Source organism: Juglans regia, chromosome 2 (assembly GCF_001411555.2).
Source record: "Juglans regia cultivar Chandler chromosome 2, Walnut 2.0, whole genome shotgun sequence".
Classification (NCBI taxonomy): domain Eukaryota; kingdom Viridiplantae; phylum Streptophyta; class Magnoliopsida; order Fagales; family Juglandaceae; genus Juglans; species Juglans regia.
In genome coordinates this window covers 3240197-3312285 of record NC_049902.1, presented here as the reverse complement: position 1 = coordinate 3312285, position 72089 = coordinate 3240197, and the positions used below count along the sequence as shown (strand labels likewise).

Sequence of the window (72089 nt, the reverse complement as noted above, 5' to 3'; positions counted from 1 at the left end):
GAAGGATCGCCCTAACAACTTTGCCTTTTAAGTGTCTCTCGATGGTTAGAGGTACAATAATGTTGTAGGTGAGAACCCTTAACCCGTTAGCCCTATTTATAGACTTCTGACCATCAAGAAATCTAGACTTTGTGTTTGACTATGATTAGAGGTATAAAATTAATCTTATCTCTTAGGAGTTTTCTTATCTCATTATAACTCATCTATTAACTGATAAGTTTTGAGTTATTCCAAACTCTATCAAGATGGGTGTGTGGGACATAGAGTTTAAATGAAACACTTACATTCTCTCACTTGGCCCAATAAATAAAACTCTTACATTCTCTCACTTGGCCCATACAACCATAAAATAATATTTTTCGTTCATGGGTTTATCACAGAAAATTAACCATACTGCGTAAATTCATATCCTGAAACCTCTCATAGCTCAAATTATATTTCATAAATTTCGTAATATCAATGTCAAACTAGTAACCAATGCGAGTCATGGCGGTCCTCTATTTTATAATAAACAAATTCTCTTCCATGTACCATAACACCAGTAACTTAATTTAACATGATCTTTAATTGGGATAATTAAAGCAAACATTACCCTTAAAGTCAGGATTTTGTCTCCAAGACTCATTTCCATTCGACTTTTCATACATTTCATATGAAATTACTGGCTTTACATTGATCCATGCATTTCAATCACTCTTTTATGGATCGATCTGTTATAGAATTATTTATTTCTATAATTTGTGAAAACATATGTAAACTTTTATTTGTTTTTATATCACATTAAAACTTTGAAAATGCACCACGTAGCCTAACCAAATAGCAAATTAAGAAGATTACAAGATTTGTTTTTATATCACATTCAAACTTTTATCTGTTCTGATTTCTCTAAGACCGATTCTTTAATGGTGTTTTTCTGATGAGGTGAATGATCATTTGCTTGTTGTTCCGTATTATCATTAAGATAATCATTAAAAAAAACCTACAAAAATTTTCAAAAGTACAAGAATACACTTCACGACAATCACATCTCTAGTTTCCTTGCTCTCACTGATTTTGCCAACCATAAGAAATTTGACATTTCAATTTTTACAAAATTCAAACCATAAATAGAAACAAAACAACCTAGATCATTTAAACCTCTCTAAGTAATCAATAATGATAATGTGCTCAATAATTATTATAGGATTCAACTTTCTTTCATTTCAGTTATAAAGTATTACTTTAATTTGATTATCCATACTTAAATTTAACTGTAATTCCTTCTCGTGAGAAGTACTTTAAAAATTACCAATGATTTGAGACTTCTCATGTACCAGATAGATACATTCACATCAAGAAAATTATCTATAAAAGTAATGAAATACTTATATGAAACATTATAGAGAAAAAGATTTACATGCGTCTATATGCATTATCTCAAGAAACTCTCTATTCCTTGTACCATCTTTTATTGATATGTTTGATTTGCTTTCCTTTTATATAAATCAACACATATCATGAGATTAGAAAATCTAAATACAGAAAATATTTTATTTACGAATCTCTATAACTTTTCTTGGAGATATTCTCCAACATTTTATGTCATAAATTATGTTTCAAATTCTATGCCACAAATTGTAAAATTTTAAATAAACCATTTTTCATTTGGTTCTAATACACGCCTCATGAGTGAATAAGAAAAACTTTTAACATAAACACTATTATAAAGACAGATAACAATTTTATTGGAAGGAAAAATGGAACAAACATAATTTTCATTTTAAAACAATTTCAATATTTGAACGTTTTTGCCCAAGTTCAACCACTAAAATAAGTATCAACATTTATAGAGTTTGATTTGAAACTTATACAGACAAAATAAATATGAACATTTGCACTTAAGTTTAACTACTAAAATAGGTATCAACATTTATAGAGTTTGATTTGAAACTTATACAGACATAATACATATGAACATTTGCATTTGAGTTCAATCTAAAAAGAATGTATAAACATGTATAAGATCTTATTCAAAACTTATACAGATAAAAAAGGTTTACCCTTTCTTTCGAATCATGTTTTATGCTTAGGGCACCTAAACCTTCATGTATAATTGTTTCTTTCAAAATTCATTTGATACAATTCTTATATTTTCATTAACATCATTTTATTCCTTTCCCAAAAGATACAATTGCTTTTCAATACAAATTAACAAAATAAATCTAACTATGCTACCAACTCGATCATATCTTGTTACTTTAATGAAGTAATAACGCATTTGGAGTAAACCATTATGTACAAAACAAGAAGATTTTATCATTTTCATTCCTAAAGTTCAAAGTTTGATATGCAATAATTAATTTCATCTTCTTAAACATTATGTATTTCTGACCCTTACTACTATTATCAATAATAATTGATTTTAGGCTTAAAATAAGTGAAAGAGGGTTTAGAAATATAATCATTCCCAAACGAGACCTTAGTGAAAATTTAACATGCTCATATTTATCTAAACTAGAGTCCATTCTGTATAGAAAACCTTGTAAATATATTTGTATTCTTACTGCAAGAAAAACATTTTAATCATATTGATGCTTTGAGTTCGACACTCATAAACAATAACATAATTTAAACTATTATGGATAAACTAATAGTGTCATCGAGATTGCTCATTTGGGGGTAAATCCCAACACACAAAATGTTCCCTCCAATTTTAAATTATGTGGATGAACTAGTTATATCATTATAATTTTCCTTTGGGAGTAAACTCTCACATGCAAAGTGTTCCGTCCAACTTTAAATTATATGGATGGATGAGCTGTATCATTAGAATTCTCCTTTGGGAGTAAACTCGACATACAAAATGTTCACTCCAACTTTATTTTAATAGATGAACTAGTAGTGTCATCAAAATCTTCCTTTAGGAGTAGATCTTGATATATAAATTGTTCACTCCAACTTTGTTTTGATGGATGAACTAAGTAGTGTCATCAAAATCCTCATTTGGGATTAGATCTTAACACACAAAGTGTTCACTCTGCCATATCCACCTTACTATGGGATTTAATGATTTATCACAAAAAATTAAGAAAATCTTGTACCTTTGGACAACTAATTTTTTCTTTAATTTTGATATAAATTATTTGCCCCATATTGGATAAGCAAATATATACATGGCGTGATAATAAGAGCCGAAATAAACAATTCATACATGTATTTAATAATGTGTCATATGATTTAATTCATGTATTTAACAATAATAATATGAATATGACATTTAATAAAAGTTAATACATGTATTTAATAATAATAACTTGCATATAAATAAAACTTAATACATGTATATACCAATAATAACATGTATAGAAAATTTAATAAAATTTTATACATGTATTTAACAATAACAACATGCATAAAAATTATTTTTTTTAATATTCTTTTATTGACAATATTAAAAAAAAAATATAATTTGATTGGATCAGGGTCAGAACCGGATCCCGTCAATCCATACAAACACATTACGCGATGTAGTTCAATACTCGGGTCGGTCTCCTTGGACTTGGACTAGATCTTGTAATTATAATCACTTGTAATTATATCGAATTGAAGGTACTAGCTAGGGCATAATTTGTACACAAAAAAAAAAAAAAAAAAAAGGTACTAGCAATAACACCAAGAAGAGCAAGAGGAATTTCGTCCTATTGATTTGTCTGTCCATTGGGAGAGACATGCACAGAGAGAGTACTTGGTCGGCTGAGAGCATAAATAGAGATGGCAGCCTGTCTTTTTCCTAATCTTTGTTTTCTTTTGCTTGTGGGAATTGTTAATTAGCCTAAGAAAGTAAGCAGGAGTTGTTAATTCTTTTTCCCCAAATGCCAGTATATATTACTATTGTTTGTAAGCTTTGGACCGTAAGAGTTAACATAAAAGCAAGAAAGAAAAAGCCAAGATATGGTGCAATATTATATAGAACAAGTACCAAGGATTCTCTGTGTACTAGTAAAGATATTAATACAATAATCATGGCCAAAATGATAAGATAGTAATCTTTGAGCATTGAAGTAGGAAAACCGGGAAACTAATAGCATAGATTAGGTAGTGGCCAGTGGGAAGACAGCAGTTGTTTTGCAGTGAACCAGAGCATCATCTCAGAAGTCAAGAATTTTTGTACATGGTTATGGTGGATATTGATGATTTTAAGAAGTGATGATATATTTTAGGATTATGAGGGTTTTAAGTTTTGAAGAATTAAAATAGGCTATTTTAGAAACTTAAGCTTAAATATCAAACTACGTGATTATTTTTATAGGTAACGATTAATATTTGTTCGGCATTGTTGAGGAAATTCTGAAAAACTAGGAAGTCTAGGTAAGTGGAATTCATATGCTAGATTTTGCATAAAAAATAAATAAAATAAGCTGAGGTTGATTTTTGAAAAAATATGCATGTTTTGTTATGAAAAGAAATTTGAAACGACCTTAGTTATTTGTTCTGCATGACTCATGAAATTTGTATAAGAATAAAGTATTTTCTATCATGACTGGTGTAGACATGAGCAAAGTTTTGGCATTCTGTTTCTGAACTATGAAAAGAGCGAATATGAAAAATTGTGCATAAATTATATTTTTGTGATATGATTATGTTCTGTTCTGAAAATGTTCTGTACTCTGATGTGATACGATGTGCTTTCTGAAACCTCTGACATGACATTCTATTTCTGTTCTGTTCTGACCTTACCACGGGTGTAAAACTGTGGCTTCTGTTTGGGTTGGTACCAACTTTTCTTTTTCTGGTGCACCCACTTTGGAAATAAAGTAGTTTTCTGCGTGGTCTTTCTTATGTGCACACTCGGGGCTCCGAGAATGATAAGGGGAAGATTCACATTCTGTTTCTGCTCGGTTGGCAGCCGGAGTTTGCACAACCCTACCACGAAGGTTAAACATAGAATTATGTTATGATATGATGTTTCAGTTATATTGTGTCATGGAAAGTTTGAATAAGAATATTTTTGAACTTTCACTTTGATATTTTTGATAACATGTTCTGACTCTGCATTCTGAAAATAAAATGTTTTGTTCTGCATTCTGAAATCTGTAAATATTCATGTTTGCATATTAGTATATATTCTCTGCTTACTGAGTTGTTGATAATTCACCCCCTTTATCTTCATAATATTTTCAGATGATTTTGAAGCATTGTGTGAGATGACTTAAGAATAGTGGATTAAGAATAGAAAATTTTCGATGAGTATTGGTGATTTTATTAATTATATTGTTGAAATGGAAGTTTAAGTGACATGTAGAGAAGTTGATACTTTTGGGGTTACTGTATTGAGGATTTGATATATGAGTAAATGTGGTTAATTAAATTTGAAGTGTTTACGTTTGATTTAGAACTTTCGGAAGTACATTAACAGTATTGGAGTTAATTATCAGATAACATAAGTTAACTCTTTGGACCCTCAGGGATGGGGTGTTACAGTAACCCTATCATTATTCAAATTTAAATATTTTACCATGAATATTAATAATCAGATGTTTGATTTTCTATGATCCACAATAATAAAATAATGATAATTAAACACGTACATTTCTCCATCTGTTTAATGAAGAAATTATTCTAACTATGAGAAAACGATCGCCCTAGCAACTTTGCCTCCTAAGTGTCTCCCGATGGCTAGACGCACAATGATGTTGTAGGTGAAAACCCTTAACCCCTTAGTCATATTTATAGACTTCTGACCATCATGAAATCTAGACTTTATGTTTGACTGTGATTAGAGGTATAGAGTTAATATTATCTCTTAGGATTTTTCTTATCCCATTTTAATTCATCTATTAAATGATATATAAGTTTTGAGCTATTACAAACTCTATCAAGATGGGCGTGTGGGACATAGAGTTTAAATAAAACTCTTACATTCTCCCATTTGGCCCATACGCCCATAAAATAATATTTTTCGTTCATGGGTTTATCACAGGAATTAACCATATTGCGCAAATTCATATCCTGAAACCTTTCATAGCTCAAAATACATTTCATGAATTCCATAATATCAACGTCGAACTAGTTACCAATGCCAGTCATGGCAGTCCTCGGTTATATAATGAACAAATTTCCTTCCATGTACCATAATACCAGTAACTTAATTTAACACGATCTTTAATTGAGATAATTAAGGTTAATACTGTAATGCATTGGGTTCCAATTAATGTCTATTGTAGATGTTATCTTGTCATCATCCATCTACATCATTTAATGTACATATAAAGTGTCAAGACAAGAAAATAGAAACAACCATAACAAATATCTTTCAATGTCCAGTAACAAAATACTCAGCATACCAATGATCTCTTTAACATGTTCACATCATGGGTAGAAGCATATGACCCATCTTTTCAACATATCCTTTAAAGTATAATCATTAATACACTATTATTATTAACATGTTTGTTTATGTACTTTCTCCTTAACACTTAGATTTTTAAAATCTCATTAAATACTTATCCTTCGGAGAAAGAACTATTCTGATGAATTCTTGCAATACTTTCTTAGTGGTCTGGCTATAAGTCGACAATTCTAAGTCCTAAAATATATTTCCTCAGTCAAATATCAGTCTTTATTGCACATGAAGCAGTAACAGATTTCCCACAAACTTTTCTATAAAATAACTCTACTAGATAGCAAATATATAACCATAACTGTACTTTCCATTATTAGAGTAATCCCACAAAATAGGGTCTGAATATCCAATCACCTTAAGAGAATTAGTTCTTCTTAAGGTAACAATATAGTCTTTAAATTCTTACAAATAATCTTGCACTATTTTCACAACTTTTGGGTCAAACATCCTTGGGTTACTTTGGCAACAACGAAGAATGCCAACTGAAAAACTGATATTCAACGTTAGACAAGTTGGTACAATCCTCAGATTTATTATAACAATCATTTACAGAATTTCCTTAACAACCTATTCAATTCAAGGACACTATAAAATACTTAGCATGTCATATTTTGATTTTAAAGCATCTTTTTTCAGTTCAATACTCATGTCGGTCCATGGGTTTGGCATTAGTGATTCAATCATTTTTTTTGTTTTTATACTTGAGCCAGTTTGGGCTGGGCCAACTTCAACCCACTGTTTTAATTTTTGTGTCACTCAATACTTCGAACAAGGTTTCCTTGGACTTGGACTAGATCTTGGAATATGTCAAAGCTGTATTAATATTCCAAGTCATCATCTGTACGATTGTTCAGCATTAATGCTGTTAATTAAAGTTCTCTTTAATTTCAGTTTAATCTAATCTATATATGAGATACCGAGAAAGAGAAATATCAATTATTACAATAAAAATTAAGAAATTAAACTTTATGAGATCTGATCGATCAATATTAACAATTAATGGTTGTCTGCTTTGACAAGATGCAGTGCGAAAGACTTTTCTAATGACCGATCCATATTTTACGTCCCATAAACGTCATTATTGTTCCATGCATCAAAATTGGTACCCATCTATATATTTCTAATTTTTTTTCCTTATCAAAATAATATATATTAGAGAAAGAAAGCATCCGAGGTCACTACACAAAATCAACACACAATCATGAACATCAAAATCAAGATTTACAATATAATTTATGGAGATCATAGAATATCTATAAACTGAATCTCTAATAGTACATGTTAAATATTTTAACATGAATATTAATAATCGGATATTTGATTTTCTATAATCCACAATAATAAAATAATGATAATTAAACACATACCTATCTCCATCTGTTTGATAAAGAAATTAATCTGACTATGAGAGAAAGATTGGCCTAACAACTTTGTCTCTTAAGTGTCTCCAGATGGCTAGAGGCACAATGATATTGTAGGTAAGAATCTTTAATCCCTCAGTTCTATTTATAGACTTCTGAGCATTAAAAAATCTAGACTTTATGTTTGACTGTGATTAAAGATATATAGTTAATCTTATCTCATTATAACTCATCTATTAACTGATAAGTTTTAAGCTATTCTAAATTCTATCAAGATAGGTGTATGGGATATAAAGTTTAAATAAAACTCTTATAGTTAATCCCAACACCATGCACAATACATTTTCCTTGGAACCAGGTGCGCCCAATCTTGATTGGAGGTGATCGAAGCAACGACGGAAGTGAAAACGCCAATGAAGCCTACACGCATCGTGGAAGTCAAAAGGCATAAATTGGGGCAACCAAAACACTACAGTGGCAAGACTACGCTCTGTAGGACATTCTCTTCTATTCAAGTGCTAAGAGAAACGTAACATGAACTGTCTCTTTATCTATAAAGAATAGACACTCTATGGATAGCCATCATTAGCCATCAAGTTCTAGCACTACAAGAGTCAGCACTTTGATGCAGTCAAACCTTCCCCTTTTCTGTTTTGATTTCTGGTCTTCCTCTTACAGTCAAACCTTTCCCAGTTTTTGTTTTGATTTCTACCTTGTTTTGTAATTCCCTCGAGTGCAAGACAAATTGCACTTCCTCCAAGGTTAATGTTTCTCTACCGTTTCCTTCAAGTTTGCACATGAAATATCTAAAGAACTTAACAAAAGAATAGCTTGATCTTCATCTTCTATGTTGATGTCTATGTTTGCAAGATCTAAAATAATCTTATTAAACTCATCAAGATGTTCTTTCATAGACATACCTGGGGTCATTTTGAAAGTGTAGAGTCTGGTTTTCGTGTCCAGACGATTTGCCAAGGACTTGGTCATATAGTGATTTTCCAGTTTCAGCCATATGTCTGATGTTGTATCCTCCTTGGCAACCTGATGGGCACCAAGATGAGTAGTCTTACTGATCCTTTACAAGTTTTAGATGGACCAATTACAAGGTCAAGAGTTAAGAAGATCAAGGAGGTAATGCAAGGATTGGTGCAATCCACTTGAGATGAGTTTAGCAAGAGCCAAACATTCAAGATGGGTTTGAAGGATGAAGATCCAATTTTGATTCATTTAACATAAGCTATGGAACAAGACGACAACATTACTTAAAGGCTTTGGCACTTAAAGGCTTTCAACTTGTTTAATTTAAGGGCATGTTGAGAAAATTATTATTTTGTTGAACTAGAGTTTCAAGAAGTTACTGTAGCCGAGTACTGTAGACACAGTACTATTCACTCAGGGGCATTTCTGGAAGATGGAGATTTATTTTTGCTAGGGTTTAATTAGGTTTGGCTTTAAATACTATTTGTAGCCTCATTTTAATCAATTTTATCAAATTTGATGAATTTGTTCATTGTGAGTTGAGTTTACTCCTTTTATTCTTGATTAAACTTTTGAACTTATCAAAGGTAAATCACAACCTTTGTACCGCTCCTCCTTGTAATATGGGTTCTTGAGACAGGTTCTACAATGAGCCATGATTTTAATATAATCTAGGCTTTTGAAATGTGCTCTCAACGGGTCTAGATTCTCCATTCATTAACTTGATTTTGATTTTTTTGGGTGAGTTTTCAAATGCATTGTAGGTTCAAGGGATTCCATTCCCACGGGTTTATATCATTTGGTATTAGAGCCAGGTTTCCAATCAGGTCTGATTCTATCTTTTAATTTTTGCATCTTTATATTTAGTTCTAGGGTTTCATTGTTCTAGGGCTACAACAACAAAAAGAAACAAAAAGTAGGTTGTCGAAATTCTTAGGATTTTGGGTTTGGGTGAAATTTGCATTATCTAGAGTTTCAAAATTCTAGGGTTTATTATATCTCTAAGTTTGTCAATTGCTTGAAGTGTCGTTCTATTGATTCTCTTCTACTTCATTGTCAATTCTTGTATGTTTGAATTCAATTGCTTGATTTTCACAATTGAATATTGTTGTTTGTGATTGAATTAGAGAAAAGAAAAAAAAATCGTAAAAAAAAAAAATAGAAATTTTTTCTTAAGCCTTATCATCAAAGGGAGCTACATATATCATTATAGTTGGCATCTTGTCTTATAGTTACTCATTCATTCGTATAATTTTCTTGATCCTTGTGTCGTTTTTATTCCTTCCGTGTTTCTCTTGTTCTTGTTTCTTGGACCTAATTACTAGTTGGGATAAAATAAGGTTGCATTGTCATGATTGAGTTCAATTAGTTCTTAAAGAACTTGAGTGGGAAAACTCTTGAGGTAAAAGGTAAGAGAGTGTAAGACTATTATCGGGAAAAAAATCAATTAAGAGTGAAACACGAGTGAAGTGTCATTATTCGAATATAAACACGTAAGTGAGTATGTGAGGTTTTCCATTAACATTCTTTTTGTACAGCACATTATGATGTCTCATAAGAGTGACTTATCACAAAAGGGGAGGACAAATAACTCATCATTTGTGTTGCAAGCCATGCAACAACAGTTTGAGCAATTGAACTTGGTGTTGGGTAAAGTGAAGGATATGATGGATCATCAAGAAGCGGTAGTTAGAATCTACATGGTATGAGAGATAGAAGGCGACGTGAATCTAATGTTGAAAATGGGTATGAGAATGAAGGTATGGTGATTCTCTTGTTGTCAGGCGTGCATTCAATACACAAATTAAGATGGATGATACAAAGTAGCAAAGTGAGAACATTTTTCATACTAGATATGTAGTATGATCATTGATAGAAGGAGTTGTATAAATTTGGCTAGCACTACTTTAGTTGAGAAATTGAATTTACCTACCTTGAAACACCCTAGACCATACAAGTTGCAGTGGTTGAGTGATTGTGGGGAGGTTAGAGTAAATAAATAAGTGCTAGTTTCTTTTTCAATTGGAAAATACTAGGATATGATGCTTTGTGATGTAGTGCCTAATCATGCTGGCCATATTTTGTTGGAGAAGCCATGATAGTATGATAGGAAAGTGATCCATGATGGGTTAAGGAATACATACAGTTTTTTAAAAGGATGAAAAAATAATAAAACTTGCTCCTTTAATTCCAACACAGGTCCATGTGGACCAACTGAAGTTGAAAAGTGAGGTTGCTCAAAAAAGAAAGAGTGCTAAAAAAAAAGAAAGAGTGAAAATGAGAGTGATCAAAAAAGAAAAAGTGAAAAAAAGATTGAGCTAATCAAAAAAGAAAAAGTGAAATAGAGATTGAGCTAAAAAACAAAAGTGAAAGTGAGATTGAGCTAAAAAGCAAGTGGGAATGCGAGATTAAGAAAAAAAGAAACAGTGAGGCTGAAAAGGAGAGAGAAGGAGAAAAATGAGGGAAAAAAAAGATAAGGGTGAGGTTGAAACCTCAAGAACAGAGAGAATGAGTTGAAAAATATTTGTGAGGCTGGAAGTTCAAAAAGAGAGGAGTGTGAAATAAAAAAAGAGAGTGAAAAGGAAAAAGAGAGAGGAAAAAAGAGAAGGAGGCCAAAACATCAAGAGAAAGAGACAGTGAAAAAGAAAATAGAGAGGTGATTGAGAGTCAAGAAAAAATAGTGGAGCTATAAGAGGAAAAAGAAAGAGAGATTGTAGAGAGAAACAGAAAAACAAAAGTGAGTTTTTATGCAAAGGCAAGCTTTTATACTAACGAGTTTAACGACTCTTTGCCTAATGTTGTTGTTTATTTGTTGAAAGGATATGTGGTCACGATTCCTAGCGATATGTTTAGTGGATTTCCACCTATTAGAGAGATAGAGCATTATATTGATTTTGTGACAGGTATGACAATTCCTACCCGACCTTTCTTTGATGAACATGAGTCATTGACGCACTTGAAGGGACAATGTAAGTTGAATAAAATGCATGCCAAGTGGGTGCAATTCATTGATAACTTTCTCATGTAATCAAGTACACAAAAGGTAAGGAAAAATTTGTGGTTGATGCTTTAGCTAGAATGGATGTCCTTGTCATAATTTTAGATGCAAAGTTATTTAGATTTGAATGTGATAAGAAATTGTACGTTAATGATAATGGCTTAGCTAGTATGTATGGAGTACGTGAGAAAGTATCATTTGGTCAATTCTATAGACTAGATTGGTATTTGTTTAAAGGAAATAGATTTTGTAAGCCTACTAGTCTTATGCGTGAGTTGTTTGTGCATGGATTTGATTTGATGGATCATTTTTGTGTAAAGAAGATTTTATACATGTTGCATGAACGTTTGTGGGAGTATCATTTGTCATTCATTGACTTGCTGCATGAATGTTTGTAGGAGTATCATTTGCATTTCATTGAGTTTGCATATAATTGGAGTGATCATTTTGGTGTGAGGAAGACTTTAGATGTGTTCCATGAACATTTGTGAGAGTATTGTTTGTCATTCATTGAGTTTGCATATAATCGGAGTGTTCATACTACTACTAAATTTTTACCTTTCAAAATTGTTTATAGACTTAATCCATTTATTCCTTTAAATTTAATAACTTTACCTGTTGATGACAGGAGTAGCTTGGATGGACTTTTCCAAATTTTTGAACAAATTAATGATAATGCATATCAAGTGGATCTTCCAGATAAGTATCATGTTTATGTTATTTTCAATATTACTAACATTTTTTCCTTTGATGCAAGTGGAGATTTGAGGTGGAATCATTTTGAGGAAATGGTGAATGATGGGCATCAAGATAGACCTAGTCTTAAAAATCATTTGCAAGTTTCAAATGGGGCCAATTACAGGGTCAAGAGCCAAGAAGATCAATGAGGCAATGCAAGGATTGGTGCAATCTACTTGGGACGAGTCTAGCAAGAGCCTAACATTCAATATGGGCTTGAAGGATGAAGATCAAGTTTTGATTCATTTGATACAAGCTTTCAACTTGTTTAATTCATTTAAAAGACATATTTTATTAGTTTAGAATAATTGAGTTTATTATGAGAATGACTTAAGGGGGCGCCTACTCAAGAGCATATTAGAAAAATTATTATTTTGTTGAACTAGGGTTTCAAGAAGTTAATGTAGCCGAGTATTGTAGACACGACACTAATCACTCAATGGCATTTTTGGAAGATGGATATTTATTTTGGCTAGGGTTTTAATTAGGTTTTGCTTTAAATACTCTTTGTAGCCTTATTTTAATCAGTTTTATGAAATTTGTTCATTGTGAGTTGAGTTTATTCCTCTTGTTCTTGATTGAACTTTTGAACTTATCAAAGGTAAATCACAACCTTCGTGGTGTTCCCCCTTGTAATCTTGGTTCTTGAGACAAGTTCTTCAACGGGTCTAGATTTTAATATAATCTAGATTCTTGAAACAAGTTCTCAACGAGTCTAAATTCTCCATCCATTGACTTGATTTTGACTTTCTTGGATGAGTTTTCAAATTAATTGTGGGTTCAAGGGATTCTATTCCCACAAATTCATATCACAACCTCTCTCAAAACCTTATCACCAAGAGACAAATTTATGGTGCAGTGAGCCTTCTGCAAGATCTTAGTCTTCTCCTTGTTTGATAAAGATCCCATATTCTTTTCTCTAAGAAGTGCATCCTGCAGACCTTGTTGAACAAGAAGAGCTCGCATCTTGATTTTCCATAAACCAAAATTATTTTTTCTAGTGAACTTCTCCACATCAAACTTGGCTGTCCCAATCGATGTGGCTCTTATACCGCTTGTTATAATTCTGAGTCTTCTTTACCATCATTCCTTCTAGCCAATCTTTGTTCATGGGCTTGGAGAGATCCCATTAATTCAGTAACTGAAAGTGTTTGCAGGTCTTTAGACTCTTCAATGGCTGCTACTATATGATCATACTTCTCGGGTAAGCTAATTAAAATTTTTTGAACCATCCTTTGATCAGTCACCTCTTCACCATGAGCACACATTTGAATAAAGCTTGAAGTTTCAAAATTTCAAACTCTCTCCTTAAACCTTGAAGTTTAATGAGTTTTCCCTTAGCATTTCCTTGAAATTTTGACTGCATAATCTCCCATGATCCCTTTGAAGTGTTGGCCCTCATCAATCTTGAAAATATTGATTCAGAGACGGCCTGCTACAGGAAGAATAAAGCTCTTGCATCCTTGGTGCTTTCTTGCTTGCTTTGAGTTGAATCCGAGACTCCTTCTACTGGTATTGTCACTCCCTTTTCCACTACATCCCATAGATCTTGAGATAGGAAAAATGTCTTCATTTTAATGCTCCAATAATTGTAGTTTTCACCACTGAAAATAGGAACTGATGTTGTTACTCCAAAGGCAGCCATTTTCGACCCTCAGGTGAACCTGGTTAGCTCTTATGCCAATTGTTGGTTTTAAACAAAGAAGCAAGCAGAGAAAAATAGAGGAAATTCTTAAGAAACCTCAACCCAGTTGTTCACGGATTGATTTTATGGTTCTGCCTTTTCATTTCACTTTAATCACATACTTATACTATTACATTGAGACTCACAAATTCATTGATTGAAATACAACTTCCCAAAAATAGCTAACAAGAACAAACACTAATAATAGTAAACTAGAAAACAAAAGAGTTTCTAGAAAACATAAATTAACTTCAATAGGAACCCGAGTTCGTATCGTTGTTGTAGCTTGAGAAAGAAAGTTTGTGATTGTTAGCGTCAGACTCTTAGTTTGTGAATCGGAGATTCGAAACGTTGACGAGTTTGTCGTAGTTCTTAAACTCCCCGGAGCTGCCGGTGGCTCCTGAGCCGTAGCTGGTGAAGTTGGAGTAAGCAACATTTGCGTTGTTTGCGTAATTGGTGAATGCTTCGTTGTGGGCAGTGGAGGCTCCGCTGTACTTCTTGAACTAGTCGCCAGGGTCGTTCAGCCCATCGGAGTAATTCTTGAAAGAGTAGATGCCACCTCGATGGGAAGAGCCGTAGTTGGCAAAGCCTTTGTTGGAGTAGACGTCGAAGTTCGCGTCTTTGTCACAGCACTGTGCTCGAGGAGTCGAAGGTACAGTACAAGTTGGCTAAGGAGCATAAGGAATCGAGGTGTGCAGAGAGGGAGTTTTGGTGGCGGGTTTGGTAAGAATGGCATAGTCGATTGCATTGAGAGGGGAAGCTTTGGACAGAAGGAAGAGTGGTTTCGGGAGGTTGTTGGAGATGCGCTTGCTCCAGTAGTGGATCATGGAGGCTCTGGGCATGAATGAGTTAGCTTGGTGTACTTCTGGAAAGCTTGGTGTCATTTCAGTACTAGTTTATGTGATCTTGGCTTGAAAAACCTACAAAGATAGCAAAAAAGCCCAAGAAGGTAGAAGAAAGAGTGTTATAAAAGCGATTTGTGTGATGTTAAGCCAAAACAAGAAGAGATCAGAAAGAGTACTTGGTCTACTCAGAGCATAAATAGAGATGGCAGCCTGTCTTTTTCCGAATCTTTGTTTTCTTTTGAACTGGAAACCACAGTATTATGAAGAACAAAAGAATTGCAAACACTGAGCAAGATACAAATGGTGGGTACCCCCTAGCAAGATCTAGTGCAAGCTGGATGACGACCTTAAAAGCTAGCTTCCTTCTCCTGTTTTTTATGAGGTAAGATTTCAGAGCACCCCCAGGCAGATATTCCACAACAACACAACAGATATTACTTGGCATGCCAATTTGACCATTTTTAGTTTGTATCTGTAGTTCTGATGAGCCCATTGTTGCCCCTATAAACTGGATAGTAAAAAGACCATAATGTCAAATAGGACAGAAACTACAATGAAGGATGACATAAATATTAATAATTTCATCTATTTTCCACAAAAACAGAAAAAAAAAATCCAATTGAGAAAGGGGGAAAAAAAGAATCAACCTGAACTGTATGTACTGCACAGTCATAATAGCTAAAACATCCAAATGCACGAACTCTTTTTAATCGTCAGACAGCAATAGTACTAGAATTGCTACTATGACATCGGGAGATGAGAAATGCATCCCAGAATATAAAATTAATGAAAATGAAATTCAAAAGGGAAAAAACATGGTTTGAGGCTTCCTTAGTCGATAACATTAGCAGCCCTATACCCTGCCTTTTCTTTGTCCCACAAGAAGCAAGGCTTGCCGCCATGGTCAAAACTTCAAGGTTTGTGCTATTAGATCAAATGGCCAAATATTATATAAAGGAAACACAAAGGGAACTCTGGATCACGAGGATTATATAAATGGAAAACGCTACCCATCCCGCCCTTAAGTCCCGTTCGGACATCCCGCTCGACGTGTCAATACACGTTGCAAATGAAATAGAGTAAAATAAAGACACGTTGTGATTTTAAAACACAACAGACCCGAACCCACGCGAACCCATCTCCACTTCGCAAGCTTCCACTTCGCAAGCAGCCTTCGCGAGCAGAACCCGTTTGGACCAGCCATCACTGCCGAGCTCTCAAGCTCCATCTCCGACCTCATCTCCCCTCCCTCCATCTCCGACCTCATTTTCCTTCTTTTTTTTTTTTTTACCTCCCCGCTCTCTCTGCTTCTCCCTCACCTGTCTACCCCGTTCGGCGCAGCCGTCTCCCCAGCCCCACCAGTCTCTTAGCCATCTCTCCGACTGATCGGACCCAAGGTATGGTGTTTTTGTTTCCCTTTCTCAGTTTCCCCTGCTCTGCAATTGATGTCCGAAGGTTTTGTTTGTTTTTTTTTTTTTTTGTGGTTTGCCTGGGATTTGTTTTTTCTTCTGAGCTATGTTGCTCTAGTCTTGTTATGATCTCTATGTATTGTACTAAGGAAGGGAAATAAAATGGAAAGATGGAGAAATTTGTGAAACAAGAACTTGCACTTTACATGTTTGTTAAAATGTCTCTGTGAAAACCGATTGCCTCCATCTGCTGGGAACCTCAGTGGGCTTTGCATTTTGAATTTAGGAGGCTATAAACATCTTATGCATTTACCAAGCAGTATGTTTCAATTTTAAGCACGTAAGGGAACTTTATGCCTATAATTGTTCAAATCTTACTCCATTTTCATCAATAGTTTTTCCAGCACTGGAAGTTTTCAATCTTTAAGAGCTCTGCCATATCAAAATTGGATTTCTTTATAACACTTAATTGTAATTCCACATTGCAAGAATTAGATCTTGCAAGGACTGATATTGTTAGCCTTCCAACAAGCGTAAGAACGTTTGATGCTTTGAATATCCTGATCTTAGAGGATTGCAAGAAACTTAAAGGAATCCTAGAACTCCCACCAAATATAAAAAAAAAAAGTACATGCTAGTGGATGCTAGTTTTCTTTTAATTTTATTATTTACTTAATTTATAAGTTAGATTTGTTGTTTATTAGCTGATGTTAATTCGTGTTGCCAAATAGATTCGTGTTTTTTATTAGTTGATGTTAATTTATAAGCTAGATGTGTTGTCTACTATTTATTCAATTAATAAGCTAGATGTGTTGTCTTCATATTCCTGCACGAGACTAGATATTCTACAATGTCGGAAGCACATAGTAGCACTAGCAATATCTCACGCTCAAAGAACTCTTGTCAAAATGAATACCCAATATGTTTTTGTGGTATTAAAGCATGCAGACGAACTGCACATACAGAGGATAATGACGGGCGTCGATTTTTCAGTTGTCAAAACTTTCAGGTACCTCAAATCTAAATCTTGTTTGCTGAGAAGTGAATGGTAATTCTTGTTTCCTAATGTGTTGGCTGATTTTGTAGGTTGGGCATTCTTGCGGATATTTTTGTTGGTATGACCCAGAAATACCACCATATGGCGAGAAGAAAATCAACCATTTAAAAACCGAAATTGAAAATATACAACTAGCAATGGATGTCCAAACAACTCGACATCGACTAGAAACGGAGATTGAGAGGCGCAAGAGAAATGTTGAGAGAGTCATTGTAGTTTTAGTAATTTCAATATCATGGGTACTTTGTTTAAGCTTATTTTTTGGGAGGAAATGCTAAGACAATATGTAATCTTTGAAGTTAATTTTATTGTCATGGGTACTTTATTTAGGCTTATTTTGAGGGAAATGGTAAGACAATATGTAATCTTTGAAGTTAATTTCAATATCATGGGTACTTTGTTTAGGCTTGTTTTGAAGTAATTTCAATGTCATGAGTATGATTATGATATTGCATCAAGAAACTATTATAAAAATGACGATTACAAAAACAGGTTCAATTCAATCCCAATATTACAAGTAATGATCTAAATACGTCAATACAAAAACAGGTTTAATACAATCCCAAAATTACAATTAATGATCTAAACACGTCAATACAAAAACAGGTCCAATAATATCCCAAGTACAAATTTGTCTCATGGTATCTATCAATCAAAAAGCACTGAAGTCCTAATGGAAAGCCTCTGTAATGTTGTCCTATAAAGGCATAAAAAATCTTGTCAGTGTCAACACAATTCACTAAAAGGATTATCAAAATATTTCAGTTTTACATTACCTATGAGTGATGAGCAGTCGAAGGAGTTGAAAAAAAGTCCGGCGCATGTGTCCAAACTTGACTTTGTTGATCCTAGTGTTAAAAGTATAAATTAAAAATAAATTAAATAAAAAACAAGTGAATCGTAAATTTAGTATTCAAAATTAATAAAAATGAACCTCAACTTGGTTATTGTGCAATCGCCTTTTCGTACTGGATTTCTTAATACGCTTCTCAGAGGGGTGCACTTTTCTCTTAGACGGTAGTCTTCCTTTACTCCGAACTACCAAATGACTAAGAACTCTAGGGGTTGAAGCCTCCGTCGAAGGAGCTGTATCAACTGTGTTGCTAGTATCATGATCAGCGATACCAGAGTACTGTGTCTTCAACTGTTCTATCTGACTAATCAATTTAACACAACTGCTCTCAGCCTTTGAAGCATTACAGTTCATAGAAACAATCTTGGATCCTATCGTACCTTCGTGCATCGTCGATGCTAGTAGTGTCATAACTACTTTTCACGAAGGTGTGTTTTCGCTTAATATCTTTCCTCCACCGATCTAAGATGTATTTTGATGGTACTGTATGTTGGCCCATTTGAGTTAAGACATGGAGAGCGTGTCTACACAAAATACCCCTAAACTCAAATAATTTACAACTGTATTTCACATCAAGGGGATCTTGATCAACTTCCACATTAAAGGTTACACGTTTTAATAAGTCATTACCAATTTGAACCTCATCCACAACAACGAACATATATCTACCATCCTCACACCCCATCTCCTTAGTAGTCAAATATAGAAATCCTCGCAATTCCTCTTGTATTTCCTTGAATTTAGCAAGAGTATATGCACTTTGAAATTGCTTCTCAAGAGGATAACGACTTATGCACGGAATGTCCGTGTTAAAGGAATTGAAGTTAGCAATTGCTTCATTCTCTACCTTCCTCCTAAGGGCCGAATCATACTGGTCAACAAATTGCTTCAGAGTAGTTCTAGAGTGAACGTAGTCGTCAAAAAATGCATTCATTCCTTCACTTCGCTATGTGGTTGACATTCCTGCCCAGAAGATGTCTCTAACATAGGCCGGCACCCAATAATGTCGATCACTATACAGTAATACTAACCATGCATTCTCATGCAAATCATATGTATCGAGCATACGGCACCAATGTTCATCAAACTCATGCTGACTGAAAGAGTCATATACGCATCTATGTATGGTACTCTTGATTTCCCTGTATCGACAATGTGAGCCAAATTTCTCAGGAAGTTTTTTCATTATATGCCACAAGCAGAATCGATGTCTAGAAGTTGGAAACACTCTCAATATTGCAATTTTCATGGCCTTGTCTTGGTCTGTGATGATTGCATTTGGTGGTTGGTTATTCATACACTACAACCATGACTGAAACAACCAGTCAAATGTATCTACGTCCTCATTGGATATCAATCTGCAACCGAGTTGGATTGACTGTCCATGGTGGTTCACACCCACAAACGGTGCAAAAGGCATTTTATACGCATTAGTTAGATATGTTGTATCAAATGTAATCACATCCCCGAATGATTCATACACAGCTCTACTCCTGGCGTCTGTCCAAAACACATTCTTTAACCGCATCTCATTGTCAATGTCAATCTTATAATAAAACTCCGGATTTCTTTTTTGCATATCTTCGAAATAGTTACATAGAGCTACACCACCTCCAACCCCGAGGCGAAGTCGTCGTGCTTTGTCAATGTAGTTTCGATCCTCCTTCTCCCCGAATGTTACATTCTCATAACCCCCCGCCTCAACAACCAAAGACTCAAAATTTTTGGACAACCTTATACCTGCCTCGTCATTTATTTCAAGCCTCTTAGCAATACGAGCATCAACCTTCTTAAAACATCTGAAATGTCTTGCCTTCCCCGGACTACAGGCGTGGGTGTGATCCAATATCACCTTAGATATAGTATATCCACATTCAACATTTAATACCGCATTAATTCTAGCCTTACATCCCATCTTTACAGTTTGTCTTGGTTTCATAACATTGGCAACCGTATTCTTCGATGTGCCTCCTCGCGCGCATACCAAGCAAAACCATCTTACTGTCCCATCGTCATCCTGTCTAATATTCCTTTTGGATACCCCAAACCCTTTCTTCTTACCATACTTCATATAATAAGCATGCACTTCTTCTACAGATAAAAATTGCATTCCAATTGTTTCATCACCTCCAATCTCCTTATCAATTTCTACCTCATCACACTCATTATTTGAAAATTCTATATCGGCATCCATTGCAACATTCAAATTCTCTGCAAATATACAACATGTGAAACAAGGATATTAAAATAAAGCATTGGCATAAACTAAATTTGGCATAAAAAAGATCAAGCAAAGGATTCATATGTCTATCATCAACTAAATTTTTTAAAATGACTAGCTACCATCTATTCCTGCAATTCCATAAGTCTTGAAATTCATCAGCTAGCTTGAAGGGTTAACTTCTAGTTTACCCAATCCATTTCGATTTTCATAGAGACATTTTAACAAACATGTAAAGTGCAAGTTCTTGTTTCACAAATTTCTCCATCTTTCAATTTTATTTTCATTCCTTAGTACAATACATAGAGATCACAACAAGACTAGAGCAACATAACTTAGAAGAAAAAACAAATCCCAGACAAACCACAAAAAAAAAAAAACAAAAAAACAAAAAAAACAAACAAAACCTTCGGACATCAATTGCAGAGCAGAGGAAACTCAGAAAGGGAAACAAAAACACTATATCTTGGGTCCGATCCGTTGGAGAGATGGCTGAGAGACTGGTGGGGCTGGAACTCGTGGGGCTGGGGGAGATGGCTGTGCCGAACGGGGTAGACAGGTGAGGGAGAAGCAGAGAGAGCGCGGGGAGGAAAAAAAAAAGAAAAGGAAAATGAGGTCGGAGATGGAGGGAGGGGAGATGAGGTCGGAGATGGAGCTCGGGAGCTCGGCAGCAATGGCTGGTCCGAATGGGTTCTGCTCGCGAAGGCTGCTTGCGAAGTGGATGCTTGTGAAGTGGAGATGGGTTCGCGCGGGTTCGGGTCCGTTGTGTTTTAAAATCACAACGTGTCTTTATTTTACTCTATTTCATTTGCAACGTGTATTGACACGTCGAGCGGGATGTCCGAACGGGACTTAAGGGCGGGATGGGTAGCGTTTTCCTCTATAAATACACATAAGGCATTGCCTCTCCTATAACTAGACATGGACAACCAAGTTACATGTGATAGAATGGCATCAGACATTTTCAACAATAATTGAAATTCGTTTTCTTCCCTTAATTGTTCTTTTAGCACTGGTAGTGGTTACGTTCTTGGGAACCATTTCTCAATTTGTGTTAGCTTCAGATGCTGACTCCAACATGCCTTTCCATGTCTCTCACTTCCATGGAGATCAATACAAGGAGCAATTTAGGTAGCTCAAACACGTTAACCACTTTTTCCAGCACTTTTTTTTAGCTTTGAAGGAGTAAATTACAACAATTTTAAAGAAATGGAGCAGCATTTTCGATTGTAGCCTGCATGTTTGATACAGATATTTGGACCAGGCAGCAATACTTGAGTTTGTTTTATTCAACTTAACCAATTCAGGTTGGTCTAATTCACTTTAACAGTTTCAAAATGAAAACAATATAGGAGATTGCTTATAAAAAAGGCAGAGGTGCCTTGCATCTATCTGAAAAGATCTATTATGCAACAAGATTAGCTATCCATAAAGCCATAGTAAACCTTAGTAAGACAGAAAAGATGCAGAACTAGAGAGTAAACCTTAGTAACATTTGGATGATCTAGCTTATGCCACACAGCAACTTCTTGCGTAAAAGTTGCCCTTAATGAAGCAATCTCAGCTTCTGTCCTATGACCCTCCTCACCCCAATCGAGCAATTTAACTAAATATCAAGAACGAATACAGACCACAGAAAACCACTGTTAACAGCTTCTGGGTACTACCATTAATGATATATAACAAATGTAACCCACTTAGCATAACAAATTCAAAAGAGGCTAACATAATCTTACAAAGAAATTCAATAGCTTTACTAAATTGTGACGGCGATGAGAGGATAAAACTAATCGTACTATTTAGATACCACACTAGATTAATTACCATTTTTCTTGATAAGACCATTTTTTCTAATAAGACCTTAACTATAGGCAGAGATTACATGAAAGTCCACAAATACAATAGCATCAAACAAGTATGTCCTATCATCAGCAAATTCACTCCGAACCCGTGTATAAGTTGCAGATTTCATAAGAGTACAGAATCCCCAATCCCTTCTAGCTTATAATAAGGTTCATCTCCTTTATACTTCCTGTGTACTTGGCCTTAGTTTTAATAAATTCTTTTCACTTATAAAAAAAAATCTCCAAGGATTAAGAAATTTTAATAGTTATTAAAAAGATAAAAAGTAGAAAAAGTACCAAGAGATTGTGTCAGCTTGCCAGTCAGAATGGTCCCTCAATCCGCGATAGGACCGACCAAATTAAAGTATTATATCAAAATCAACCAAATTGATCGAAGACAAGTGCATGCATGTAGGCAGAACCAACTGGGTATCATTTGAATTGTCAAATCGTTAAGAAAAGATTAGATTAATCCAAAGAAAAAAACACAAATACTACAAGTAACAACTTTCCATACAAAAAAAGCTCCTTCAAGAAATGACAATTATGAAAACTATATTAACGGCAGCCCCAGCCACAAGAATGGAAAAAGTACTAGTAAAAAAGGAGAGTGGGTTCTGAGGGAAACAAAAATGGGAACGTTGTGAATTGAGATTTCAAGCCAAAAACTAAGAACAAAATTAAAAAGAAACAACAAAATTTGTGTAAAATATAAAATTTGGCAGATTATAAACAAACGAAAAGGAGAAGTAGATATAGAAGAAGAGAAAATAATAATAATAAAAATTACAAGTCGGGTGTGAGGAAGGGAGACAGACCGGCGACATCCTGGCCGTCGTAGATGCCACGGTGAACGGTGCCGAAGGTGCCACGGGCAATGACGGCCTTGATGACGAGCTTGGAGGGATCGATCTCCCACTCCTGCCTCTCCTTCTTCACAGTCCTGGAGGTGGTCCTGACGTCAATATGAATACTATTGCTAAGAGTATGGTTAAAAGTGCCATCCTCCTCCTTCTTGTTCTTCTCCATGATCCAAGCCCTGTTGAGGTGCTCGTCCAAGCTCTTCAGATCAATCTGATCGGCCCTCACAAACCCATCGCTGCTCTTCTCCATCTCTTGGCTCTCTCTGAATCGGGTATGCTTAAAGATCAGAGAGAACAGTGAGAGAGTGCTAAAGGTTGGGTTTTAACCATGTGGGTGTAGATATGGTGGATCGTCTTTCTCTGTGTTTCCACTAAATGTGTAGTGTTTTTGCTGTGGATGAGCGTTTCTTCCTTTTCCAATTATCACCCATTTGTGCACATGGAACTGCCTGTTCAAACGTGTGCTTCTGACCCACTCTGGCCTACCCCTCTCCTCCCCTACTCCCCGGTGCTCTTCTTCCTCTTCCCCATCCCTCTACCATTTAAACATTTTTCTTTTCATTTTTACATGTCTTCTTCTATTTTATTCATTAATTCCATCACTTATATTGCTGAATAAATGGTTATTCCAAAGTTTTCAGTAATCTATCTAGAATATTTTTTTTGTTTTTTGACTTTTTTTGGTTGGTGGTGTTGTAGCGAGAGCATATCTGAGGTTAGATTCGGAAGGAAAATGATACGGGACCGAAAGTGATATTTTTTGTATTTTTTTATTAGTTAAAAAAAAGTAATTGTTGGTGAATGTATGTAGGGGTGTAAACCGGTCGGTCCGGTCCGGTGATGGACGGTCCATCACCGGACCGGACCGGACACCCCATAGGGACCAGACCGGACCGGTAGTTATCGGTCCGGTCCGGTCAGTCCATTCGGTCCGGCATTTTTTTTTTTAAATCAATTAATATAAAAATTTTATTTAAAATATTAAATTAAATTAAGTGACTTATTAATATGGATTTGGTAATAAACTCAATAAAAAAATATTTTATATGATCAATGATAATAAATTAAATGAAAATTACATTATTAATTTATATAATTACTATATAATTAACTAATTGATATTATATATTAGTTAATTCATAGAATATTAACAAGTGTTAATAACATATTTAAAATTTTATATTGTTAATAGTGATAGATTAGATTAAGATATATATAAAATATTGTTAATTTATAGAATATTAACAATTATTAATAACATATTTAAAATTTTATATTGTTAATTGTATAATTATTATATAAATAATATATATAATTTTTTTTTTTTATTCGGTAGGTCCGGTCCGGTCCGGTCCGAGAAATCTCCACCCCGGGACCCGACCAAAGACCGAAACTTTCTTATTTATTGGACCGAAACCGACCATGCATTTGGTCGGTCCGGTCCGGACCGACCGGTTTACACCCCTAATGTATGTATTGTTTTTAATATCTAACAAATATTTTTAAAAAAAAGTACAATTATACTTATTTGTACAATGAAACACCATTTTCAATCCTCTAACATTGTCGTCCTATTTTAAAAATAGTGAACACTCATAAATGATATAATTAGAGTTTTCTTGAAATAATTATAAATTATAAAAATAATTTCTTCTTCTTTGATAATGCAAGATCTCATTCATCAACCTCTTATTCAATCAAAGGAACTAATAGTCTAATATTAATACAATTATATAGTCTAATATATTATATAGCTATACTAATATATAACTAATACTAATATATAGCTATACTAATAGTATAATATTAATAATATTATATAGTCTAACTAATACTAATAATCTAATATATACTATAGTTATACTTATACTAATATAGTTATACTAAATCACTAAAACTAATACTAATAATAGGGCTGTACAGAAACCGACAGCACCGGCCGCCACCGACGCGAACCGACCGGCCGCGTCAGGAACCGGCCGGAACAGGTGGAGAACCGGTCGGCGTGCGGTGGAAATTTCAAGAAACCGATGTTCAGCGGTTCGGTCTCGGTTTGAAGCTGGATCGGACCGCTGAACCGACCGATATAATAAAATCTTTTTTTTTTTTTAATATACCCTTATCAAAACGGCGTCGTTCCACTTAAGTTTAAGTTGAACGGCGTCGTTTTAGTTAATAAGTACTGCAAATGATACTGGAAACGACGCCGTTTGGCATTAAACCAAACGTCGTCGTTTTATTAAGGACGTAAGAACAAAATAATGAGTCTGAAACGACGCCGTTCCACTTAAACTTAAGTGAAACGGCGTCGTTTCGTTAAGAGTTCTTCTTCTCCCCCGATCTTCTTCTTCCCCGAACCCTCCTTTGTAACCCTCTCTCTCTCTCTCTTCTGTAACTCTCTCTCTCTCCTATGCATCTCTCCCTCTCTCATTCTCTCTCATAATTATCTCACTAGAACAGCCAAAGAACCGACGCCGACCGAGAACCGGCAGAGAACTGCCTCGATCGGTGTCCTCCTCGCCATCGACCGGTTACGGTCGGCACCTCATCCATTTTTCCAGCCGTCGGTCGGCGTCGGTTTTGCCCAAAAACCGCGCCGACGACGTCGGTTTTCACCCCTAACTAATATATAACAAATACTAATATATAGCTATACTCATAGTCTAATATTAATACTATTATATAGTCTAATATATTATATAGCTATATACTTATACTAATATAGTTATATTAAATCACTGTAACTAATACTAATATACAGCTATACTAATAGTCTAATATGGACTATAGTTATAGTTATACTAAATCACTATAACTAATACTAATATATAACTAATACTAATATATAGCTATACTAATAGTCTAATATTAATACTACTACATAGTCTAATATATTATATAGCTATAACTAATACTAATATATATACTAATACTAATAGTTTAATATAAACTATAGTTATACTTATACTAATATAGTTATATTAAATCACTATATATATTATATATATAATTAATATATATATAAAATATATACTATACTATATATTATATATATTATGCATATAGACTAAATTTTAGTCCCAAAGGCCAAACGGCGTCGTTTAACGGGGTTATATATATTACGGTCCCCCCCACCCCCACTCTCTCTCCCCGCTCGACCATCTCTGATTCTCTGCTTTGCCTCTCGAGTCCCTGAGTTGCCGCAGCCGTCTCTCATGCTTAACCCCTCTCTCACGCCGTCAACAGCCCCTCATCGTCGACACTGTTGGTCCATTCTGTTCTCCTCCTCTTCCAGTTGTTCCCAAAGCTACAGAATGACAGATATTGTTTTCCCCTCTCTCAGCGAGCTAATTGGTATGTGAACATATATATGCTTTTTAATTTTCAAAATCTTACATTCACTTCATGAATCATTGCAATGTTTCTATTCATTGCTAATTAATTCATTTCATTTAGGATTTTTTTATCGAATTTACAGATTTGAGATTTATGGTTTTTTATAGATTTTGAAATCTGATTAGGGTTTATATTTATATTTTTTTTTGTATAGCTCCCCATCAAGCTGAATCTATATTTTATAATTGTGGAAGGTATAATTTTATATTTTATATTTTAGGATTTAGGGTTTATATATGTTGTATAGCTCTCCATCGAGGATGAACATGTATAGTTTCCCATCGAGTTGAAAATAGCTTGATTTCTTTCCTTTTTGTTTTTGTGGGTAATTTTGTTTGTTTGTTCATATATATCTGTTAGTAGATTTGAACTTGATAAATTTTTTTGGGTTGCATGGATGTCAATCAGTGATTCTACTGGTTTGGTTTCTTGTGTGTTTTGTGTTTTCTTGAATCATTACAATGTTTTCTTACATTGTGTGTATTCTCTATTTGAATTTCTTTATGTGTATTTTCTAAGTGTATTCTTTTTATGTGTATTGTTTATGATCTTTCTTGCAATGTGTGTATTCTCTATTTGGATTTTCTGTTATTGCATTGATGATTTTTCTTTCTCTATTAATCTTTATTTTGTGTATTGATATAAGGAACCCAAAAACTTTTTCTCTTGTGCTATGTAACGAAAGGCGGGTACTTTGCCCTTTTGGCTTGTCATTGCAGTTCATGTACTTGAGATTTCTTTATAACAATTTATTTGGTGTCCATTGAACACTTATAAAAAAAGTCAGTTTTGGTTGATCTTTTTTTTTTTTTCCTTTTGTGTATTTTTTATGAACTGGCATCAATATGTACATAACTGCATATTGTAAAAACTTTAATGAGCTTCTGATTTAGGCTTTATTTTGTTGTTACAATTTTTTTTTTTCATATCAGATTTTATATTTTTATAGCAGATTTTTCTATAGCAGTTTTTTCGTTATAGCAGATTTTTTATGGCAGCATATTTTTTACATGGGAGTAGTTTTTTTTTGGTAGAATATTTAAATTTCTTTTTATGACAGAATTTTTTTTATGGTAGATGATTAAAATCGGACCGGAACTGGTAAAACCAGAAGTACCGGTTTAAGGGGATAATCGGTGCACAATCGGTTTTTTAAAATGCAAAACCGATACATACCGGTTCGCTTCTAAATTTTGTCTGAAACAGGACCAAACCGGACCGGTTACACTCCTAACCTTAACAGACACCAATATAATTTCGCCACGTCACACATTCTACATGAAACCAAAAGAGGTGCATCACATTGGAATATGAATTCTGCAGAGAAAACCCGTAAGCCCCATTGTTCCTCACATCGCATTCCTCGAACTCAAGCTGCAACTTCATCAGCTCACTCTTCTCTTGCTGTCGTCGCCCACCGTCGCTCAGTCACCCTCCAGTAATTTTGCTGTCGCCCACCACAAACCTATAATCAAACCACAATCCATTTAAAATTACATTGAAACCCATTCTCAAACCTGCAATCTCAAATCTAGTATCTGTCGTCGGTGACACTGGGTTGATGCCAGAAAGACGTCGGTCGCAGCACTAGGTAGAGAATCTTGTTGGCGGCACTAGGAGGGTCACGATTAGGGGCTGGCAGTGAGGAGAGTGGCGATGGAGGGGGCTTCCGTGCGAGAATCAACAAAGAGGGAGGGGAGAGTGGCGTAAAGGGGTCGTCGTCTGGGTTCCATGGGAGAGAATGAGAGCCATAATACCCTGGGTTTCATGGGAGTGAGTTGGGGAGAGAAAGAGAGGGCAGCGTGCGTAATAATACCCTGTAGTGGGGGCACATAGTAATTAAAGTGAGTTGTCTATGTGGAAGTCACCCATTGGAGGGTTCTTGATTGAGGAAAAACAGTTGAACTGGTTATAAAATTAACTCATTAAAATATCTTCAAATTGGTTTTAATTATGGAAAATATTGTGTCCACCGAGAGTGGTCAACGGAGAGTGTCCACCAATTTGTGTTTTTTTACTTAATGATTAAGAAAATATTTTTTAATTAGTTTATATTTTTGTTTTTTTTTTAATGTTTAAGGGAATTTAAAAAATGTTTGAAAAAAAATACACATTTGGTGGCCACCGTCTAGTGGATTTAGCATCATCCTTTAATTATTTAGTACTATTTTCATGTCCACAATTTTCTTACACTCAAAATTGAGCAAAGTCTACCCAAAAAAGAAAAAGAAAAAGAAAGGAATTAGCAAGTAAATGAGCCTTTGATTTTGAAAGGAAAAACAAGAGAAAACAAATTGGTTTGATACTAATTATTTTTGGGAAATGCTGAAGGGTTATGGAATGGCTTTAATACAACCGTAATGGCTCGCGGGGTGCTACCATGGGCCTGGGTCATGGTGGCCCGATGACCCACTTTACTCAAGGCTCAAACCCCTCTAGCCCGATAGGGCTCATGTTAGTTTGTCAAGGATATGAACGTTCGCCCGTTTATCCTGGGACGGTTGGGATGTTCACTCATTCAAAGTGAGTAAATAGCTCAAATGTTTCGAGGTTCAAATTTTAAATAGTGGAGGAAACTGTTAGTTTGGATGATTCTAAGAGGTCAAAAGCTTTATTTAAAGAATCTAGGCATGCTAATGAAAACTCTGGAATAATTTAACTCTAAAAAAATTCATATCATTACTGACTTAGGCATCGAAGACACGACTTAGGCATCGAAGACACCCTATCAAAACCTCTAAGCCACCTTACTCTTTGGTTGTAAGAGATCAGAAGTGTGTAGCAGTAAAACGTCCCAACAAGTCATGTGGAAGTTAATTAGTACTTCAATTTCGGAAGGACAATCTTATTAATTATTTGCAATAAAATATGTTTTTTGATTTAATAAACAAATAAGGAGGCTAGCTAGCGACTCATGATCATATTTTATTTATTTTATAAGCTAGCTTGACTTGGAGTGAAAGGAAGAGTAATGTTCAAGGTCAATGCATTTTTATTATACAACCAAATCAATCTCTTTCAAGATCAGTAGAAGTACTCGTTGAAAAAAAAAAAAAACATAAAGTAAAAGTGACCCCCCGCGCGGGGCCTTAATTTTTTGGACGGCATGCATCTCTCAAGTAAACATCGTCGAAAAACAACCTTTCGGCGACCTAATAGCATGATTTGCAAACTTGGAAAATTTGATAATTACATATGCATATTTAAGTGTAAAAAGTGTAAAAAAAATCTATATAAAAAATAAATTAAAAAAATACACATAGAAAAGTACATGTTAAGCCCAACGGGAGCCCCCAATGAGACTGTAGCATGGCCATTTTAAATATTTTTTTAAAAAACAAATCATAATATTATTAAAAAATACTTTCTTAATCATGAAGTAATTTTTTATTTTACTTCGTGATTAAGAAAGTATTTTTTAATATTTTTTTTTTTTACTTTCTGATTAAGAAAGTATTTTCTTAATAATGTTTTAAATTTATTTTATTTTTTTAAAATATTTTAAAATATTAACAGATCTATATAAAAAATTATTTAAACAAAACATATGTAAAATAATGCTACACCCTCAGCGGGAGCCTCCAGCGGGGCTGTAGCATCACCCATATATGTATATGTAGGGTTTGAGTGTGATGGAAATAAATTATATGGTATATATATATGTGGAAAAATTATATTCATTATCCCCACAAACCACACTTTTTTATTTTTTTTTTCTTTTATCAAATGTGTGGTTATGGATGATGAGTAGAATGATTCAATAAGTTTAAAGAGAATAAAATTTAAAAAAAAAAGTATAGTGTGTGGTGCATGTAGATGATTATTAGCAAAACTCATATATGTGGCCTGGCTTGCATGGAAAGAAAGTGACCTAGTTTTGTGGATGAGAACTGAACCCAAAAGGGGGACAGAAATAGAAAGAACATGATGTTCTCCCAATATATATCCAGCATATTAATTTATATCATCAAATGCATCGCACATCCGATCGAAACAATGCCCGGCCATCTCATGTTAAGCATGAATCCCTTTGTATGTGCAGTATATTTTATATTTTATATTGTTTGATCATGATCATGATCAGCTTATTAATAATTTATTATTATTATTATTACTAGCTAATTATAAGTTCAATTAATTAAGGTACTGATCCCTTTCATGTGCAGTATTTTATAAGAAAAACCTCCATCAAGCTACGTACCTGCATGCATCGCCTGCATGATCCAATATTCATAGTTCTCTAGCGATCGTCTGATATTGAAACATAATATATAATTGTTGGTATATATAACTGTTAGGGCGGCCGCATGAGTGCAACCTGTGGCAATGCATGCATGCCCTACAAATAGGGCGATCCCAGTAAGAGAGAGCTCCAACGCTCAAGCGATCAACTATTTTCTTCTACAGATTCATATATAGGCCGCACCTAATAAAAATTAATATGATCATGACCATCAAAGTACGTACATATTTTCTTCTACGTACAGATTCATGTATATTTATTATTAGAATAAATAAAATTGGAATTTAACAATTAATCCAAGGGCCTACATTAATCTAGGAGTTTGAAATTACAAATAATATTCCAATATTTTTGTTATCGTTGAGTACTTGAGATTGGAATATGCTAATTAAGTGCCACTTGAAAACGACGTATATAGGTAGAGTACATGAAAGTGATTTGTGTGAAGGATCGATAACAACGATAGGAAGTCACGAACGAATCCAACATTAAGATTTGGGTATACATATAAAACTTTGCAAAAAACTATTCTCCCTAATTTTAAGTACAATGATCGAGGAGGGTCCAAGTTTCACTTGTCGGTGGGGGAAAAACCTAGTTTCCACCCAAAATTTGTCAATATTTGATAATGAGACATGTTTGATCTACAAAAAAAAATTATACAAAAGTAAATTATTTATAAATTAATGTGATTTAATATGAAATGTCAAATTATACGTAAAGCTCATTTTCTTGTCAACTAGATTTAACGGCCTCTCATATATATCAAGCTACCTTAATTTATAAATTTGCGTTCGTAGAATCTCTTTTAATTGTAGCACTTAGTTCTTATAATAATAATTAATAATTGACTCGTTTGCAGTATACCTGCTAGAGATATGGTTAGATATATATGAGTTAGGGCAGCAATTAATCCAATGTATCAAAATCAACTTGATACAAGTTCCAAAAAGTTGATTTTGATACAAATTCATTATAATAAAAATTTGATTCAAGATCATTATAACACAAACTAGTCCAGCAGCAGCAACCACGAATCAATAGCAACCACGAATCAGCAGCAACAACCACGAATCAATGGGACAAACAAGAAGTCCAGCAGCAGCAACCACAAATCAGCAGCATCAACAAGTCCAGCATCCAGCAACAGCAACAACTCCAGCATCCAACAGCAGCAGCAACCACGAATCATTGGGACAAACAAGAAGTCCAGCAGCAGCAACCACAAATCAGCAGCATCGACAACCCATGAAACCAACAGCAACAACAACTCCAGCATCCAGCAGCAGCCCAAAACCACATCCAGAAGTACAAATTTCCAGCAACACAAATTTCCAGCAAAACCAAACCCCACCAACAACAAAATTCACCAAATTGATTCGTACCCACCCACCACCAACCACCAACCAAAATACACTTCCATATAAAATTCCAGCAATACAATAATACTCAAAACATGTCACCAACCACCAACCAAAATACACTTTAATATAGAGTTCCAGCAATACAATAATACTCAAAACATGTCACCATAGTAAAAAAAAATTATAAAAAATTGCACAAAACAAAGCATACAACTATATATGAGCTCTAGCCTTTTTCCTTTGTTCCTCAATTATTTCTATTTGAAGATTATGGAAATACTCTTGTTGCACAGAATTCATGGTCCCAATATCCAATTTCATAATTTCCATATCATTTTTCCTCCTCTTTTCAGCAAGTATTATAGATCTTTCTTCTTGAGCCTTAAATTCAATTTCAACCCTTCTCTTCTTAACAGCCAATAACTCAGACCTTTCATTGTCTAACCTCAAATTTGAATCTTTTCTCTCCAACATATGAATCTTCCTATTATGTGTCATTTCTCTCTCAAAAGATTCCAATAATGATCCATGGTGAAGTTGGCTTTTTGGGTCTCTCGGTATAAGATTTTTGCTTTGTCAATCTGAAATTTTATTTAACAATCAGTGGGACAAATCATTCATAATTAGAACAATAACAAAAAATAAACAACAACAATTTTTTTAAACGATTATACCTTATCTTGCTCGGTTGCACCGCTTGGATGCATTCCTTCAACTTGGGCCATGGAACCATAAAATTTATTCACAGATTTTTGAATGGCTGACCACCGATTGGTCAAAGAATTCACGGCACGTTCTTGATCGTTAGGTTTTTTATAAGTGGAATAGTAATCATAAATTCTAGACCACAGTTGTGTGGAGGTTTGGTCAGTCCTCCGAATGGAATCTATACTAACGTTAAGCCAAGCTGAAATGAAGAGAGTATCTTCCTCACTAGTAAATGACACACCCCGCTGGAATTTTTGTTTAGGTGCCCTTTTTTCCCGTTGGGGTTGTGTCGCTTGGACATCAACGAAAGCAGCATCCATAGTAGGGTTGTTACTACCACCCTCACCATTTTCCAACAGTGTGGTGAAGAAGGGATCCTCATCAATTAAAGTATTCATCATTCAACAAAATATTGAAGGACAAAATGTTATTAAATTTTACACATATTAAGCAAAACAGGGTGCACATATTGTAGGGCTTCAATAACAAACCACAAGCCAAAGAGAACTAGCAAAACAGGGTGCACATATTGCACAAATTGTAAAATAAAGCTAAAAACAGGGGTTAAAGCATGAGTTCCATAAGTGTACATAGATCAAGTAAAAACAGGGGCCAAACTAGAACCAGTTTGGGGTCTTTTTACCAAGTTTAAATAAGTGTACATAGAATCCATTCGGTTTTATATAATCCAATATTCAATCTTCAGTGGGACAAATCAGTGAGATAAAACATGAGTTCAATGGCTTAAATTTATATGTAAAAGCAAGAATCTAAAAGCAAGAATAGAAAATCTAGTCCATGAGATCTAAAATGAAGAAACCCTAATCTAAAACCAGCATCATCGAAACCAGCATCATCGAAATCATCATCATCGAAACCCTAGTATTTCATGTTTCTACTTTCAAAAGCAGCCCAAAAATTAAAGAAATGAGCAATTCTCATTCAAATCAGACACCTCCCTCTCTTTCTCAGTGCAAAAACATGTTGTTAGTTAGGCTTAATCTAAAACCCTAATCTAAAACCAAGAACAACAAATGAAGAAATAGCACAAATCAAAACCGTGAAGGGATAGAAACACATCGAAACCGTGAAGAAACAGAGGGAAAAGTTTATGTGCTTTTCAACCTAGCGATTTCATACCTGAAATGTAGAGAACCAAATAGAAAACTCAACCGTGATGAGCCCAGAACCGTCGCAAGGAGCGTCGACAGCCGTCGTGAGAGAGAGGTGCACGGGTTTGATCTCCGTTGGGGTTTTCGAGTCGAGAGAGGAATGGAGAACCAGAGAACTGAAACGAAAAGGGAGAAAAAAAGAAAATAATCCGTCTTGGCGGGGGGGTTCGTCGAGAGAGAATTAATTATTAAAATATAATATGTAGGGTGAATAGTACTTATCTAAATTTAGATAACAATTGTTCATAGATAGTCAAATATATAGATATGCATAAGCCAATGTGGATGATTTTAAGGTCATATTATGCAAATATGACTTTGCATATGGATATGCATAGACCAATGCCAATGCTCTAAGTGATGCAAAAGTGTAATCACAACAATTTGACGTGGGCTGTAAGACATGCAAAGATTCATACTTTTAAAAATTTCGCTCTGATTGAGTTAATTCAGATTAACCTTATCTAACATTGGCATCATAGCCTATATTGCTTTTTTTTCGTCCATATGAATATGATTACATGTTGTTTGATGCTTTAAAATGAGTTTAAAAGTATCTAATTGATGATATGCCATAATTGTTTGAGTTTTAGACATTTCATTAGAGGCTCTGCTATGACATGTTTAAGATCAAATTTTCTATATGAAAAAATTCCTTATAATTTCATAAACATGTTCCTTAAATTTGGTGAAATTTTGTTGCATATAGAGTGGGAAATCCAAAATCCTAATTCTTTTTTTTTTTTAATCAGTAAAAAGTAATTTTCATTAATATGAATGAAGATAGGCATGGCCTATGTACATTGAGAGTATACATACAATAGAAAACACCTAAATACATTCTTAAAAAGCTAAACACCCTAATTCTAAAGTTAATGTTAGGATCAAAGTTTTTTAACCTAATTTTAACAACCATAGGTTATCTTCTGACATATCACAAGCTTGTTTTGGACTTAAAATAAATAAGTTATGACCAAATGAAATCAAGTGGTCCAAAAAAAAAAAAACGTAGAAAAATGGGTTGATAAAGAAGATGATGAACACTAAACTTTTACCAATCCCATTCCCGGCCTTAGAGAGTGCACTCCACCCATGCACTTTCAGCATATCGATGTAGCTTATAAGGTGTAGCTTACAAGTATATCGATGACGTGGCTTCCCTATTTATTTATTTATTTATATTTCTATAAGAATTGTAGTATGATTTTGTTTGGAAATGTAATATTGAGTATGTAATTTTATTATAAAGACCTTGTAAAGGGATGTGCTTCACATGTATCGATATACTTTAAGTTTATCTTAAGATGATGTATCAAATTACTAATAAAACTTTGGGTGGAGCCTATGAACAATGTGTTTAGCGAAACAATTATGAATTTTTTTAATACTTGATGAATAAATAATATATGCATTAGCTATGAGTTTTTAAGACTTCTCTATAAATTTTATTAGAAATTAGTTAGATATGGTATTTTAACTTATATAGTGGGAGATGAGTACTAGTTTTTTGTGAAATTTTTTATCTCACTAGATATGGTACTACTTAATATGATAGTTTATGTTATTCGTGTATATATATATACATACATATCAAAATGGAAATCAACTTGAATTTTCTTCTTAGATCTAATTGGCTAAACTTTTTTTTTTCATTATTAAGATCATTAATTAACAAATTTTTGTTAGCTGGCTTATATATTGCATGTATTGGTCGTAGGACATAACTAGCTAGCACCAAATGCAAGGCTAAAACTAAGGGTGCTACCCACACCCTCCAGATGGGATATCCCCTGGTATGGGTGGGGGGAGGTTTTGCCTCCCAAACTCCGGCCCCACCCCCGTGGGTGGGGTCCCCTGTCCACATGTCAGGGGGCGAATTAGCTCCTAGTCCGTCTGCTTTGCCCACTAGACAAAAAACCACTAACCGGCAATGTAGATTCATAATCAACCACCAAAAGCCACCACCCAGACAAAGACCAAGATCATAATCAACCACAAACCAGACAAAAACTATCAGTCATGGCTTAATGAACCAAACCAGTGAACAAAAACCAACTAGAGAGAGAGATATTGGCTGGGGCGACAGAGGGAGAGAGAGACCAGGATGGCGAGGCCATAAAATACTAAACCAGTGGCACAGAGATTGAGAGAGTAGAAAGAGAAAGAGAGATACAAGGATCACTTGAGGAATTAAGGAAGGGCTGGGGAGATTTTATTCAGAACTCTATATCAAAACAACGTCGTTTTATTAAAGAAAATATTTTTCTTAATATTATATATATATATATATATATATATTAAGAAGACAGAGGGGACCCAATGCGGGCAAACCTGATCCTAGCCTGGGCAGGGTTTGTGCTCAGGTGCAGGTGGAGGCCTGCACCTCGGCATCTGACGATCGGGATCACCCGGCCACCCAAGCAAAGGCCGGCCGATGGAGGGTTAGTAGACGAGTTCGGGGCCACCACCCACCCCTAGATGAAACATGAAACTCTGGACCCTTTATTCTTAATTAGCTCCGACAATCTTAATTCGGTCCCCAACTATTTTGCAGACATGTAGACAAACAATGATATACTACTTTCTGATCAAAGTATTTCATGGCTCTCGAGATATTAATGGCCGGGTCGCACAAAAGGGTAGTTGCCATTGGACGCCGTATGCACGATTATTTATTATATATTCGTTAAATTAATTAAGAATTAACGGTAATGTTAATTCCTTGAAATGAAATCAGAAGTGTATGGAACTGTTTTGGTTCTCAATACAAATGTTATCATTTACAATTTAAATCTATTTGAACTGATGTTATCTATACACAATATTTAAATTTGAATACTACTGTATATGAGATTTCTGTTGTGAAAGATCCTTATCTGCTAAAGAATCGGGCTTTGCATGCTGAGTCATGAGGAGTAACTCCAACATAATGTAGGAACAATATTATATTTTATATATACAAGCTGCTAGCTAGCTCTACTTTTATAATTTCTTCATGTTAAATTAAGATGTGTTAATTATTAGTGCCTCAAAAATATTGCTGCATGCAGGCCGAAGATCTAATTAAGTAGTTTAATTAATTAATTATATATATATTTATTAATATGTGTGTGTGTAAAGCATTATAAATTGAAAACATTCGGTGATTTATATAAATTCAGATAATGAAAATGAATTAATAAGAAATTCATGATCAGTACTAGTACTAGTACTGGGGAAAAAAAAAAAAAAAACCATTGATTGGTTGGGATCGTGCATCGACCACATGTGATTAATAGCCAGATAACTATAAAACTTTCAAATTTATTTGGCATTAAATTCATGATGATCACTACGTATTCCTGTTGATCGAAGAACTGATAAAAAAACATGCACATTTACTGCATCCATGTAATTAATAGCTAGTTGATAAAGCCTTTTAATATTCTTCTTGATATATATATACAAGATTAGCTGTACTGAAATTAACAGATCATCTGGGTACTTGAATATGATCTCTTCTAAGTTATATAATTAACTAAAGAAAAAGAAAGCAGGAGACCGCGTAGATTAATCTATATGAGGTAATACTAATATATTTATATATGTAGTTTGTTTATAAATATATATATATATATATGTCTTTCTATAACTTAAAAGAGCATATCTCTATTATTGTTAATTACTGTTTATAAACAGTAATAAACAGTAAATATGTTTTTTCTTTTCCGTATATTTGTTTAGTTTTTCTATTTCTTGTTGTGTTCGTTTGTGTGAATGTAGTGTGCGATGTAATATCACAATCACGCGTGAGGAATGAGAGAGAGGAAGAAAAGAATATTAATGGAATACAAATGTCATTTCTCTTTAAGAGCTAATTCATTGTCAGTATCTCGCTTCTCAAGATCATTAGTTGATTATTATTTTTTAATTTTTATATATTTTTATTTAGTTAAAAAAGTAAAATTTGATCAACAACTAGTACGTACTAATAATTGGACTGACATATTATTATTTAGAAGTTTATTAGAATTAAGAAGAATCAGATAATATATAATTGGGGAACTTTTCATAGTTTCTTGATTTCAGATTACATTAAACAAATACAATTAACAATATCAATAAAGGATTCAAGATGTGACTTAATAATTTGTCTTGAATTAATTTATGCTCGCACAAGATCGAGGTCAAGAACTTAAATAAGATCATATACGGACCTTAAATATCTAGGTAGCACATACATATATATATATATATATATATTATATATATGGCAGACATATAACTTGCACACAAATAGTGAACAAACAGGCTTAATTAAGTACTGTTGTTGAATGCTAGCAGCTAGATCTGATGAGAAACTAGTAAGATTTGCATGCAGAAACCCACTCAGTTTTTTAGTTCTTGCAATCTTTGCCATACCCTTGAAGTCTCAACCCCAATTCTAGAAATCTTCGGCTGGAAAAATCATCAAACAGAAATGATGATTGGGATCGAAGAAAATAATTATCACAAAAGAATTACTAGCATTTAATTAAGATCATTTTGTATATATAGATATATACCTGAGCATGAACTGTGTGGAAAATTTTATCACCCACAGTAGAAAAGCTACCGCTGACAACTTCAGCACCTTCTTCCTGAAGAATACAAGTAACTTCATACATGAAATTCTTCTGCAACCCACTTATCAAAATCACTTCTATACTGGAACCCAAGTCTCTTAAATCAACAACAGGAAGCCATGAGCCATTTCCCGTGTCATCAATCATATTACAGCCACCAGTACCTAAACTCACTGCAATTTGTTCCTTCTTACGCTTTAACTTTTCTATTCTTTCTCTCAGCTGGGTGATATAGCGGGTGGCGTAATCAAGCTTATCTTGCTGTGAAACCATGTTCTAAAACATATAATATAGAAAATAAATAATTAGTACTTAACCAAATTAAACTAGCTAGCTGTACTGAAATTAACAGATCATCTGGGTACTTGAATATGATCTCTTCTAAGTTATATAATTAACTAAAGAAAAAGAAAGCTGGAGCCCGCGTAGATTAATCAATATGAGGTAATACTAATATATTTATATATGTAGTTTGTTTATAAATATATATATATATAAAAGCTGAATGTCTTCCTATAACTTAAAAGAGCATATCTCTATTATTGTTCATTACTATTCATCAGTTAAACAGTAAAGAGGCTGTTTTTTCGCATATTCATATTACTGTTTATTACTGTTTATCAACAGTAATAAACAGTAAAGATGCTTTTCTTTTCTACATATTTGTTTGATTTTTCTATTTCTTGTTGGGTTCGTCCGTGTGAATGCAGTATGCGACGTAATATCACAATCGTGTGTGGGGAATGAGAGAGAGGGAGAAAGGAAAAGTGAGGAAAAATATTAATTTTTGAGTTTTAAATTCCAATTTTTCATCTTTAATATTCAGATTTAATCTAACAGTAGAAGTTTAAATATTGATTTAAACTAATATAAAATAAATAATTAAAATATAAATATTCTATCATACACTTAAAATTAACTTCAATTTATAAAATACTAATTTTTCATCATTAAATAAAAGATATAGTTTTATTGAACATTTTTAAGAGAATAATATTATATCATACACTAAAAATCAACTTTAATTTATAAAATACTAATTTTTCATTATTAAATAAATGATGAAATTTTACTGTACATTTTTAAGAGAAAAAACTATCTAATTAATTTAAATTTTTAATATAATTTAAATTTCATAATAAATGATGAACATAAATAAATAATAATTTTATTCTTATACATTAGACTATTTTAATATTTGAAGTTATACTTTATTTTTTTCTTCAATTTGGCAGATGTTTGCAAGTTTACCACTGCTAGTATATATATATGTATGGATAGATTCTGGAATTTATCGTATCATATTATTAATTTAGACTCTTAATAAGTAAGCATGTATCACGTCATTGAAAAGAAAAATTATTCTCATCAGCCACTATAATTTACTACCACGCACTCCATACTCTATGAAAAACAGTACCCCCATATCCTATATATGAAAAACACTCTCACAACTTATGAAAAAAAAAATTATAGGTGTGGGGTGTGAAAGTAAATAGTGGATGATGCATAAAATTCTTCTATTGAAAATAGTTGTAAAGCCGTCTAGTTTTATGATATTTTCCAGAGTGACTTTATCTTTTGGCTATGTTTGGATGTTGAGTTGTGAATAGTAATATTTTGTGAGTTTTATTAAGATTAGTTTAACCTTTTTAGGTTGAGATGTGTTTAAATTTTTAGGTTAAATATATGAAATAGGTTGAGATGAATTTAATATTTATATAAAAATTTAAAAAATAATGAATCTTATTAATAATTGATTTAAAATAAGTTGAGTTTGATTTAATAACTCAACACAACCTTAATGTTTTAGTGTTAGTACGTGATGCCAATAATTTCAAAGAAACAGTACTGCAAATGGCCTCGTTTGTTTTCGGAAATGAGATAAGATGAGATGAGATTAAAGTTAAAAAGTTGAATAAAATATTGTTAGAGTATATTTTTTAATATTATTTTTATTTTAGGATTTGAAAAAGTTGAATTATTTATTTTATTTTGTATTGGAAGTTGAGAAAATTGTAATAATTAGATGAGATGAGATGAGATGAGATATTTTTCCAAAACAAACTAGACCTAAATCAAGCTTATATAATTATTTACGCCAACAATTTAGAAGAAACAGGACGAATTAATAGAGGACAGTGGCATTTTTTTCCACAATTTTGTTTCTGACTCTAGCATTTTTGTTTTGGACGATGCTACAGCTGGATCTCCCGCTGGAGCTATATAGTATGTGTTTTTATATATTTTTATATATTTTTTTCAAGTTATTTGTTATATAAATTTTTTTAATATTTTTAAATATTTAAAAAAAATAAAATAAATTTAGAACATCATTAAAAATACGTATTTAATTAGAAAGTAAAAAAAAATTATTAAAAAATACTTATTTAATCATAAAGTGAAATAAAAAATATAATTTTTTATTTTTCTTCGTGATTAAGAATATATTTTTTAATAATATTATGAATTTCTTTATTTTTTAAAAATATTAAAAATTATTAAAAAAATCTATATAAAAAATAACTTAAAAACAAAACACAGAAAAATATATGCTAAAGCTCCACGGGAGTCCCGAGCTGTAGCATTACTCTTTGAAATATTATATAGAAGCCACTGTTTATAGTAGCCAATTTTGTACATATTATGTGTCAAAATCTACACCACACGTTTGTTAAATTTAAAATTAGAGATGGATGGGAGAGATGATGAGAGAGAGCGGAAACGAGAGAGAGAGCAGAGATGAGATAGAGAGCAGAGAGGAGAGAGAGAGAGCGGAGATGAGAGAGAGAGCATAGATGAGAGAGAGAGAGCAGAGATTATGAGAAAGAGTTGAGAGAGAGAGATGGGAGATGAGAGATGAGAGAAGCCGCTGCGTTTGAAGGAAGGAAGGAAAAAAAAAAAAAGTGGATGAGAGGCATCTGCGTAGTGTGTGCATTGTGTGCACCACTACAATAGATGCTCTCTAGCACTTATCCATTCGACCGACAGAGTACTACCGCAATCAATCAATTGCAAGAAACAGGAAGAAAAGGTCATGTATCAGCAAGCTTCTTGGCACAGAAAAAGTCAGTGAGATTAGCTCACGATCTCTGAAACCAAAAAAGAAACAAAGCTTAATTTCCAATGGAGTTTCCCTGAATTCGAGAGAGAAGATAAAAAAAAAAAAAAAAATTAATGCGTTTAGTCTGCAAGCATGGAAATCATATCTTCAACTAATGATAGATAGTGAATAATTAGCTGCGAGTACCCTGGCGGGTTTGATGTAGTGGAGATCATCAGGAATAAGAGAAGCAAGCTTAAAGCATAGCCCTTTCATATGGATTCTTCTGTTCCTCTCCACTGTCTTTCTATTAGGCTTCGTTGCATCATGATTACTGCCTGTCTTCTTCATTTTCAACCCTCCAATATGATCACTCTGATCTCTCTCTCTCTCTCTCTATTCTTCTCTCTTTTCTTTTAAGCTCGATCTGTAAGCTGATGGTTTTGAGTTCGAAGTGTGACTAGTTTTTATAGAAGTCAGGCGGCTTTCATGGGCATGGGCATGGAGATAAAACAAAAAAAGATTTGAATTTTGCAATTAAGGGAAATTAAAGAAACGTAGGAAGCACAAAAGCAAGTGAGTGGAACTTCACAGGAAAGATCCGTTGTGAAATTAAGCCGAATAGTAAATTTGATCGAGTGTGTTCTGGTGTGAATGGCATGCAGGCTCCAGGGCCCCAGCTCTATGGTTCCGGCGCCTTGGGGGGGCCGGGGGGAAATTAAATTAAATTATTTTAATTTTAATTTTTACATTCCATTTTTATTTAAAAATAATTTCAATAGTTTGCCAAGTAAAATTACTGATTAAGATTTTATAATACATTTTCAACTAATTTAGGTACTGAATCTTTATTTGAAAATTATTGATCCACACCTCTTTCATAGGAAGGATTTTTGTTCTTATAAAAAAAAAATGTCGATTAGAATATTTTATCAAATCTAATTTTATAAGACGTGCTTCATACTATCTTCGGGTCATTTGGGAACAGAACTGTTCTTAGGTATATATTCTCAAAATTTAATAAAACATCTTAACTCAAACTATTTCACTACTATTCACAGATATTTTAAAATATTCTTAATATATAAAAGAGCCTTGAAAGCAATTATAATCATTATTATCAATAAAGTTCTATAAATAACCTATACATTTAGAAAAAAGTAAGCCCTTACCTTTTCAAAGATTATACAAAAAAATTTTATGAACATTCGAAAATTAAATTTTGATATTTATAATTTTCACATTATATATTAAACTAATAAAGACGAAAGAAAAGTGTATTCTTAGAAAGAAAGTACTTAAAATAATTATTATATGAGAAACTTTTGAAATTAATAATGACATAATATCTATTTAATACTTTTGAAGTTATCTTATTGGATTAATTAATTTTCTTAATTAAGTATATAATCCTTTTTAAAAAAATTATACTTTTAGACTTTTTTTGGGACCTTCTTCCAATAGAGTAATAGGCAATTACCTAATCAGAAATGCTAAATGTCTCGAAGATATATCTCGAAAATATGTCTCGAATTTTTTTTTTTTTTTTTTTTTTACGTAGTGATTAAGGAAATACACTAGTGGTAGAATTTTCCAACAAATATTGGTCGCAAATACACTAGTGGTAGAGTTTTCCAACAAATGAGAAAGTAATTGTGACGATAATTATAAAACTAGCAACGACTATAGTCATCATTAATAATCTTGCTGTAGTATAATATTGCCAACAAGTTGCATTTTGTCAATTATTTCATTTTTAACTTGAAATCTCAAATTTTAAATTTTAATTTTTACAATTTCAATAGCTAACATGTGAGTATGTAATTGTATGTGTGAAATTGCAAGTATAGATTAAATGAGACTCCCACTTAATACCAATAATGTTGTCGAAGTTTGTACTTTAATTTTTATAGAGAATCTTTAATTATGTTCTTATCTAACTTATTTCATCTCTTTTATCTATAAAAAACATCTATTAAACATATTTTAAAATAACATTTCTGTTGCATTAAAAAAATTGCAGCCTTTTAAAAATAAACTTCAGTTTTCAATGCAGCCTTTTACAATATTGAACAATATTTTTAAATTATTTTATTTTATTTTATTTTATGTACTGTATTATTTTTAATTAGAAATTTCTAATTGAATAAATCTTAACAATCTCCTCACACTCCCACTCTATATTTTTTTTTAATTTTTATTATTTTTTTCTTCTATCAAATATTTATTATATGAATAATGAATAAAAAATTTAAAATAATTTAAAAAGAATAAACTCAAAAAATATTTTAAAAAAATATCTAAATTTTTAAAAAAATATAAAATATGAAATGTAATAGAAGTTGTGTAACAAAACTCTTTCAAATTTGCCATGATCTCCCAAGTCCCAACACCTCAAATTGCAAATATTATTTTTCTTATGTTTTCGTACTCTTTTATTTTACTTGGTTCTTCTGATATTTGATTTTATATCAATTCCTTAATTGGCGCTACCTACCACAAAAATTTTCTTATTGATGATGTGAAAGGTATTTCTAACTTTTAATAACTAAAAATATCTTCTTGAGACTGAATGAAGACGTATAAATAGACATGATACACTATTATATTAATAATTAAAGAATAATATTTTATTACTATAGGATATCATTTCAAAAAAATAATAATTGTCTTCATATTATTTCTCATAATTACGAATCATAATAAATCACTTTCTAAATTAATAATATTTTCATTTGAACAAAAAAAACATTATACTTTTTTAAATTTCAAATTAATATTCTCTTTTTACATTTTATCATTAATCCAACAATGCTTACATCTATGTAGTTTTTTGAAAAAATTAAAAATATTATTATCTTATTTTATTTTAATTTATTATTATTGTTATTGTTGTTATTATTATGTACATGTCTAATTGGTCTTATAACCAGTGGAGTAATGCATGTCCTATTATGATTTCAATATAATTAGTTAATTTTAAATATTAGATTTGTTGTGTGTTCAATAATTTTATATTTTTTGTTTTCTTCATTTTTTTAAAATATATTTATAATAAATTGTAAAAAATTTTGCATAAATTTATGATTATCTTTACTTTTATCAATCGTGTTATTTTAATTGATATATACATCTTAAAATTCATATCTCTCGTATTAGAAATGCAGCAGCACTATCAATAGGGAATACGTTAAACATGTGATGCATGGAAAAGATATAATAAATTAATACAATTATATATATAGGCCGAAGACAGATATGTTCAATTATGATCGATGGTATTCATCAATATAAGATCTTGCATGTGTTGGAGATGCCGACACAAAGAGTTTCTAATTTCCAGTTGCATCCATAAGAAGATTAATGAGGTCAATTAATCTGATAACCCCTTCTAGAATTTTAAACTTTAAAAATTGAGTTTTTGCTACCATCTAAGGTCTCAATTCTCAAAAAGGTCTCAGTCTTGTTTTTCGGCGGGCTTTGACTCAAAACAAGACTCTGATAAATTATATTATTCAATCCTCTTTTTCGGTTTCATTTATACGTTTGAGCTCCGATGGTTTATAAATAATAGTAATATAATTTATAAATAATAATGAATAATATGTGAATATTGATAAATTATTTATGAATAATAATAAAATAATTTGTAGATTTTACATTAATGGAAAATCAATTTATTGTTACTAATATGTGAATCAATTTATGAATAATGAATAATATGTGTTATTGTTATTAAGAGCATTCTCATTGGATTAGTTAAAAATTAAATCTAATAAGTATTTAGCTATTAAAGAGTAAAATATGCTCACATTAGATTAGTCAAATTCTAAATATTTGAAATTTAGCTAAAGTGATTTTCAAAAGTTTTTCCAAATTTAAAAGTTACTGTACATACATCAAATATATATTTTATTAATTATTTCTCTCTCCCTTTCTTTCTATCACATATTTTATCACAATTAATATATTAATTTGACTTAATGATATATTAATTTAATAAGAACATGATTATTAATTAACATATAATAAGTAGAATAATAAAATATTATAAAATTAAATAAATTAATAATTAAAAAAATTAAATATTTTTGAAATTATTAATTATTAATTACCATATAATAAATAAATATATAATCTAATGTGGAGATTTAATGTGAATAATTAAAATTAAATTCATCTTATATTATTTTATTATTATATAATAAAAAAATAGTTATTCTAATGTGAAGATTTATATGAATGGAATAGTTAAAAATTAAATTTTTTTTACATTCATCAAACTGTCCTTTAATTTTGACTAATCTAATGAGAGTGCTCTACCTTCTTAACTAAGACAGTAATGTTTTACCTAATTTTTTATTTTTTTAAAATCTTTTACCCAATGAGAATTAAAAACTGTGCGCACAATAATGAATAATGTGAACCCTTTTTTTCAGTTGCATCCATAAGAAGATTAATGAGGTCAATTAATCTGATAACCCCTTCTAGAATTTTAAACTTTAAAAATTGAGTTTTTGCTACCATCTCAAAAAGGTCTCAGTCTTGTTTTTCGGCGGGCTTTGACTCAAAACAAGACTCTGATGAATTGAGACTCGGTTTAGGCATGCTTATTATTCGCAAATTTTATTATTATTTATAAACTATTTTAATTCATCTTATTACAATTTACAAACAAATTTTAATTGCATGAAATCTTATTACAATTTACAAACAAATTTTAATTGCATGAAATCCTCTTTTTCGGTTTCATTTATACGTTTGAGCTCCGATGGTTTATAAATAATAGTAATATAATTTATAAATAATAATGAATAATATGTGAATATTGATAAATTATTTATGAATAATAATAAAATAATTTATGAATATTAAAAAGTAATTATGTATTCAAACAGACCATAATATTTGAAATAATATTTTTCTTTTAATATCTAAATAAAATAATATATGTTTCTTATCTAAAATAGTGAGATCTATAATTTATAAAAATGCTTACCCACATGCAGGAGCCGCGAAAACGAACGTGTTCTCCCCTAACGTAAAAGAGTACGTAGCTCACGACTTCGGCAAGCATCGTGGATAAGCAAAGTGCTTACAGGAGAGCAAAAGTGCTTTGGGGGTGGGGGGACGAGCACCAAGGAACTGTTATCGTATTTTAGATGCTCGCAAAAGCATGCACGTCAACTTATTTCGCTTAACATTATTGATAAGGGTCTACAACTTTCGGTCCAAACCGAAAAAATTAACTAGACCGAAATTTTTGATCTAGACCGGACCGGACCAAAAATTGTACTGGTCGATTTGGTCTTGTTCGATCCTGAAAAATGATGTAATTTCAATCCATCATCCAAACCAGACCGATTTACACCCCTAATTATAGGTTTTAGATTGGCATATTTTGATCAAACTCTTCTTTTTTCAACTTAATATTATTAATTTGTAGGTTTGGGCTGTTTTTTTTTTTTTTTTCCTTAATTTGAAATTATTAATCTATACGAGGAATCAAGCACATGCATGCTTAACTAATAATGTAAAAGGGGGACAGTGGTTTTGACCCACCTATGTAATAGCAGTTCGTAGATAGTCTTGTAGTATGAATACATGATACGTACTCCTAACTTAATATAAGATGATATACCATTAAAAAGTAGTACTTATATAAGTAATTTTAATGACATGTCATCCTTATTTTTGGAATATCTAATACTTTAATCCTTCAAGACTCTCTTATTTGGATTTAAATATCTTAAAACTCTTTATTCTAAAATTTAGAGTGAGAGAGACGCATAGATTAAAAAAATTATATAGTGTTTGTTGAATATTTAATATTGTTTGTGAAATTCACTTAAATAGTTATAAATGCGAATATCCTACTTTATGTATCTATTTATTCCACTTTAGTCACTGGAATTTGGAGAACCAAATATCAATCTCAAGTGAAAGAAAAATAAACAATGAAGATGGTCTTATATTTATTTTTTGAACAACATCAAATATTCGATAATTGTACCATTTTAAAGTATTCAAGCTCCATAAAATTTTTTAAAAAAAGTGAAGTGAATACGAGATGAGGTGAGAAAATTCATTTTTTTTTAATAAATTATAGATCTCACTATTTTAGATAAGAAACGTATATTATTTTATTTAGATATTAAAAGAAAAAGATTATTTCAAATATTATGGTCTGTTTGAATATATAATTACTTTTAATATTTACAAATTATTTTATTATTATTTATAAATAATTTATTAATATTCACATATTATTCATTATTATTTATAAATTATATTACTATTATTTATAAACCATCGGAGCTCAAACGTATAAATGAAACCGAGAAAGTGGATTTCATACAATTAAAATTTGTTTGTGAAGTGTAGTAAGATGAATTAAAATAATTTATGAATAATAAGCATGCCTAAACCGAATCTCAATTCATCAGTCTTGTTTTGGGTCAAAGTCCGCCGAAAAAGAAGACTGAGATCGACCTTTTTAAGAATTGAGACCTTTGATTATATCCACACCCGACAACACATTAATAACCGGACGATGCTACACATAATCTCATTCTAATTTCACGTGTTAAGCATTAATCTTCTCCCACCTTTTTCCATTAACTATTTCTTTGCAGCAGTTTCAGAACAAGCAACTACGAGGAAGCACACACTTTGCCAGATGCAATGCATAAATTAATTAAAGGTCTGTGTTTAGATGATATAATATATATTTCCTATATCTTAAAAGAGCCTGTCCGTCCTCATATGGAGAGTAAGATCAACGATAATAAATAGTATTTTCTTTAAATACTTTTTATTTCACATATATTCTTATATAACGGACTATTATTACAATTATGCTCTTTTAGATCTTCAATTTTATAAAAAAGTACATAAATAGCTTACTATAATTACAAAAATTCTATGAACAGTAGTGATGAACAGTAATAATAAACAGTACTCTTATTTTATAAATAATAATAAGATGATTTGTGAGTAATAATAAGATAGTTTGAATTAAATATTTATTAAGTTTTAAAAAGTAAGAGAGAAAATTTTGAATAAAAAATATTATAAAATTAAAATATTGTTAAAATATAATTTTTATTAAAAAATTATAATGATTAGTTGAAAGTGTTTATATTTAAATGAATTTTAAGAAAGAAATGAGATATGATGAGATTGAATGTAATTTTTTTTCCAAACATTACTAAAGTCATCTAACTGGATGTAAAGAATATTTGAAATAATATTATATAGTTTCGAACGGATAAGAATACCTCATGTTCCAGATACAAATTGTTTGGATAGTGAGAATATCTAAGAAGTGTTGAGAATGTTTGTGAATAATTATGAGTAGAGATTTGAGTGAGTTTATGGGTCTCATTGAGAGTATTTTGAGTTGTTTGAATGTATGAAGTATGTTGAGTTGTTGATTTTTAGATAGGTAGTTGAAAAATGTGTGGATCCCATAAATATTATAGTGATTTTATAATAATGATAAATATTATAGTGATTTTATTTTATTTTTATATATAATAGTGATAAATATTTTAATGATTTTATTTTTAATTTATATATAATAGTGATAAATATTATAATGATTTTATTTTTATATCTATAATTGTGATAAATATTATAGTAATTTTATTTTTATATTTATATTTATAATAGTGATAAATATTATAATGAATTTATTTTTTTCTTTCCTCACTTTCTCTCTCTCCTCTGGCCTGATCCACCCCACACTCGAAATTGGTTTTGAGCCCAGCCCGGCGCCACCGTGCACCGCCCCTTCTCACCGCCACCACCGGCAACTCTCCCTCACGCCGGTGACTCCCCCGATCACCACCGATCTCCCCCACGCGCAGCGTTACGTCCCATGCGGTAACCCAATCGAAATGGGTGACACCCATTTCTCCATTGACCACCTCTAGCTTTTTTTTGGGAAGAATGTGTGTGAAGGGAGTGAAAAGAGAGGGGGAGAGAGAGAGAAGGGTGTGAAGAGAGAGGGAGGGAGAGAGAAGTCTCTAGGCTGTACGAGAAAAGTGTGCGAAGGGCATTTGGATGTAAAATACTTCTCATCCGTACAAAGTTATCTGAGAAGTGTTGAGAGTATCTGACCATCCAAACTAGGGGTGGGCAGCGGGGCCCCGCCCCTGCTGCCCCTCCTGGCTTCCGCCCCGCCCCGCATAGAGAGAGCAAAGCGGGGGCGGGGAGCGGGGGGCGGGATGACCCCAGCGGGGCCCCGCCCTCGCCCTACATTAAAAAAAAAAATTATTTATATATATTAAATAAATATATTGTATATAGATATACACAATTTATAAAAGACTTAAAATTATATTCAAGTCACTAAGTCTCATATTGCTTAAAGATGACTATTGTATTGTCTTGGCCTCCTATATAAAGATTGGCCTAGGAGGCCAAATCAATCCAAAATCTAACTCTAATGAGTTTAAATTTTTTTTTATATTTATAAATTTTAATTTATTATTTAAATTATATTATAATTTTGGTCTAAAAAAATATTTTTAGACCAAAAATTTTTTTTTTTTAATATAATGGCCGGGGGCGGGGCGGATGGGGGTTTTTCCCCCGCCCCCGCCTCCCGGGGGCGGGGGGCGGGGGGCGGGGGAAAAGCCCCCATCACCCGCATGGTGCGGGGAGGGGGTGCCCCCGCCCCGCACCATGCGGCTAGCACCCCTAATCCAAACTCAGCCTTAATAATTAATTTCATCTTCTTAAACATTATGCATTTCTGACCCTTGCCACCATTATTAATAATAATTGATTTTAGACTTAAAATAAGTGAAAGAGGGTTTAGAACTATAGTCATTCCCAAATGAGACCTTAGTGAAAATCTGACATGCTCATATTTCTCTAAACTAGAGTCTATTCTGTATTGAAAATCATGTAAAGATATTTGTATTCTTACTACAAGGAAAATATTTTAATCACATTAATGCATTGAGTTCGACACTCATAAACAATAACAAAATTTAAACTATTATGGATGAACTAATAGTGTCATCGATACCCCTCCTTTGGGAGTGAATCCCAACACACAAAATATTCCCTCCAATTTTAAATTATGTAAATGAACTAGCTGTATCAGTATAATTTTCCTTTGGGAGTAAACTCTCACATACAAAGTGTTCCCTCCAACTTTAAATTATATGGATGAATTAACTGTATCACCAGAATTCTCCTCTGGGAGTAAACTCGACTTACAAAATATTCACTCCAACTTTATTTTAATATATGGACTAGTAGTTTCATCAAAATTCACCTCTGGGAGTAGATCTCGATATATAAATTGTTTACTCCAACTTTATTTTGATCGATGAACTAAGTAGTGTTATCAAAATCCTCCTTTAGGAGTAGATCTTGATACACAAAGTGTTCACTCCACTATATCCACCTTACTATGGGGTTTAATGATTTGTCACAAAAAATTAAGAAAATCTTGTACCTTTGAACAACTAATTTTTTCTTTAATTTTAATATAAATCATATGTCCCATGTTAGATAAGCAAATATATACATGGCATTATAATAAGATCCAAAGTAAACAATTCATATATGTATTTAATAATAACATGTACATAAGATTTAATACATGTATTTAACAATAATTAATAACATGAATATGACATGTAATAAAATTTAATACATATATTTAACAATAATAATATGCATATAAATAAAATTTAATACATGTATATGCTGTGGCTGACCTACGTTAAGTCTAAGGGGGGCCATGGCCCCCAAAGTTTTAAAAAAATTCAAAATATATTCTATATTTTATTTATAATTCTATAAATATAGCAAATGGTCCCCAAAAAAAATTTATAATCCCCATATGGTTTTTAAAATTTTCAAAAATTTCCATATATTGTCTTTCTTCAATTTTTTTCCTATAGTTCAAAAATTTTATATAATTTCTATATATTATTTATTTTCAAAAATGTGGCCTCACCAAAATTAAATTAAAATCAAGTTTAGGAAAAATAATAAACTTATTAATATAGATCTCCAATTTTTTTTGTTATATAATATTAGACTTCTTAATATAGAATCCAAAATGAAAATACAAGAAATATCAATTACGGTTGATGATTTACATGAAAAACAATTGAGAGGTTTTATCCTCTAAACTTCATTGAAATAAAATAAAAAATAAAAAAAATTTAAGGTCTCAATTATAGCATTATATGCTTAATATGATACGAAAATATATAAATTTTGTATGAAACTTGATAAACTAGCTTACATACTAGAATGAAAGATGACATTTTAAAATATCAATTGATATTTTTATGAAGAAGATAAATTCTAAATATTTCATTATAAAAATAATAATAAATTAATATTATTCTATGAAACATTATCGTCATAAATTTGAAACATATATTAAGTTGTGTTTTTTAGAATTTTATTTCTATATATATGTAACAAATTATTGAGATATAATTTTATATATAGTTATATTTTTATAATTTTTTAGTTTCTTTTTATTTTATATAAATGTGACACATAGTAAAAAAGATGGCCCCCTTGTATAATTTCCTGGTTCCACCACTGTGTTTTTATTGTTGTGTCACTCAATACTTCAAGCAAGGTCTCCTTGGACTTGGACTAGATCTTCAGCCCAAAACAAAAGACCAACAGCACATTATAAGTGGGTTTGAAACCCTACCCAATACCATTGACCCAGGACCCTTAAATCATCTTCTCCCTCCTCTGCTCACACATACCGAGGCCAACACATATCCTTTCTTGTTTTCTCTCAAACCAAAACTCAAATAAGATAAAGTAAAAACTTTTTCACTTTTCCTCTCGTATCCAAACTATAATCACTTGTAATTATATCAAATTGAAGGTACTAGCTAGATCTATAATTTAAATCTCTGATACCATATGTTAAATATTTTAATATAAATATTAATAATCAGATCTTTAATTTTCTATGATTCATAATAATAATAAAACACGTATATTTTTCTATCTATTTGATGAAAAAATTAATCTGACTATTATAGAATGATTGTCCTAACAACTTTGTCTCCTAAGTATCTCCCGATAGCTAGAGGTACAATGATATTGTAGGTGAGAACCCTTAACCACTCAATCTTATTTATAGATTTCTAACCATCAAAAAATCTAGACGTTTTGTTTGACTGTGATTCTTTTATATTCTGATGAGTTTACTTATCAAATTATAAGTCATTTATTAACTTATAAGACATTCTCATATATTCAATTGCTAAGAGAATCGTAACATGAACTTTCAGGACAGATTTGAAAGGTGAAATGAGATATAAAATTCTCATCTCATCTCATTATTACATATTTTTCAAATCTTTATATAAAATATAATAAATAATTTAACTTTTTCAAATCTCAATTTAACTTTTTTAAATCACAATATAATAATAATATTAAAATATAATATTTTAAATATTAAAACAAAATATAAAATCTTTATCTCACCCTCAAACCTGCCTTGATCTTTTTATCTATAGAGAATAGACAGACACTTTACGGATAGCTATCATCAGCCATCAAGTTCTTTGATGCAGGCCGATTAATGCTTTAGCTGCACTCAAAGCTGCAAGCGTGCGTACTACTGTAGTATCTCATTTTTCTTTTGACTGTAACGCGCACTTTTATCCTTTGTTCTTTACCACTTTCGATGACTTAGCTCACACAATTCTACCATACAAGTTTGGTTTTGGTGTGACATTTCTTTTTATAAACAAAATAAATTATAATATTATATATAAATATTAAAGTAAGTTCATCTAAATATTAATATCTTATTGTGTTCATAGCAATACAACTTTGCACAGTGATAACCCCTATACAACTTGGTACATAACACGTGGGAAATGTTTTTTTTTTTTTCATTATAAGATATGAATGAATAAATAAAAAGTTAATAGAGCTAAAAAAAATAGAGAAGAATATGTTCCGTTTTGATAGTAAAAATATTTCATCTCATTTTATTATTATAATTTTTTCAAATTCTTACATAAAATATAATAAATAATTTGACTTTTTTAAATCTCAAAATAATAATAATATTAAAAAATAATATTTTAATAATATTTTATTAAACTTTTAACTTTTATTTAAAAAAGTCTTATCTCATCTTACTATCCAAACCGCTAACCAAAATAAACTTGAAAAAGATGAAATAAAAAGAGAAAATCAAATGTAAGTTTTTGGAAACGAGATAAATGTATGGTAAAATGGGAAAAAGAAGTTTTCACTAAGGTACAAAGAGATGGAGTAAGATTGATTATTAGGTTTAAAGGTAAAAAGTGTCAATCGATTTTTATTTTTATTTTTATTTTTGTTAGCCACTTTTATTTTTTTAATACAAATTTATAAGCTGATGTTCTTTTTGTCAAAAGCTTTGCTTTTTTGCCAAGTCTTATGTAAGCCATTGATTGCTTTCTTTCTTTATTAGACCCTTAATAATTTCTCTTTTTAGACCAAATCAGAACATACCATTACCTTAACTTTCTGCCTTTTGCACCGCAAAGTACTCTTATTTCTTTTCTTTTTTTTAAATATATATTTATGCGTACGTGGCATTTTGTTTTGGGAATAATACTAAGTAAAAGTCTTGTGCAGAATTTTTGTAAAAAAATGAATTTTATTAAAAAAAAAAATTACTTTTTTACGGTAAAATTTATTTTTTTTTATAAAAAAATTGTGTGAGATTTGTATATTTAAAATTTAAAACTGTACAAATCAAAAATCAAAACTCTGGCTTTATATATGCTTCGCTTCTAATTTCTTTTAGGAATGGTAATTTTTTTATTTTTAATTGTGTTTGAATAGTGAGATATTCTCATGAATTTATGAATAGTAATGAAAAAATAATAAAAAAATAATAAAAAATAATAAAAAATATGTAAATAATAATAATAAAATAATAAATAATAATAAATTATTCTAAAAAATATCTGAATACCCAAACTAAATATCAACATCATTTTGGATGTTTATGGTAAGTTTGCTTAAAAAGATGTCCAGGTTGATGATCTTTGGGACCCACCTTTGATCATGTCAAATTAAAGTTCATGGTTTACATTAAATGAAAATCCAATAAATATATACCTCTTGGATCAATGATTTTATTGGAATTACTAAGTAAGATACACATAAAAAAATGAAGCGTACGTGTAATATTTATTGAAGTAATACCATGTGAGAAATCTATATCAAAGATGCAATGAATGATGCCCACTCACCTTAATACACTAAATTATTGAGTGAAAAAGAGCCTAAAAAAAAACAACATGTTATGGGTCCTCAAAGTCCCAAATCACACCAAAACTCTAATGCAATATCTCAACGCTATGATAAATTTTATATGATAAAATATGAGATTAGCTAATTAAGCAATTGGTGGTCCTCTCAATCAGCAATGGTCCACGTCATGTCGTTTTCGAAGATCCAATGACAAACTTCAATCTTCCCCGGGATGGAACCTAGTGCCACGAAGGCACCATGCTCTGACCCCCAAGCTGACGTGTCAATATGACATATGGCAATGCCTTCGTTGATCTTGGTCTTGTTCTCCACGTCAAGAATATCAGCCTCATACACCCTAACTTTGGGTACAGAGTGACAATAATACAATAGGTATGGGTACAAGCTTTGATGGCATGACACTGATTTGGTCACTTCTCCACCGTTGATCCCTTTGACCTTCCCAATCATCACCTTTTGCTTTGACCCACTCACATTTTTTGTGGTTCTCACCGTCACGTCGTGGCCCAAGACCGAGACGGCAAAGTCTACCATGTCCTCCGCCGAGCCCACACACCGCTTGGTCTCGCCCCGGCTGGGAGCCTTCTCGCACTCCGCCAGCGCGTTGGTTAGCACGCTCTCCATAGTCGAATTCTCTCGCGCGTGGAAGATTTCCTTGAGCTCGGACAAGCGTGAGGTCGAGAAGGGTAATTTTGACAAAATCCCTGGAGGTAAAAACGATCTTCTGGGCATTCGGTCCCTAATGTCGGGCATCACCATGACATTCCCCTGCTTCAAATCAGACTCCCGGAAAAACTTGCCCGGTTCTACCCATCTATTTACATGGCTGCCACCTTCCCGTAAAGAACCCTCTGTTACTGTGCTGAAATTGTTGTACCCAGAGAAGGTGACACCCTCAACGGTATAATCTTTGAATGTCCGATCCATGCTGTAAGATTTGAAATCGACATTGGTCAGACCTGTCGACCCTTTACCGTACTCTTTGAACGTGTCGTTTCCGTGATTGAACGATCTTCCATAGCTCGCAAATCTCACTTTGCCGGAGTTGGAATTCCTGGCATAAGATTGAAAAGAATCGTCGCCCACATTTGCTCCATTTCTGTATCTTGAGAAGCTATCTATCCCAGAGTTTCCTCCCATGCCATAGCTCTTGAAATTGTTGCGTGGGTTATTCCCTGACTGACCGTACTCTCTGAACGAGTCATTTGCACCATTACTCAACTCGCCATAGCCAGTGAAACCCGAAGCAATTATGTTGGAGTTGTCGCCGTAGCTGTTGAACTCGCTAGGGCCACTGTTTGCATTCTTGCCGTAGGCTGTAAATGCTTCGGAACCCGAGTTGGTCTCGTCGCTGTAGCTTGAGAAAGAAAGTTTGTGGTTGTTAGCGTCGGAGTCATAGTTTGTGAATCGGAGATTCGGAACGTTGACGAATTTGTCGTAGTTCTTAAACTCCCCGGATCCGCCGGTGGCTCCTGAGCCGTAGCTGGTGAAGTTGGAGTCAGCAACATTTGCGTTGTTTGCGTAATTGGTGAATGCTTCGCTGTGGGCGATGGAAGCTCCGCTGTACTTCTTGAACGAGTCGCCGGGGTTGTTCAGTCCGTCGGAGTAGTTCTTGAAAGAGTCGACGCCACCTCGACGGGAAGAGCCGTAGTTGGCGAAGCCTTTGTTGGAGTAGACGGCGAAGTTGGTGTCTTTGTCATGCTTAATGTCCAGCACTGTGCTCGAGGAGTCGAAGGAACAGTACAAGTTGGCTAAGGAGCAGAAGGAATCGAGGTGTGCAGAGAGGGAGTTTTGGGTGGCGAGTTTGGTAAGAATGGCGGAGTTGATTGCATTGAGAGGGGAGGCCTTGGACAGAAGGAAGAGTGGTTTCGGGAGGTTGTTGGAGATGCGCTTGCTCCAGTAGCGGATCAGGGAGGCTCTGGGCGTGAATGGGTTAGCTTGGAGTACTTCTGAAAAGCTTGGTAGGATTTCAGTACTAGTTTCAGTGATCTTGGCTTGAAAAAACTACAAAGATAGCAAAAAAGCCCAAGAAGGTAGAAGAGAGAGTGTTATAAAAGAGATTTGTGTGATATTAGGCCAAAATAAGGAGATCAGAAAGGTGCACTTACATTGAAAGATGAGAGCAATAACACCAAGAAGAGCAAGAGGAAATTCGTCCTATTCATTTGTCTGTCCATTGGGAGAGACATGCACAGAGAGAGTACTTGGTCTACTCAGAGCATAAATAGAGATGGCAGCCTGTCTTTTTCCTAATCTTTGTTTTCTTTTGCTTGTGGGAATTATTAATTAGCCTAAGAAAGTAAGCAGGAGTTGTTAATTCTTTTTCCCCAAATGCCAGTATATATTAATATTGTTTGTAAGCTTTGGACAGTAAGAGTTAACATAAAAGCAAGAAAGAAAAAGCCAAGATATCATGCTTTTGATCAAGTCTGCCTTCAGGTAGAGATTTCAAACATTAATATATTATGCTTTGGTTCAGATGGAACACTGGCATTCTTGTAAAGAACTCAGATATGGTGCAATATTATATAGAACAAGTATCAAGGATTCTCTGTGTACTAGTAAAGATATTAATACAATAATCATGGCCAAAATGATAAGATAGTAATCTTTAAGCATTGAAATTGGAAAACCGGGAAACTAATAGCATAGATTAGGTAGTGGCCAGTGGGAAGACAGCAGTTGTTTTGCAGTGAACCAGAGCATCATCTCAGAAGTCAAGAGTTTTTGTACATGTTTCAAATGGCTGGACACGAATACCCAAAAGGGTAAGACTGTTGTAGAAGTCCAAAATAATGTGGGGAATTCATGGTGTTTTGATAATATTTTAGAGCTTCGATTTATAATAATCCCAAACTCAGAAATGCTTCCCTTTTGACTCAAGTGCCCCACCCACTTGGAGTACTAGTGCGCAGAGTGAAGCAGTGTACAGTTAAAAGTCTCGGCTATCAAGGAGGGATCCCACCGGCTCTGGCAAGAAACCTAATGCTTGCTTGTTAAACCAGCAAGAGGCAATTGCTTTGGGAACAAAAAGAAAATAATATGGCTAGGAACTCAGAAGAAATGATAAAAAGTAAAAGAACCTCTGTTCAAGAGACGCAAAAGATGCACGCACATATAAAAATCTAGGCAAAGTTGGGATTGTGCTTTATGGTATCAATAGGTGGGCAAGAATGCTACTGTTAGAAATGAAGTTGGAACTTCAATTCTTACTGCTTAGGCCGCTAAAGTAAGTGATCTGGTTTGCTACAGTAGAAGATGAGCGAATTGATATTTGACTATGGACGGATGGCATTACAATGTGCAAAGGAATCCTCCAAGTGTGGTTCACAGTTACAACATCTTTGTATTTTTGCTTTTCCCTCTCTCTCTCTCTCTCTTAAAGTTCTCTCCTGGGGGTGGAGCTTTGGCTCCTCCTTCCCTCCTACTCTCTAGAGCTGTCCAACTTTTTTTTTTAAGTTTCTTTTCCTTTTTCCAAGAAATAATACGGAGATGGCTAATCTCCTGCTTTCTGACCACCCAAAACCGCCACGTGCCACACTACTAGACTCCTTAGCTATTAATCCTCCGACTCCTAGAAAAACTTTGACCTTATGAGTAGCTCATGAGTCCCACTCGCAGCCTATGCCGTGCATGAGATTCACACACCACCGCGCCACAGTGCACATTATGCCACCACGCGTGACAAAAATGAGATCAGCTGGCTCAGATCTTGCAATTCCGACCATCATCCTCTCACCAGTGGTGGCGTGTGATCCCCACACACCTCCATAGCCACCAGGTTGTCCGTCGGCGTATCAAACCATCTTTTGAATGTTATTTTCTTATGTTTTCACTTCTCCTAGCCAAAGATCAGGAGAAAGAGGAAGTGAGAGTTTCTTCAAATAAACAAGACTAGTAAAGTGCAGCACAAAATAACCTATTACGACTTTGGTCATAGTGCTGCAGTTCGAAAATCGGACTGCAACAAAACCGTTTCAGACGACTTCCACTTGTGAGAAATAGGTGAGAGCCAAGTTATTGGGAATTCGGGATGATTGTTGAGGCCTCCCACCATTTTGAATCTTCTATCTTATAACTATTTAATATAAATATATATATGTGTGTGTGTGTGTATATATATATATATATAAATATAATATGCATGGTTAGGAAAAAAAAGTTACAACATCTTTGTAAGTGAGAAGATTAAGAAGACTAAAAAATATGCTCTTAAGTTCTTATTTGAATTAATTGAGGGCCTCAAGTAGGAGAGAGATAGACATATAAAGTGAATCCTATATCATTTATTTTTAATATTACTTTAAGAGTAATGATATAGTTCTAGGGTGTGCAAGTCCCAAACACTTATTTTGAAAAAAATGGATAAATCTTAGACACACATTTTTCAAAAGGAATGCGCGAGACTTGTACACCCTAGGACTGCAAACATAATTTCTTTTACTTGAAATACTTATACAGACAACAATATATATGATATGGCTCACTTTATGTGTATATCTTTCTTTTTCATTTAAAACGTTTGAGTTTGGGTAAGAACTTGAGGAGGCTTTAATCTTAAAAGATTCAATATTTTTGCTAATATGAAAGAGACTCATTCGATCCTTATATCCAACCAATCTTATGCTAACAATAGTCAATCAACGCGGGTGCTGATTTGGAAAATTTGACAACCATAAGGTTGATTGTCAGTTTTGGCTATTGGTATAGCTTGACTGACCAACATATGTTGTGTTTGTAGGGTTTGGTTTATTCTTATGGCGGTCCAATTTGATGACCTGACTCAACAAGGATTTGTTAAGATTTTTAGGTGGATTTTCAATGAGACTTGTGCCATGGAGCATATCACCCCAAGTTGAATTAAAAGTTTGCTCAACATCTGTTACCCTCAGGAGAATTCACTCGAGATCCGCTCAACATGTTGCTCGAGGTTCGCTTGATATGTCACTTTAGCGAACATCGGATAAAAAGTTCACTCGAGGCACGCTTGACACTACGCTCGAGAGACTATCTCAAAAAAGTTAAAATTAAGACTTCTGTTGTGCAACCCTATAAATATGTTTATTATGAAAAGTGTGGCCAACTGAACATTGTTTATTTCGCCCAAAGTGTATAGGGTTATACCTTAGCATAATAAAATCCTTTGCAGCTCCGTTGACATAAGCATCTTGCTGAACTATGTAAATTTATATTATGTGATTGATCGTTTGTTTATTTTCTTCTTTACTTTTATTTGTCTGTCATCGTTTTCACAACAACATACAAGTGTATGTTGTTGTGAAAACAACAAACCTAAGTGTAAATTTGGCTCGCTCGACATTTCGCTCGAGCGAATATCGGACATAGAGTTCACTCGAAGCGTGTTTGACACTCCGCTCAAGCAAATGTTGTAGAAAAGTGAAAAGTAAAAATTAAAACTTCTGCCTTAAAAACTTATAAATATGCTTATTATGAATAGTGCGGCAAAACTGAACATTGTTTATTTTGTCCCAAAGTGTACAGGGTTATGCTTCAGCATAATAAAATCTTTTGGAATTTCTTAGACATAGGCATACTGCTGAATAACGTAAATTTTGCTGAATAACGTAAATTTGTATCGTGTGATTGAATTTTTTTTTCTACTTTACTTTTATTTATATGTAATCGTTTTCAAAACAACATATACTTACACCGCAAGCCATCTAACTTCAAGTGTGATATTTAGATAAATGGTCCTTTTTTTTCTTTTTTCTTTTTTTCTTTTCGACGATCTTTTGCCACAGGTTTGAGAGGTATACGAAGATGTTCTCACTTCTCAGCAGTTGGAAGCTTCGCAAGGACCCGCCAAAATGCGTATAATATCTTCCTCCTCCATTACAACCCCTCTTCTCTCACTACCTTCATCTCTTCCTCCATCATCGATCCCCAAACCCCACAATATTCCCTACGTCCCCATCGGTCGCCGGCACCTGCTCACTGCAGTCACAATCTCCATCTCCATCTCCGTCACCCCTTTCACACCTCCTCAGCTCAATTCTCTACTCCCAGTGTTTGTACCAGTCGCAGATGCCCGTGGCCTCTTCCAGATGCCTCCATTTCGTCTCAGCAATAGGTAACTTAACAAACCCATAAGCTATTTCTTTCTATCTAGCTATTCGTAATTACTGAGGAAATTGACTAAACAATGGAAAGTAAATAATGGGTTTTGTGGGTTATGGTTCGTGCGTTTCATTTGATTTCAGAAATAAAATAGAGTCGGGTAAAGGCCTTGGCTTTACCTGGTTCCATACGGTGTTTATATGGGATGGAAAATGTTTATAGATGTTTTGTACTTTCGTACATTTTCCTAGCAACAAACTGAGCAACGGTATTGCTGTTATTGTTTCTTATTTTGTTGGTGGGAAGGTATTTTCTTGTGAGGGCTGGGGAGTCTGAGTATGAGAGCTTGGGAATCATTAATACAAACCCAGTTGCAAAGACTTCCGTGGATAGCGGGTTGTCGGAAAAGGGGAAGAAGCAGACTCTGAGGGCTGCTTTTGAACTGAAGGCAATGGGGGCTTGTGAAAATGGATGTTGGATTTGGCCTTCTATTACTCAGAGGGCTTATCAGGCTGCGGAGATTATAGCATCGGTTAATAGGGTCAGCCGAAGGTGCGTGAATTTGTTTTCAATAGAATCATTGGTTTAGAGAAAACAGAATGTGATTTTTTATAGTATATAAAAAGAAGATTTTGGAGTGGAATGGTGCTCTATATGATTTTTTGAACTTTGATATTCCATTTAGTTGATCGTAATATTTTGAAACAGAACAATCTCCTTGGGTGCAAACAATCTCTAGGGGACATCGGATTGGGGAATTTTGTTTTTGAATTACCCGAGGTGCACTTGCAGGAAACTATTGCCCAGGGCCTGTGCACCCCCGAAATTAGTTGGGACGCTATTCTTGGACACCCGGTGCCAATAAAAAAAATATATATTTTGGAAAAGAAAAGGGTTATATTTTCTTATGTCCCATGTATTTGGCTTTGCCTTTTTCAATAAAATTCATATTTACCGATCAAAAAAGTAATTGAACTTCTAAACTCAGAACAGTCTTTCATCTAACTTGCTTTCACTATTTCATAGTTATCAAAGAAGAGAAGTTTTTTCAACCTCAGGTTTACTATTTTCGGGGAGATACAGATTTAAGATTTTGCAGACCAGTTTATGCAGTAATCTGTTTATTTATTTCATGGCAACTCTTTTTTCTTGCTTTTGTTTTTCCCTAAGTGAAAAGGGTAGCAGAGCTACCAGAGTTTGGTACTCTAGTATTACCCTATCCGCTGCGGCACCTGGTCCAGTCTTTATTTAATTGCTACCTGTTCGGCAACAAAGTTAGCTTGCTTATTTATATCTTGGGTTTCAGTTATATTGTACCAGAGTACAGCTTTCTAGATGCTCGTGGATTGGGAGCGTATGAAGGCAAAAACTTGGACTCTGTCTCTGAAGTAGGACTTTGCCTTTCCTCTTTCTTGGGATTAGGAGGGATTTGAATTCAATATCTTCTTAAAACAGCTTTATTCTTTCTTTCCTCTCATTGAGCGTAAGAAGCATATACATCAGTATCCTTAATGATGCTAAATATGTTGGCTTGGAAATGCTTCAGGTATATGCATCAGATAGTATCTCTACTAGAATAAAACCTCCTCCTATTGACGATGGAACCCCAAACGAAAGTGTTGCAGATGTGTTTGTTCGCGTAACACAACTCATGTCAATTCTTGAGACCCAGTATTCTGGTGACACTGTCATTATCGTCTCTCCAGACTCTGATAACTTGACAATCCTACAAGCTGGTTTGGTTGGACTTGACCTACGAAGGTAACGAGATGGTCTTAAATCTATTATGTGAACCATAGAGAATTCACTGTCAAATTCTTTTTAAGTAAAAAGGAGAATGAGTCATTAGTTTTTTTTTTTTTTCCAATTTCAGGCATAGGGATCTTTCTTTTGCTCCTGGTGAAGTCCGATTTGTTGATGCTAGTAGTATCCCTACTTACAAGCAACCTGCCTCTGCCTTATATAAATGTTTGAATCCACCAAATTGTAACTAATTTTTCCCTTTTGTTGTAATTTGTACTCAAGCAGAAGTAATGGATGTGGCAGATTGTCTACTTGTTTCAGATCATCTACTTGTTTTCTATTGGTTGTTCGCCATCACTTCTGGAGACAGTCAATCTGGGGTACTGTCCAACCTGGGTGAGAGGTCAGCACTGAATATAGCAACTCAGGTTGCAATACATGCAGGCTTAAGGTGCCTAAGCCTTGGCGCCCATAATTATGGTACAAGGGAGGGCATCTTAAGGTGGGTTCTATGAAAATCTATGATCAAAGTTATAATAAAGCTGGGGAAAGTCAGGTACAGTTCACTTCATATGAGAAGTCAGTTTGGGTATGCATCTTTAATTTCACTGCACAAACAACCATACATGCACCATGATTTTCTTTCCTGCCATTGACTTTTACAAAATTAGCACATCCTTAGTTAATTATTCAAGGGCAGCCATATTATGGAAATGTAGACTTATATTTCGCTCAAGTATTCAGATGTAGTTTTTTTTTTTATAAGTATTCAGAAGTAGTTTATTGATCCTAGAATGTATTTAGGTGTTCTTTGGTATACCTCTTGTGTACACGGGCTATATCCATTTCATTCGTATCAATAAAACTTACCTCAATAAAAGTATTCAGAAGTAGCAAGCCTTGTGAATAAAAGACCAAAACATGCACACAGAACACAAAATCAATGATTTGACCAAATATAAGAAAAATAAGAATACAAGAAGCCACCTTGATAAGACGAACCCTTTTAAAACCTTCTGGTTCAAGAAGCTAGTGCTGAAAAAATGTATAAAACTTATGGAAGACTGTGATCGAGAGCAAATATGGTGATTTAGGGGAGGGGTGGTGTACTAGAGAAGTTAGAGGAGCATCTGGAATGGGGCTATGGAAACATATTAGAAGAGGATGAGAGGTCTTCCATCGTTACACTAGATTGCAATTGGGGACAGGTTCCAAGATCAGATTTTGGAAGGATGCTTGGTGTAGTAACAGTGTTTTACAAGATCTGTTTCCGTCTCTTTTTTTTATTGCAAGCACTAAAGATGCCACAGTGGCGGAGGTTATGGAAGTCTCAGGTAGGAACATTCATTGGAACATCAATTTTAACCGAGCGGCACAGGACTGGGAGATGGAGAGTTTTGTAGATTTTTATAGTCTCTTATATTCTGTTCGTCCAAATATCCGGCAGGAAGATGAGTTGTGGTGGCTTCCTGCAGGGAAAGGGGTGTTCTCTATTCGCTCTTTCTATAAGGTTCTCACACAAGTTCCAGAGATACAGTTTCCCTGGAAAAGGCTTTGGCGTCATAAGGCTCCTCCCAAAGCCTCTTCCTTTGTGTGGGCAGCGTCTTTGGGTAAGATTCTCACCACGGATAATTTAAGAAAGAGGAGGATAATTATTGCATATTGGTGTTGTATGTGTAAAAGCGGGGGTGAGTCGGTGAATCATTTACTTTTACACTGTGAGATAGCCAGGACTCTTTGGGACGAGGTGTTTAAAAGAATGGATTTAGCGTGGGTTATGCCGAAAACAATTTTGGATGTATTGGCGTGCTAGACTTCAATTCGAGGGGTGAGACAGATCAAAGCAGTTTAGAAGATGATATCTATTTGTATTATGTGGTGTTTATGGCAGGAACGCAATGAGAGGACTTTTGAAGACAAAGAGAGATCTTTGGAGGAGCTAAAACTGTTATTCTTTAGGACTCTTTGTACTTAGGCCATTGCTGTAGACTTAAATGGCATGGACCTTTATGATTTCCTAGTTTCTAATATGCCTTCATAATTAGGGCATTTTTCTTTGTATTTTGACACTTGGTGATTTAATAAATTCTTGTTTTACTTATGAAAAAAAAAATGTATAAAATTTGAGTGTACCTGAGAAAGCTCTGTGGAGTGATTGAGTGCAAGCCACCACAATGGATTGAGTAATATTTTTCAGAGATGATTTGCCCACATGCATAACAATGAATAAAATTAAACCTTCACAAACCTTACAAATTTTGGAAGCTAGATTCACCTTAAATTTGGCCGTACCTGATAAAGTTAAAAGGAATGATAGAGAATGCAGGCTGTGACAATGAAGTAAAGAAAAAATTCTACAGATAATTGAGATCCAAACTGCTACTTTTGGAGCTTCTGATACAATTGGAGCAAGGAATAGAGACATATATAGAGCAAAATCAAGACACTGGTTTTGATTGCTTTTCTATTTCTTTCTTTTAAAAGTGTTGAGAGATACTCAAGGTAGATCTAATGAGTGTTTCCCATGAATCTCATATGCGGGGTAAGTTAAAAAAAAACTTTTATGACACCCATTTCAAAGAAAGCAGGGGCTGTGGAGACCAAGGATTTCCATCCTGTTAGCTTGTTGGGTGGTGTCTACAAAATCAGTGCCAAGTCCTAACAGAAGACAGCATTCGAAAAGGTGATTTTGAAACCCATAATGCTTTCATTAGGGGGAGGTAAACTTAAGATCGTGCCCTAACTACCAGTGAATGTCTACATGGCAGGATCTGTTCGGGGACCCTAAGGGCATTATTTAAATTAGATTTAGAGAAGGCTTATGATCATGCCAATTGGAGCTTTTGGTTATACTTTTTTGTTTTTAATGTCAGGGAACCTCTCCAATGTAGGGCTCTTCGGATCCACTCCTGCAGAGTAAACTCTGGTCTCGTGCACCGCACTCAAAAATTTTCCTACATGGAACCGGTTAAATCGCTAGCTTTTCACCAGAGGGTGTGGCCCTAAAGGATTGTTTGCACCCATGAGGTGTTGAACATTGGACCTTGAAAGGAGTGATACTCCAAGACTAAGGTTTTCACCACTTGGGCCAACCCCTTGGGGTTTTGGTTATACATATTGAGGAGATACAGTTTTGGGGGGAAATGTGCAAGTAGATAGCCCATTGTATATCTTATGTGAGATTTTTTGCCTAGATAAATGGTGCGCCATTAAGTTTGTTTGATAGTTCTCACAGATTGCGACAAGGAGACCCATTACCTCCGTTATCTTTATATTGGTTATGGAAGCTTTAAGTTGGATGGTATGCGTTACGGTGGATGTGGGGCTCTTATTAGGCTTCTCAATGATGCATAGGAACATGAATGAACTAGTGTTCCATCTCCTCCTTGAGGGCTACATTATGATCTTTTGGCAAGGCTTACCAAGAGCACTCAAGTCATTTGAGATGCTTGTTTCTATGCTTTGAGGTTGTATCAAGGCTAAAAGTTAACTTGGAAAATCAGAATGAGTCTCTGTAGGTAGGAATGTCAAATCGTGTTAATGGATCGTGTCAAGATATGTACATTATACTTAGTGGGTCAACCTGAACACGACCCATTAAGGATTTCGTGTCAAAATCTTTAAAAAATGACCCATTAAGATAACGGGTTGATACGACACAACCTGTTTTGACCTGTTACTGAATACAAATTAGATTGACACGATACCACCCGACCCGTTTCAACCCGTTTACTTTAATGGGTTGGACAGACCCGTTTCAACTCGTTTGACTTGATTGATTTTATATAAATATTAAAATATAAAAAATATTTACAAAAAATAAAAAACTAACTATAAGTCCAAAATTACAATCCAAATAATAAAAATACCGACATTAAAATTCCAACAGTACCAAATATGATAAACACACATTGTAATAATATTAAAATTATAATCTCAAATATGATACACACATTGTAAACTATTGATGTTACAATTTTAGGTTGAAGGGTATAAGTGTAAATTCAACTTTCTTAACGGGTTACAATGGGTTGACTCGTTAGTAATCCGTTAAGCAATCGTGTCTTAATGGATCAACCTGTTTTGACCCGAACCCGTAAGGCCAAATCCAAACCCGCTTTTATCGTGTCGTGTTTGTGTTGGGTTAACATGTCCTGTCACATATTGCCACCCCTACCTGTAAGTGATCGGAGGACATTTGGGTCTCTGATGATGCAAGAGACACTCTTTCGACTCTACCTGCTTATTTTGTATCATTGTTTTCCATCCCAATAGGTCTGACCAAGCATCTTAAGAAGCTTCAAAATGATCTAGCAAACCTAAAAAGAAGCTTCAAAGTTCAAAGTGACTTTTATGGGAAGGGCAGATGGGGTACAAAAATATCACTAGTTAGTTGGCCAAGAATTGGAATTCAATTAGGTGTTATGGGAAAATAGGTGTGGTGCTATGTAACAGAAAAGGAGGCATTGTAGTGATTGGTGGTGGATATACCCCGTTTGGATGTTGGGATGGGATGAGATTTCAAATACAAATATTTTTCAATTTCAAATCTTTAACTTTTTCATCTAATATTATCTAATCATTACAACTTTCAATCAAAACACAAAAAACAATTCAATTTTTTCAAATTTCTAAACAAAAATTATATTAAAAAATTATATTCTAATAATATTTTAACTTTATAATATTTTTATTCAAAATTTTCTCTCTCATTTTCCAAAACCTCATAAAATATCTTAAGTCAAACCATTTTACTACTATTCACAGATTTTTCATCTCATCTCAACATCCAAATGAGGCCTAAAGTTTGGCATGTAAAATGTAAAACCATGTTAGTTGAAAAGTGAAATTTCTCCAAATCTAAGGGCATATGATAATTTGCATCTATAGCTCTTCAAACATCTTCATGCATGCGAATTGTCATGTTATTTCCATTATGCTGCCAATTGCAAATACTTCTAAACTAAAGGAAGCATGAGTCCGCTGGTTTTTGTAGCCAACTGATACAGTAAGGTCACAGTTAAACCTGAAGGAGAATAAGGTTCTTGGTGAGAGATGGTGGACTTCATTTCAAAAGTCTTCCATTGCTTTTTGATAATATATCAATCTTCTGATTTGATTTATTTAAAAAGTGTTGGTTGCTTAGAGCTTCCTAGATGCTTGTTGATTGGTGGGTCATGGATACAAAGAAGTTGGAATCTGGTCGCAAAGTAGGCTTATTATTGTTATTTTCATATCATGAAATTGTAATGGCCATTATTCACCTACCTTTATGAAGCATAATTTCTCTTTTTCACTGTTATTTGCCCCCTTGCCTACATGCGAAAAAATGCCTTGCCTATATGCGGGATGGCATCTTCTTCCAAGCATCTAGGACCAACATGAAAGCAACATGTGTCTGCGTGTTGTATTTTAGTTTCTGGACACTGCATTTGTTGCATTTGTATGTACAAAACTCACCGCTTAACTTTTCCTTTGGTAGCATATATGTGAATGGATTGAAACATGTCAGCAAATCATCTGACCTTTCTGTACTGATTGATCTTTTGTGGTAAACTAGATCATCCGCTATGTATTATCAAGTTTTCCCTTTCTAAATCAGAAGCAAATCATACAGTATCAGTTTGTTCTACTCTAGTCATGGATCTTTCGGATTTTGGGCAAGTTTGTTCTACTCTAGTCATGGATCTTTCAAATTTTGGGCACTGATTGTTACTGGTTTTTGGCAATGCTCCTTGAGACACCATTCTGAATATAAGCCATGGATCTTGATATGAAAAACTTGATGGAAGTGGAACCAACCATTTTCTATGTTTGTTCTGTTCTACCATTGGCATGACCTTACATGAAAATGGATATACAATCGGTTGGCAGGCTTGGGATTTGGTTATAAGGCTTGATTGACACATATTCTGAACCTCATTGCTTGTTTAGACAGACATTATGTGAAGAACACTCTTCCTTATTATGGGTTCGGAAAGTGAGAGGGAGAGAGAAGAAGAAACAGAGAACAGTTAGTTGGAATTAATTCCAAACCCACATGTCCAATTTGAGATGTATTGTACTCTCAAATGCAACTTGTCAAAGATAGTCGATGTCTAGGGAACGAGAGAGTTTTGTGCTCTTTACATGACAAACATGAATGTAGAGCACAAGGCAAATCTGGTTCCAGCACGTCAGCCATGGATTCCCCCTTAAGCTCTTCACTTGCTTTTAGTCCAAAATCCCACTTTATTCGTCCTCATGTTATTTATTTCTATTTATTAGAAAAAAAGGCTTAAAGTCATTCCCAAACCCCAACAGACAATGAAGCCACAAGGACTGACATTATCTTGTCTTTCTTCTTTATTATCATCCTTATAAAGCTCTAGGCCTCGTTTATTTTCACACCTTTAGATTCCATTCCAGTTGTCTTGCTTGAAAGCAGCCAAACGAGAAAATGACAGAAGCTGCTATATGGGGAAGAAGCATACCTGCTGCACCTTCACCAGCAAGACTTACATTTTTTTTAACCCTTTGATATATTGTAACAACCCGATTTAATAATTTTAAGGTCGAGATATTAATAATTTTTATTGGGTCTAAATTATATTTAATTTGTTATATTGGATAAGCACATGAGTGATAAATTATTGAAGTTGATAAGGAGTTTTAATTAAGCTCAATAACTAGGTTAAATCTCATTTATTATTTATTGAATGAGTTAAGACTCATTTTAGAATTTAAAGATCGGCCATTAGAAATTTATTTTAATTTAAAATCATTACTGATTGAAGTCTCCTACGCGGTCTCAGTCACTGTCAATCATATATTGAATAAACTATTAGATCATGCTTTTAAATTCAAACTCTCTTCTTGAATGATCTTGATTGAGTCCAATTCAAACTCAAACTTATCGACATCCTATTCCAACAAGGATACAACTCTATAAGTCATCTTCACGTTAAAACTCTTTAATCGAGTTCAACTCAAAGTAATCGTCACCATCTCCCAAATTTATCTATAAATATCTCCATTCTACGTGTTATTTGACAAAAAAAAAAAAAAAAAGTCATAACCTCCCAATTTAGCATCGTGATTGATTTTGAGTCAGAAATTTTAGAAAACAATACTACAAGGTAGGTAGCTTGATCATAAATTAGAATTAGCATTTTCCTTTGTTGTAGCAGAGAAAATTAGTGCACAATTTTGCCCACATGATTAAGTGTGTTGGCCAGCCAGATAAGTTAGATCAGTAAGTTAATTCAAATAAATCAGTCATGCATAGCACAAACATTAGTATGATCAGTCGTGATTTTAAGTTCTCAGCATTAAATATTTTATGAAAAATCTTATGTTTAGTATGTTTATGTTATTATGAGTTTTTTATTAGGTCATCGACTCATTTTAGTTTATTTTTATGTTTTTAAATCACCCCAGATCAGGACAATTATGATGAAAGAGCTGCAGGATGAGATTTAGTCCAGGGAGGCGTGACAGTGGCCTAAATCATGTATAGAGATTTTAAGTTATGATTTTTATGGCATGGGTTTTGATAAATTTTAATAAATGCTTACACGTACTCTCTTTTATGATCTCAATATGTTAATAAAGAATTATTTTATTTATAGAATCTTTGTACCTGACTCTTCCTTTAAAATAAAAGAAAATATTTTTAAGTCAATGTTTAGTAGTAGCACTTCAACTCCTGATAATTTTTAAAAAGTAACTTTATTATTAATCGTGGGAAGCCGGATGTTACATACATATATATATATATATATATATATACATACACACTATAAGATTTGCCTCCAAGCATCTCATCAATAAAGACTCTAAATTAATAAAATATATATATATATATTTCTCTGTCAGGAAATATCATGTATAGTGATTTAACTTTTAAAATATATTGTTTAAAAAAATGTGATAAGACAAGGCAAACATGCTTAAAATAATAATTATGACAAGAGAAAAATTTATGTGGAAGCTTGTACTCCCTCCCTCTTAGACTCTATTTACTACATCTTCTTCATTTTCCCTTCATCTTGTAATACTAAAAATAAATACTCATATGTAACATGCATATCGTAAGGGAATTTATACTATCCAAACTTTGTGGAGATAGGTTATAGGTTATAATATCGAACCACATAAATTTCTATCTTATTTATTTTCTCATATATATGATAATATGTAGGGATGTCAAATCATGTTAACGAGTCATATTCGTATCGTGTCAACCTATTTTGACCCGTTTATATAAATGGATTGAACAGACCCAAAATTAACTTGTTTGACCTAGTTAAGTTTAGCATAATTTTATATAAATTTTAAAATCATAATATCTATAAAAAAATATAAACTAACTATAAGTAAAAAATTACATTCCAAACAATAAAAATATCGAAATTAAAATTTCAGCAATTTTATTTTTAAGTATAAGGGTATAATTGTAACTTTAACTTTCTTAACGGGTCAAAATGGGTTGACCTGTTGTCAACCCGTTAAGCAATTGTGTTTTAACGGGTCAGCCTGTTTTGACCCGAACTCGTTAAGACTAAACCCTAACCCACTTTTATCGTGTCGTATTGAGTTAACGGATCGTGTCATATATTGCCACCTCTAATAATACGTTTCATCTGTCATCATGCCATTCATTGACCTCAACACCATAAATTTTGTTAAAGAAACATGCATTTGTTTTTTCAATTCTGCTGGAGGCAACTGCAGCATTACCGGGCCCATGTGGCATTAAATGGAAACAACACCGTTTTTTCGTTTCTTAGAAGATCGAATTTCAGTTTCTTCTTCACCACTTCATCAACCAAGATCTCAAGGGAATCAGTTTCAGTGTTTCACCATACCCTAAGCCCCCTCTTCTTGTTGCCATCCCAGTAGTTGTGGCAGCTTCTGTTGCAGTATCAGCCCAACCACGATCATCATAACAAACATGAAGAAAATTTATCGACTTGCCAGTCCTTAAAATGTGTTGAGCAAGAGATTGAGAGATTAAGGAATGAAGTATCCCATCATAGAGCTTATAACCATAAAGAGACTCGATTTTCATGGTTGACCTACAATGAAATATTCAGCAAAAATATCTTCCAACTCCCCTTCCAAAACCCACAATGAAATATTTGTTGAATTAAATGCCTCATAAGGTCCACCTAGTCCATAAAACATCATGCTCTGCCATCATAGATCTAGCCCTTGATGGCCAAGCAAAGGTT

General features: G+C 33.4%; 4 protein-coding genes across 11 annotated transcripts; 1 reads left to right on the top strand and 3 right to left on the bottom strand.

Moving 5' to 3' along the window:
* Window positions 1-17990: 17990 nt before the first annotated feature.
* Window positions 17991-23742, bottom strand: LOC108991458 (protein FAR-RED IMPAIRED RESPONSE 1-like). 4 transcript variants are annotated; one of them, XR_004800861.1, is made up of 4 exons: window positions 23189-23742; window positions 18387-20516; window positions 18229-18300; window positions 17991-18149 (listed from the first exon to the last, which is right to left on the bottom strand). XR_004800861.1 is itself a non-coding variant. In XM_035687547.1 (3 exons), the coding sequence occupies exons 1-3, from the start codon at window positions 23481-23483 to the stop codon at window positions 20508-20510; spliced, it is 426 nt and encodes a 141-aa protein (XP_035543440.1). In that variant the 5' UTR covers window positions 23484-23694; the 3' UTR covers window positions 20432-20507. The 4 variants fall into 4 exon arrangements, 2 of the variants coding, with proteins under 2 accessions (XP_035543439.1, XP_035543440.1); XR_004800860.1 differs by having other exon boundaries at window positions 18393-20516; XM_035687547.1 differs by lacking the exons at window positions 17991-18149; window positions 18229-18300 and adding an exon at window positions 22011-22132 and having other exon boundaries at window positions 20432-20516; window positions 23189-23694.
* A 14742-nt stretch (window positions 23743-38484) lies between these two features.
* LOC108991468 (transcription factor bHLH162-like) lies at window positions 38485-42115 on the bottom strand. The gene is made up of 3 exons (XM_018965719.2): window positions 41971-42115; window positions 38661-38996; window positions 38485-38553 (listed from the first exon to the last, which is right to left on the bottom strand). Exons 1-3 carry the CDS (start codon window positions 42112-42114, stop codon window positions 38485-38487), a joined length of 549 nt encoding a protein of 182 aa, XP_018821264.1. The 5' UTR covers window position 42115.
* Window positions 42116-54945: 12830 nt separating this feature from the next.
* Window positions 54946-57367, bottom strand: LOC108991455 (polygalacturonase 1 beta-like protein 3). The gene is made up of 2 exons (XM_018965699.2): window positions 57162-57367; window positions 54946-57057 (listed from the first exon to the last, which is right to left on the bottom strand). Exons 1-2 carry the CDS (start codon window positions 57240-57242, stop codon window positions 55198-55200), a joined length of 1941 nt encoding a protein of 646 aa, XP_018821244.1. The 5' UTR covers window positions 57243-57367; the 3' UTR covers window positions 54946-55197.
* A 3415-nt stretch (window positions 57368-60782) lies between these two features.
* Window positions 60783-70535, top strand: LOC108991485. Of its 5 annotated transcripts, none has more exons than XM_035687866.1 (7): window positions 60807-61144; window positions 61438-61683; window positions 62438-62519; window positions 62678-62892; window positions 63005-63099; window positions 63196-63430; window positions 70294-70535. In XM_035687866.1, exons 1-6 carry the CDS (start codon window positions 60882-60884, stop codon window positions 63387-63389), a joined length of 1095 nt encoding a protein of 364 aa, XP_035543759.1. In that variant the 5' UTR covers window positions 60807-60881; the 3' UTR covers window positions 63390-63430; window positions 70294-70535. The 5 variants fall into 5 exon arrangements, with proteins under 5 accessions (XP_018821290.1, XP_035543759.1, XP_018821289.1 ...); XM_018965744.2 differs by having other exon boundaries at window positions 63196-63376; window positions 70294-70324; XM_018965742.2 differs by lacking the exon at window positions 70294-70535 and adding an exon at window positions 64322-64835 and having other exon boundaries at window positions 63196-63376.
* The last annotated feature ends 1554 nt before the right edge of the window (window positions 70536-72089 follow it).

Excerpts from the sequence above, each read along its gene's own strand:
- LOC108991455 (XM_018965699.2), bottom strand. The coding sequence starts at position 57,242 with ATGTCTCTCCCAATGGACAGACAAATGAATAGGACGAATTTCCTCTTG. Across the intron at positions 57,058-57,161 it reads TATTGCTCTCATCTTTCAAT|TTTTTTCAAGCCAAGATCAC; the intron begins GTAAGTGCACCT and ends CTATCTTTGTAG.
- LOC108991468 (XM_018965719.2), bottom strand. The coding sequence starts at position 42,114 with ATGAAGAAGACAGGCAGTAATCATGATGCAACGAAGCCTAATAGAAAG. Across the intron at positions 38,997-41,970 it reads ACTACATCAAACCCGCCAGG|AACATGGTTTCACAGCAAGA; the intron begins GTACTCGCAGCT and ends TATATGTTTTAG. Across the intron at positions 38,554-38,660 it reads TCCACACAGTTCATGCTCAG|CCGAAGATTTCTAGAATTGG; the intron begins GTATATATCTAT and ends TGATTTTTCCAG.
- LOC108991485 (XM_018965742.2), top strand. The coding sequence starts at position 60,882 with ATGCGTATAATATCTTCCTCCTCCATTACAACCCCTCTTCTCTCACTA. Across the intron at positions 61,684-62,437 it reads GTTAATAGGGTCAGCCGAAG|TTATATTGTACCAGAGTACA; the intron begins GTGCGTGAATTT and ends CTTGGGTTTCAG. Across the intron at positions 63,377-64,321 it reads ACAAGGGAGGGCATCTTAAG|GAAGATGAGTTGTGGTGGCT; the intron begins GTGGGTTCTATG and ends AATATCCGGCAG.
- LOC108991458 (XM_035687546.1), bottom strand. The coding sequence starts at position 23,483 with ATGGAGAAGAGCAGCGATGGGTTTGTGAGGGCCGATCAGATTGATCTG. Across the intron at positions 20,517-23,188 it reads CGACGGCCAGGATGTCGCCG|AGAATTTGAATGTTGCAATG; the intron begins GTCTGTCTCCCT and ends GTATATTTGCAG.